The sequence below is a fragment of the Sorex araneus genome, chromosome 7 (assembly GCF_027595985.1).
Source record: "Sorex araneus isolate mSorAra2 chromosome 7, mSorAra2.pri, whole genome shotgun sequence".
Classification (NCBI taxonomy): domain Eukaryota; kingdom Metazoa; phylum Chordata; class Mammalia; order Eulipotyphla; family Soricidae; genus Sorex; species Sorex araneus.
Genome location: NC_073308.1, coordinates 50549855 through 50621943, shown reverse-complemented (window position 1 = coordinate 50621943; position 72089 = coordinate 50549855).

The following is a 72089-nucleotide window of genomic DNA, read 5'->3' as shown; positions in this document are numbered from 1 at the left end:
ATGATAAAGTTGCCGGCCAACTGGTCAGTGCTGCCTTATACCGGAAAGGTGCTGCAGAGCCTTCTGCTGACCAAAATCATCTGCCATTCCCAGCTGACCGTGGAGAACATCCCGGAGAATCCACTAGGCTTCCTCTACCCCTGAATACCCGGGATGAGATTTTGTTGGTTGCTACCTGGAGAGACTTGAAACCTAAGTTCACGGTGTTTTTATCAAACAAAAACCAGTTTTGTTTGATACTGTTTTAATTGTTTGAGTTTTTTTGTTTGGGGACCACATCTGGCAAATGCTCAGGGGTTCTTCGGGGCTCCACACTCAGAAATCACTCCTGACGATGCTCAGGGGACCATATGGGATAGCGGATTGGCCGTATTCAAAGCAAATGCCCTGGCCAATGTCCTGCTTTCCGGCCGGTCCCTGCGGTTTCTAAGACACAGGTCGATAAGCTGACGCAACCACTGGAGCTTCAGCTGGAACCCTAAGGGGAATTACCAGACCTGGATCTGTATCTGGCTCCTGGTCAGTGCCTGGGACAGACCCAGAGCTGGAGAGGCTCCTGGAGACCAGGCTGGCTCTGGAGCAGGCGTTTGAACCTATGTTAAGTGTGGAGCCAGCCAGAACGCTAGAGGGGAGTCTGGGCTTAGAAGGGGGGACTTTCCCACCACAACGAACAGATCCAGACTTGCCTCTTGACCTGAGAAACATGAACACTAAGGAAATGGAAATCTCCAGAAACATGAGCTTTGAAGAAATCCTGCCTGATGGTCATCTGCCATTTTCTGAATAGATGAGCAGGGAAGAGGCCCATAATTGCTTATACTTTAACCGCTTCTGCGCCAGCTGGGACTTTGAGTTCTTCTGACTTCTAGGAACTCTTCCACTATTCTTTTACATCTCTTGTCTCATTTTTGATGGAGAGAAATCAGGTTTTTCCCTTTCTAGCTGGGTTATTTTTGTGCTGGGAGGTGAGGTAAGGAGGAGGCAACTTAATTCTTTCTCTAGGGTCTAAGTACAGTCAATAGGCAACTTGCGTTGCATGTGACAGAAGCGGGTTTCATCCTCTGTACTTTATATAGCCCCTGGTTTGCCAGGAGTGACTATATATATGTATATATATATAATGTAGATATATGATGTATTTATTTATAAAATATAATATTATATATTATATGTGTTAAAAATATAATATTCCTCAGCCCCTCTCTGAGAGCCTGGCAAGCTACTTAAGTATCTTGCCCACATATCAGAGCCTGGCAAGCTACCCGTGGCATATTCGAAATGCCAAAAACAGTAACAACAAGTCTCACCATGGAGATGTCACTGGTGCCCACTAGAGCAAATCAATGAGCAACAGGATGACAGTGACAGTGAATAACAATATAGTATATATTTTATATACATATAAATATGTCTTTCTTCTTCCCCTTACTCCTGACTCAAGTGCTCCATTTCCTTGTTTCCTATAAGAACTGACTTCTTTTTTTGCTTCAGTTCAACAACATGAAGCTTCCTATGTGAAAGGGCAGAGGGCAAGCACCCTCTTCCTACCATTGTCCTTCACAGCCCGGCCTCTCTTTCCAATGCTCCTAACAAGACTGGAATTATAGTACACACGCAGGATACTTGCTTGTACACACCTGACTGGGGTTTGATCCCGTATAGTACCACTGAGGTCCTACGAGGACTGTTCCCTAAGTGCAGAACCAGGAGTAAGCCCTGACCACTTCTGGTATGACCCACAAACAAACAAAAACAAAACAAAGCAGAAAAGCAACAGGAACAACAAAAGTGTTCCTGAGAGTCCAATGGACCTACACTGCTTTGAGGAATATTTTATAATTCCTGGAATCCACTTCCCCAGTTCAGAGAATTTTCAGTCCATCTCCTCGAGCCTTGCAATGGGAATTTAGGAATTGGTCTCTGGAGTATTGGATAGAAATTGGAATTTTCTACAGAGTCTCTGATATTTTTATTAAAATATCATCTCTTTGGGCTGAAAAGATAACCGAGGACCAGGGGAGTCCCAGGACCCACATACGCAGCCCTGAGGGAGTAGCTCTGGTAGGATGTGTCCCCCAAATCAAAATAAATAAATAAAATGTCAAGCCTTCCTTTTTCGTAATTTAGTACTATCAACCTAGAGAAGGGTTTCTGCTCCTTGGCCATGAACCTGAGCAAAGACCAGAATCTGTGATCTTAGAAGCCTGTCAGTTTATCAGGAAGCGCTGAACAAGTCACCCCTTAGAGACCTTAGCACTTCCCAGAGAAGCCCTGGGGACATCAGGCCTCATTCTCAATTATGCTTCTAGTGTAACTTAAAATGTCAGATTCCTGACTGGCATGTTCTAGGATCTATTCCGAAAGAGAACAGAAGCAGCTAATACACCTAGTGCTGACTTAAAAAGAATTTTATTCAAATCTCTACATTTTATATGTTTGTGTATAAAATGCATTATATTTATATACATATATATTTAAAGCCTTTGGGAAAGTTGTGCCAGGTTATGACAACCAACAGTATAAGCTAAAATATAGAAACCAGGACAGTGTCCAGAAGATATTTCAGTTTTGGAAACTGAAGGCAGAGAACAAAAGAGAGAGATGACTGGAAATAACCACAGAATTATTGGCTGTGATGAGTCTGCTACTGAAGGAGTAGACCCAACAGCTGTATTTAATAAACCAAGTACCTATATACCAGATTGAATATCAAATTAAAAAAAAAAAACAGCTTCATGTTCACCTTGACCTTCTCTATTTAGGGTAAGATTCTGAAACTTTCCATTGAGATCAAAGAGCTCTTCTCTTAAGATAAAAATTATGAATAAATAAATAAGAAAGACAGCTCAAGGAGCACATGCTTGCATTCAAAAGTGGGTTTGATGGCCTCATGAGAACCACCAGGAGTCCCAGGGCCCCGTGAAAACCACTAGGAGTCAGAATAGCTCCTCTAACTGTAGTGAGACTCCAAATATTTAGAATGAAGTAAATACTCGCCATTCCTTTCCTAAATCCACTTCATTTTACATATACAATATGTATAGTAGTGTATGTGTTGGGAGGAAGATTTGGATTAAACATTTTTGTAAGATTAACTGTCTCTTTGCTCTAATTTCATGTGTTTCTGTGTTTGTGTGTAGATATATAAGATCAATTTTGAAGAGAGAACCTTTACCACAGAGGTAATGAATCACTATATTAATTGGGGCTGCTTAAATCAAAGTAGAGCAACTGAATCATGAGTTAAATAGAGTGCAATTAAACACATTTATTCAACAAAGCCTTAAAGGCTACTAACAAATCTTTAAATTTCCAAAACACTAATTCCTCAACTGTTTCTATTCTAACTATGAGCTTTTGTATTAATTGCCACAATACTTTTGGAAAGAATCATCATTGCAGCCAACCTAAAATAACACTAACATATAAGTAGGACCAGAATATTATGACAATCTATTCCGGTCTAAAATTGTTTCCAAAAATAGTTGGCAGAGTCACTCTGGATATTCAAGGTGTACACTAGTTCTAAAATAGCCACAGGGGGGAAAAAAAACAATTTCTGCGTTTTGTCTTAAAGGTGTAAATCTCCTTTGGATTTTTTCCAGTTAACAAAAACAGATCCTAATGGAAACCTTTCATCAAATAACAGTATTGTAATAAGAACTTTTGAAGAAAACTTTGTGACAACTACACATAGTCATTTGCCCAGTAGGGAACTGATAAATGATGTTTGCACACTCATATTAATAAATGAGCATGCAAACGTGGTCCATTTATCTTCAGAGCAAGAATCATTATCCACTTGCCTTCTCATAGCATACTTTTGACAACTAATTTTCTGACTTTTGACAACCAATTTTCAAGACGTTTTCCCTAATAGCACCCTTGTCAATCTATCCAGCTCCCACTCTCAAGTTAATTCTCCTCTTTCTTGCATATTTTTCAACTGGTTCTTTTATCACAGTGTATAAAGCTGGCTATTTAAAAATTTTCTCCCAAAGAGCATAATCAAGTTTTGTAAATTAAATATAAGATAGCTATAAAAAACCAAAAAAGGAATAATGAAATCAAGATTACTTTTAGACAGTCATAGAAATGTCTAATTACATAAACACATATTTGTTTACATTCATGCTAATGTTCTTTTCAACACTATACTGAGGTGTGTATGATATGCTAAAGTACCATTGTATATTTTGACCAAACAGTGGTTTCATCATTTTTTAAAAATAAATTTAAAAATTTTTAAATAAATTTAAAATGCTTTTATGGTTGTTCTAAAAATTTCTCAATTGGAAATTAATAGTTTCATTATTTTGACAGCCCTCAATCTTTTACAACATTTTCTTGCATATAAAATTAATTATATCAGTGCATGTAAAAATTTGTATATCTTAATCAGTCTTTCTTTTCTTACCTTTTTTCCCTAAACCTAGATGTGCTCAGACTTACTCCTGGCTCTGTGTTTAGGGATTGCTAAAACAAATGGGGTGTTAATGATAGAACCCAGGTTGGTTGCATTCAAGGAAAATTCTTGGCACTCTGTATTATCTCTCTGGCTCTATCTTCTCCTATCTTCTCTTACTTTTATGTGGAACTACTAACTTATTTTTTATCTTATTATAGACCATGTTCTATTGGTCTATCACTGTATCACTGACATCAATGGGATGACAGTGATACAGTGATAGACCAATAGAACATATTTAATCTAATGCCACTATTCTCTTTCTTATTTTCCCTTTAGTTTCCCTTTATTTTCTTCTACAAATATCTCCCCCATAGATCACCAAAGATAAATCAGATATAGTGAATAGATAGTGAATAAATTGAGACTTTCTCTACTAGCAAAATTAAATGTGTGTGTGTGTGGTTGAGGAGAGGACACAACGGGCAGTGCTCAGGGATCACTCCTAGTATTTAGTCCAGGGTTCACCCTTGGCAAGCTCCAGGGACCATATGTGGTACCAGGGATCAAGCCTGGGCAGGCTACATGAATACCCTACCCATGTGCTATCACTTTGGCCCAGTTAAATGTTATTTTTTGAATAAAGGTTTTTTTTTTTATGTATTTTCTAGAAACGCTAAAAGAGTAAAACAAATTACTAGATTTCTTTCTGACGAGTGAATATAATCTTGAATATGACTATTCCAGGTGTGGATAATTTAATTACCTGGTTTTTATAACTTTTAAATTGTATACCCAAGGAAACTTAGCTTTTTTCCTGAGTACAAAACACAAAACATGCATAACTCTCAGTGGCGGGGAGTGTAATTAAACCCTGCCACTTCATCATAGGGCCAGTGATTGGTAGGGATAGAGATCTACCATCAAACCTATTATAAAGCAGATCCAGTTTCTGGGCTCATCATTCAGTAAATTGACCTAAGAAAGCAGTGAGAATGCTACATATTTTTTTTTATGGTTGGGGAAGAACCAGATTCTTAACAAGGCATACATCCAAATATTTCTATTAACTAGGACAGGTTTTCTTTCTGAAGCACTATGTTATGGCCTGTTTCTATGGAGATTTTCAGGAAGTCAACTCTGGGCTTTTCAGACTGAAGGAAATAAGTGAGTCTTTTCCTCCCACATTTTTTTTTTTGGTCTTAGAATAAATTATGCTTATCCTTTGTTTCCTTCCATAGAAATGCACTCCACAGCTCTCTTTACATTCTTTTTTCCAAAGGTGGAAGTTAAGTCACCTCCATATTGACAAACACATAAAAAATAAGAGCACATAAAAATCATATTTAATTCATCAATATACACTATTGTTCTGATGTATATGAAATACATAAGCATGTTCTTTTTAAAATCAATATAAACAAATTAAGAATGTCTATATACTGTTTATATAAATTCTCTTAAGGAGATATATTGAGCTTGTATTATTAATACTCTAAATAATAAAATCTTAAGATTTAAAATTATTTTATTATGTTTGTATAAATAATAAGATTTAAAATTATTTTGTTATGTTTGTATAAATAAGATTTAAAATTAGTTTATTATGTTTGTTTAAAACACATGGCATATAATACTATATATAGTATCTCATAATTTAATTTTCCCTGTTTATAGCTCTATCATACTTATTTTAAGTCAAAGTTTGCATTTCAAACAGTTATTATCAAACAGTTATTATTATAGACTTGAAGATTCTTTTTCTTTTAGCATAATATAAATTCATACAGGTCCATGAAATTATTCAGGATACATTTTTTTTTGTAACTTGGTGCTTCTACACAAGGGAATATTCAATGTTCAAAACAACAGTATTATGAATAATTTTGTAGATCACAAAGATTTAATAAACAAATAACAGTCTTTCTGGCTCTGGGCTGCAAAGAAATAGTTTTGTAATGAGGCACTGCTGCATAGCCAGTCTTAAATGGCTATGCTGTGGGGTTTCTAACTAGGAGTGCAACTTGTGTGTCTAACTGGGGATTGGTTAGGTCTGTCTGTCTGTCAGTATCCCTGATCATTACCTTTTGCCTCACATAACTCAGCTATTTACAAGCCTCCTTGGAGATTTTCCTTCAGATTCTGTTTTTATGGAGACAGATATAATATGGCATCCATCAGCTCTGCTATCAGCAAAGTTTGGAGGAGTCTCTAAAACCATGCCTGCTAATTACTCTGCCCCTCTTTATATCCTTTATACTCCTTAATGTCAGGCCCAGTGTTGTAAGTGTAGGATCATAGGATTAAGGTGCTAGCTGCTGGGTACCATCCCTCTGATTCCCATGATCAAATTCTATCCAGTAGAAAGTCCATCACAGTTCTAATTTGTTGTCATATGAAGCGGGTTGTTTTGTCTGTCTCCAGTTCATCTAGGTTCTACCCGTTAGTTCCTGCTATGGAAACTTTGTCTGGATGCCATGCTAGGTCTCTGGAGATTATTCACAGTGCTGATGTAGATTTGTTGTGATAACAAGAGAAAGTAAACATGTTTCTTCCTATTGGACGTTTCGTGGGTAGAATTTTAATGTTTGCAATTTATTAATTTTTTTCAGGGACCCCTTTTTATTAATCTAGCTTTGTATTTTTGATTTCTATAATGCCATTAGAGATATTACAATTTTTCTCTTATTTTATATTTTTTATTCTCAAGAAAATTAATAGCGTCCTCTCTATTCTTTTTTTCTGTATAAATCATCTCCCTGGTAGACAGCTGCTGACTGGATGTCTCTTAGGTACATCAAATAAATCTCAAACCTAACTTATTATATTTTTCCAAATATTTTTCTGTTCCCTATTTCAGTAAATAACATCCTGAACCTACCAGTTTTACATGCAGTAATATTTCCTATTTATCACCAATAATTCTGTTTTTTTATATGTTGATTAAATAAACATTTCTGTAGTAACGAATCCATGAACTACACTAGACTTTGAAAATAGAAGTTAATTCAATATGGCTTCTTATCTTACATAAAACATAAGTAAAAATTATTATTAAATACACTTCTTCATAAGAAAGTACAGGGCCATACAGTGACAAATAAATATAACTTGGCATTAAGAAAAGATTTTTAAGTAGGAGAAGGTAATGCAAAATAATTTTTAAAAATATGATTTTTAAAAATATGTTCTTCCAAGATACGATACATCTCAACAGTACTTCTCCAGTGAGATCTATAAATATGAAACTATGAATAATATGTAAAGGATAGCAAGCAATAAACATTGGAAAGAATAAAAATAATGGATATAAAAGAATTAAGATAGAATGGGAGATAGATCTATTCACCAAAGTAATAGCTTTGGAAAATGTGTGTACATGTGTGTATGTGTGTGTGTGTGTGTGTGTGTGTGTGTTTGTAGAATTAGTAGATTATTTATTAAAAGTTTTCTAAAGAAATAATCAAAATAAAAATAAAAAATCAGTGGTTCAAGAATGAGTGAAATGAAATACCATGAAGAAGTTTATATGCACTAATTATTCTAATGATTTTATTATTAATTTAGGAACTACTTGGAGAATGGTATTCATTGCAGAAATAATGGGATAAATATTAGATGCACTAGATGTATTTATCACTGTATCACTGTCATCCTGTTGCTCATTGATTTGCTCGAGTGGGCACCAGTAACATCTCCATTGTGATACTTGTTGTTACTGTTTTTGGCATATCGAATACACCACGGGGAGCTTGCCAGGCTCTGCCCTGCGGGCGGGATACTCTTGGTAGCTTGCCAGACTCTCCGAGAGGGGTGGAGCTTTACTCGCTCCAGCAAAGTAAAGCGGGTATGGCGTTTGCCTTGTACTTTGTCAACCCAAGTTTGATTCCCAGCATCCCATATGGTCCCCCGAGCACCACCAAGAGTAATTTCTGAGTGTAAAGCCAGAAGTAATCCATGTGTATCGCAGGGTATGGCCCAAAAAAGCAAATAAAAAAAAAAAGGAAAAAAAAGAAAAGTATTAGCCCAACAGTAAGATGTATTTATATGCTCGAAAAAATGGAGGTGATGAAGGAGAGGCAAACGATACACCATAAAATAATTTATATGAGAAGAATCTAAGAAAGTGGAAGGAAATTTCTAAACACTTTAGTTCTTCATCGCATAAAGGGGAGGGGAAATTGTTTTCTTGTTTTCTATTTTCTCTAACCATTGTATCATATAACACTAATAAGTTTGTTCTTGGACTTCTTTAATTATCAGTACCTATTCTGTCTCCTGTATTGAATAAGTTAAAGTCACCAGATTTAGTCTTTGATTTGAGTTATCATTACTATTATTTGCCCAAAAATTTCCTTTGTGCCATTTTCATTAAGTAATATCAAATAACCTTGTATTTTTTGCTTACTCATAAATAGTAGGAAACATTAAATTAAATTTCATTTTCAGAGCAATTATTCAAAGGGAAGTATATTTTTTCTTTCCATTAGATGGCTAAGTGACTCTGAACTGTCTACAGACCTATATTTTAGCTGAGGTATTAATAGCACTCTAAAATATAAAACTAAAATAATAACTTTCAGGAGTTATAAGAGGACACTTCACATCTTTTAAATGATAAAATTTCTGTGATGAAATTGTTCAAAAAAATTGAAACAAGTAATATAACTGTTAAAATTTACTTCTGTTACATATTTTACTCTTGTCTATGTGTTTAACCCCAAATTATTCATAATAGTAGTTGACAAGACTGTCAAATTGATAAGGCATATTAAATGTGTCATCATGAAGACTAATGGTTTAATGTCACTAATGGTGACTCTTGTATTCAATACTATTTATCGCAAATGATTTGTAAGTTCCAATCATTCCCTTAAATCATTCTCTAAAATTTTTTCTATTGAAATTTAGAGCTCATTGTTTATCTCTCCTTGAAGATTCAGGGGACTAGATTGAATTTTCAGTATAATAACAGTTTTAAAAAATTTAGTATGATCTTGTCAAAACACTTTTGAGGGAACTTTTTTTAATTTAGAGAAATACCATGAAACAACCCTTTGAAATTATAAATATAAGCGGAATGCAGTTTCTCAATTGACATTTATACATACTAAGGTCTGGTTACTTTAATGTAAGGTACTGAGATGTAAGATATGAAACAGTTGCATATTTCTAGTCAATTGCACTTAGCCCAGGGTCAATGCAATAGTACAGAGCGTTTGCTTTGCATGTGACCAACGTGGGATTGATTCTAAGCATCCCATATGGTCCTCCAAGCACCACCAGGACTGATTCCTGAGTGCAGAGCCAGAAGTGAACCTGGAACATGGCTGGGTGTAACCCCCAACAAAAGAGTTACCAAAAATTGCACTTGGCACAAAGTATATAGAAATCAGCAGATAAATTATTGGTGGTTGGGTATGAGGTCCAGGATTGGCCACATCCAAGGAAAATGATGTGATCTATGTACTATCTGTCCATATGTTTTAAAAATGTGTCTCTAAAATAATTAAAGACAGAAGAGAATTGAGGAGATAGTGTTATATGCCAATTATACACCATAGATTTGTGATGAATCAAATCTATGTCACCAAAAATAATCAGAACTATAATCAATGGTGAACATAATGGAATTTTTAATATCACTTTTACTACACACACACATATATAATAAAAATAACCTTTCCTTCTCTCATAGTGACTTGATTAAAAAATATTTTTTTAAAAAACCTACCTTTTCTCAGTACAAAATATGTTTATAAGTGCAAATTTACAAAATTTCATCAATTTGAAAATTTGCTTTTACAGATATTCACCATAGTAACTTCCTTCTAAGATTTCCAACACATGGCAACAAATAGAAATTTTATACAAACAACTTCACAGAAAATGTCATATTATGGGAAAAAATATGTTTGTCACAGTTTGTTTTTTATCTCAAAAGTTTATGTTATAAGAAAATATACCTCAAGATTTTGACAAGCATTTGACCAGTACATTTTATAAAACCTTTGAGCCATTTTTTCCATTGGAGAAAGATAGCAAAACCTATTAATCCTATGCAATGATTTATCCTTGAAAATACTTTGAATTTTCCTACAGAATTAGTCCTCAATCAAAAATAATAATAACAATACAAGCCAGTAATTGGTGACAGTTTAAATCAAGTTAGAATTTGTAGATGTATTAGCAACCATATGAACATTTTTTTCTGGACAATAGGTCTTTGTTTAAATTTAAGTTTTATTTTAAAATATATTATAATTCTGATAAAACATTGTATTTTTAAGGTATTCAATATACTGATTTAATATGTGTATATATTGTGAAAATATTAGCACAACAATTTTAGATAACAGTCACCGCCACGCGATTTTATTTTTTGTGTGAGTTGGGAATTTGTATGATCTACTTTATTAGAAACTTTAAGTAAACAATGCAATTTTGTTAACTATGGTCCCCATACTGTATATTCTTAGGACTTAATTACTTTTAGTTTGTCTTTTAAAAAATTTTTATTTTCTTTGTCGTGATTTACAAGTTCACAGTACTGTTAAATTTAGGGTTTCATGCATACAGCATTTCAACATCACCTGAGTGTCCATGTGTCTCCTCCACTGTCTCAGGTTCTCTTGTCAATACTACCCCCAACATAAACAAAGCATTACACCAAATTACATAGACTTTTAAGCTGCCCTTTGCAGTTTATGATGATTAAGTGATCTATGATGATTAAGTGATCATCATACTGATAAATAAATAGCATTCTATGATAAATAAGTTCAGCAATTTTCGTTTATCTTTTAAATTCCAAAATATAATTTTGTTGTAAATTACATACTAAAGCAATTTAACCAAATACATGAACTGATTATTTATACACTTTACATTTTTTTCTATTTCTGAAGTCTTCACAAAATTTTTTTCAAAGGGCTTTGGACATGTTGAAAGCAATGAAAAGACTAAATATATAGTATAGTGAGATAAAGAGGAGCTCAAAAGAAGAAAGACACAGATTGTAGTAATCTACTCTTTTTAAAATTATTATTATTACTTCCATTAAATCAGGCTGGAGCAATAGCACAGTGGTTGGGCGTTCGCGTTTCACGCGGCCGACCTGAGTTCGATTCCTCCGCCCCTCTCGGAGAGCCCGGCAAGCTACCGAGAGTATCAAGCCCGCGAGGCAGAGCCTGGCAAGCTACCCGTGTGTATCAGATATGCCAAACACAGTAACAATAAATCTCACATTGAGAGACGTTACTGGTGCCTGTTCAAGCAAATCGATGAGCAACGGGATGACAGTTACAGTGACTTCCATTAAATCACAGTGAGATACACAGTTACAAAGGTGTTGATGATTGGGTTTCAGCCATGTAATGTTCCAACACCCATTCCTTCACCAGTGTACATTTCCCACCACTGATGTCCCCAGTTTTCCTCCCATAACCCTTGCACAGAGAAACTGCAGTGGCGGACTCAGCATCGCCCCTGCCACCGCTGGGCTGAGTCGCAGTGCTATATTGAATATAGAGCCAGGCCAGCAGTGTGTATAGTGTCTCATCCGCTGTGGAGTGCTGTCAACCAACCACCAGGTGACCTGGGATTTGGCGCAGGTGTATGACCTGGCACAGACCCTTCGCGATAGGGTCCTGCTCTGCCAGCTGCTCAATAACCTATGTGTGCACTCCATCAACCTCAGGTTAAATCAGGCTGGAGCGATAGCACAGTGGTTGGGCTTTCGCCTTTCATGCGGCTGACCCGAGTTCGATTCCTCCGCCCCTCTCGGAGAACCCGGCAAGCTACCGAGAGTATCAAGGAGATCAATTTGAGGCTGCAGATGTCCCAGGTGCTGCTCAGAGACACAGGCACGTGGGTATTTGTCGGTGTGAAGATCATTACAACATGCCAGTCAACCAAAAGCTTACATTCGGTAGACTGGTAACAACTGTAAAGGCGATTAGAGCCCGCCTCAAAAGCCTCTGTCCCTCTCGGAAAGCCCGGCAAGCTACCTGTGACATACTCAATATGCCAAAAACAGTAAAAACAATGGTCCTCATTACCCTGACCTTGAAAGAGTCCCCAATATGCCATCAGGCTACAATAGCACATGACAGGCACAAATGGAAATGTTACTGGCATCTGTTTGAGCAAATCAATAAGCAACGGGATGACAGTGATACAGTGATACAGTGATACCCCTGTCCCATTCTATAGCAGGCACTCTTTTTCAGTAATCTGAAGAAAAATGGTAACTATATCCAAATGATAATAATTTTTTTAAATTGTGTAATGTATGATAATATATGAAAAAGCAATTAAGAAAGCAATTAACTTTCACAACTTCTACTATTTTAAATACTGAATGTGACATACATATATTAGTAAAATTATCATGTTTGTCTTTTGGTCTAATGAATTTTTATATTCTGCCTCAAGCTATTCTCTTCAGACTCATTTCTTTCCATTTTTTTTTTTAGATATGGTAAACAGGAGTCACCTTGGTTCTTTGGAACATCTATAAAAAACTCAGCATGTAGTTTTAAAATTCTAAAAATTACCTTCACCAAATTCAATAAACAAACATGTTTTATTCTTTTAAACCTACTAAATTATATCCCAGGTCATGATTTCTTCCCTTAACTGCTTTTCCTATGTAAGAGAATTATTATTATTTACCTTCTAAAATCTAAGTATTTTCTATAGTAATAATGTATGGATTCCAGTATTGTGTTTATTAGATACTTGCCTATCTTAACATAAAAATTACTATACTGGCAATATAACACTAATACTATTATTGTGTTGTTAGTAATAATATTGCTAATAATAATGCAAATACAATAGTAAGTTTGTTCAACTTGTGACTGTATTGTTCTCTTTATTATATGGCATAAATGTAGCTGAACTAAACGTGCATCAGAAGAAAATAGCGTTTTAAACAGTGGAGAGAAAATAATGTGCACTTATTAACCAAAAGATAGGTTGTGCTTTCTTAAACCATTATGCATTTCTACCTAATAATTACTTGTTCCTCTGTCTCAACAAGTCTTCGGAAAAGAAAGACTGGCTCTCAGAGAGAATTGCTCCCTGGCTTTTCATATATTCATGGGTTATTCTACTAAATTTTTCTACAAGATGCATGACCTCTCACAAATCTTTATCCTCTTAGAGTTTGGCTGAAACAGTTCCCATTTAGTCAATCACATTACTTATGAAAGTTATAAAAATGACTCATCTTGTAACAATATTGGAGGGCCACACTTGAATGGAGGTTGATCTTGTAAAGCAAAATTACCTATTGCTCTGTCTGAAATACATCTGCTATCTAGCCAATAAAAAATTAAAACCTTCTACTTTCCTTTGAAAATGTCACACTGATCTTCACTAAATTGCATTTTGGATTTATTTAATCAATGTTTGCTTTGCATAAAAATAGCAATGACTTGTGCAATCTCTAGAAGAAAATTTTGTTAGTGATCATGGCAGTTATATATATTTGAATTGTTCACTTAACATTTAAAAAGTATAGGTTGTATTACCTATTACTAAAATAATCTCTTGTCATTGGAAACAATCACCAATGTCTCATAATCCTATATAATTTTAGGAATATCTAGCATATGTTAAAGTCATAATTTTAATTGTAATTCTTTATACACATATAGAACCATTAATCAAGCAATGTTTACCCCCCAAAAAATGGAGTAGAACAAGTAATAGTGTGTGATGCACACAATTCAGTGGTGGGAGTAATTTAAATATTTTCTATTTTTCAATTTAACAGAGTGAGAAGAACACACAACTTTTACTTTACTTATGCCATTTCTTTCATCCTAGGTTTTTGACTGGCTTTGTCCTTAATAGCAGCGAATTGTGAGAGATGATGATGATGGTGATGATGATGATGATGATAAAGATGATGATGATGATGATGATGATGATGATGATGATGATGGCAAGGAAGCAAAAGGGCGTAATTGACTAATGTCACATAACACTTTGCTCTTAGACAAAATCATTTAAAATACAGGTTTTACCTGACCCAACAACTTTAGAGAAAGGAATTATTCTCACTTCTCAAGTAAGACTTCATTAGATAAAGCTTTCATTCTTTTCAAAGAGTAAAGTACAAAAGGCAAAAGTGGGTTTTAAGATTTTGCATTTTTCCTCTTAAACCTCAAGCTTTTTTCTATTACTTTTGGCTTGGATAATAGCTACCTGAAAAGTGTCATTTATTTTACATGTACTTTTTTAAATACATGTAAAGATGTACTTTTTTTACAATCTCTATGATACTTAGCTATAAAATCTTTTGACATTGCATTTGTGGTAAACATAATAAAGTATAAATAGAAACATTGATTTATGATGTTACAATTCAATGTTGCTTTGATTAAAAATAACACCAAAAATGGAGCCAGAGTGATCACACAGGGATAAGATGCTTGAATAGTTTATGATTAACCTGAGTTCAGATCTTCAGTACCATATATAGTCCCCAGTTTAACACCAGGGGTCACTTGTGAACATAGAGCCAGGAATAATACCTGAGTACCATCCAGTGTCCTTCCTCTATCAAAATAAATGAATAAAACTAAAAATAAAATACCCAATCTCGTGGAAGAGTAAATGAAGATGTTTTACACAGTATAATTATATTGATCACTTCAGGAATTTAACATTAATATAATATCAATTCCTAACATGTAGTCAAAATTAAAGGCTCTCAAATTGCTCAAGTAATGTTCTTCATAGCTGTCTTCTAAAACCAAGGATCTAGAAAGCATCACCATTGCCTAAACTTATTCCATACCATTACTTAGCACTAATTTTGTGGTTAACATTCTCTAGCAATATTTAAATTTCAAGATTTCTCTTTTAAAAAGTTTAGGTCTATGAATTATAAAATCCTTAATTTTAAATTTCCCTATTTTCTCTAATGTTAAATGTGATTTTTAATTAGCAGTGAAAGAAATATAATTAGTGTACTTCACAAATGGCGGTCAAGGAAATGATTCCTATGAACAAGATTTTTCCCTCTTACTCTATCTAGAAAAATGAAATGTCACATTCCTGTGAATTTTTGCTAGTTTTAAAGCAGAAAAATGAAGTTTGGATCAGAAAAGAGAAGTAGTTTGAAGCAGAAAAGTATGTAAGCAGACCAAGGATAAAAGATAGGTAGGGGTGCCTCCAAACTCTGTGCCAGGCTGTTTCATCAAGCACAACCCAGAGTGAGGCAGAGGAGTTCCCCTCCCCTCCCCAAAAGAACCCTAGCAGCCGAAGACCTTCAGAACTCAATCAGAGCCATGCCCATGGCTGATCTCCACAGGCTCGAAGGAGCCCCCTACATGAGTGAATCTGTTGATAAGCCCAGGTAAACCGGACTGTGACTAAAATTTCCAGGCTCACAGGGAATTGGGAATGGGCGACCACTCCCCATCTCCCTGTGTTTCTGGTAGCTTGGAGCCATGCCAGGAACCTCCCCTAGTGCCATATAAGCTCATTAATGGTCATTAGCCAGAAACTCACAAATAAATCTCTCGGTAGAGAGCAACCCAGAACTATATACTGCAGATGCCTCCAGACCCACAAATCACCATCCAGTTAAAAATTTAACTCAAGCTGTATTACACTATTTAAAATTTTAGAATTCCTAGAGCACATCTCATACTCTATACCACTGATGTACCAAGGGTAGCACACCACATTTGGTGGGGTGTAAAGTAGAAGGCAACCAATCTCTGGGAAGAAATATACATATACATATATATATGTATATATATATATATGCGCGCTGGAGCGATAGCACAGGTAGGGCGTTCGCCTTTCACATGGCCGACCTGTGTTCGATTCCTCCAGCGCTCTTGGAAAGCCCGGCAAGCTACCAAGAGTATTGCGTCCACACAGCAGAGCCTGGCAAGTTACCCGTGGAGTATTGGATATGCCAAAAACAGTAACAAATAAGTCTCACAATGAGAGACATTACTGGTGCTCGCTTGAACAAATCGATGAGCAATGGGATGACAGTGACAGTGATATATATATATATATACATATATATATATACTTTTATGTATACATATAAGCACACAAGGCTCAGCTTTTAACAATATGTTGGAATCTCATACAAGGGCTTATTGACTCCAGGGTGAAATAAAAAAATCTTCACACACTTTCCTCTAAAGAAAATTTTTTGGATTATTTTTAGTGGATTACTCACAGCAAGCAATATAAATTAAATTACTTAGGTCCTGCTTTGGGGACGGGATATGTAATCACCAAGTGACTAAGAAGCCCACGACTCTCTCTCTCGCCACCTGCATTCAGTGGTCTCAGGCCACTTCCCACCCGGGATGGCCAATGTGATGGGTGGACGAAGGAGGAAATGAGGGCCAGGCTGGTTGGTGATCAGTTGCCATTTATTCCATTCTCCCCATGTGCATATTCAATCTCACTAAGCACCTCATTCCAGTCTCCTTCTGTTTCCCTGCTCATCTCCCCATACCCCAACTGTCCGTCTTGGTCTCTTTCTTGTCTCTCCCAACCTCTCAGCATTGGGGGTAGCAACCACACACCCAGGTTAGGTAGCACAATCAACATATGAAAGCTTTTCCTGATCACCTGAAGTCAGGGGGATCAGGCTCAAGGGAAAAATGCCACTTAGGGGTGTTTCTACTCTCCTTAGTCCAATAGCTTAATTAGCATTGTAATTAACATCTTAATTCTACTTCTTAATATTATTTTGTATGGACACAGTAAGAGATACATTAAGCTTGTAGGGTGGCTCTCCTGGGGACATCTCACTATAGACCTCAGACTATAGTGCTCAGGCCAGATTAATCTTTCCTAACCCTAACAGGGTCCTAACCTAGATGTTACTTTTTGGATCATCAAAGAATTTGTCCATGACCATGCTCTTAACTTATAGTTAAGAGTTGTTATAGTTATAGTTATAGTTATAGTTATAGTTATAGTTATAGTTATAGTTATAGTTATAGTTATAGTTAAGTATTATGGCGCTTTCGCCTGGCCCATTTCGATATCAGGGTAGCTCACAGCTTGCCCTGGATTCATCCAGTCCCTTATCAGGACCCTGCTTCTTGGGTGCTAGGAAGTAAGGACAACTGAGGCTTAAGTCGAGAGAATGGATGCCCAGGAGTGAATATCATTCAGAGTTGATTAATTCCCAAGTTACAAAAGCATAGCACTTACTGTCTTCTTGTGTCTATAAAAAAAGGACATTGCCTGAATTAACTAAGCAAAGGACTTAAAGAGAAGAGAAAAGCAACATTTACAAGTTAACAGAGTCTGATTAGGAGATAAAGGTGATTGATCTGTTGGGGAAGCAGAGCACAAAGAAAGAGGTTACAAATAAACACAGAGGAATGGGAGCATTGTGATGAGAGTAACCTAATAAACCTAAGCTCCCTGCGGCAATGTTATTTTATAGCAGGGCTTGGGGGTTGAGGTGGAAACATCCAAAACATGTTGGGTAGGTGTAATGGTGTGGGATTGGTGTTAGAATTTTAAATGTAACAAATTATTGTGAACAAATTTATAAAAAACGAAATAAAATTTTAAAAAGATAGGCCTAAAAGCAATTGAATTTTTATTTATTTATTTAGATTTGGGGTGGTGTTCAGTGCTCACTCATGCCTCTTTGCTCAGGGATCATTCTCATTTGTGGTACATGGTACCACAAATACATGGTACCAAGGATCAAACAAGCATGCATTACAAGCACCTTAAACCCTAGGTCATCTCTCAAGTACCACATTTTCAGATGTTTGAATGTAAACAACTGAAGAAACTTATAGAAATGGATTACTTTGGGGGAAAATATGTACAGGGATAAAGTCTTTTTATTTTATCTCTCATACTATTTTACTTTGTAAAATTGCATATGTAGTGTGAATTATCTTATTTACTTCCCCAATTTCCCTCTTTCCACCCCACCACCCCTAGTATGCTTCTATAGCAGATAGTTTTCTTCTCTCTCTCTCTCTCTCTGTGTCTCTCTCTTTCTCTCTCTTTCCTTTTGGTCATTATAGTTTGCTGTAGCTGTTCCACAGGTACAGGTTATCATATATATTCCTTTACCTACTTTTAGTCCTCAGTTCTTGTCCAGAATGATCATTTCCAACTGTCATTGTCATAGTGGTCCATTCTCTATCCTAACTGCTCTCTACTCCTTCCTCCCACTTGTGACAAGCTTCCAACCATGGTCCAGTCCCTCTTGTTCAATTTGATCGTTTTTTCAATTTGATCAGTCCAAAAATGGTGATTTTATGTGAAAAAAAAGTTTTGAAATTAAGAAAAACATTTTTTAACTGAAGAATTTTGAAAGATATTAAGGAGAGCAACACTTCTTTATTGAGGTAATATCAATTTATCACATTGAATGAATCAGACAGAGAGAGACAGATACAGAATGATTGCACTCATGTGTAGGATATAAAAAATACATAGTATGAGACTAATATCCAAAGACAGAATAAATGGGGACCATAAGAACTGTTCCACAATTGAAAACTTGCCACAAGTGTGTGGAGGGGAGCAGGGCAGTTAGGATAGAGAACAGACTGCTTTGATAATAATGCGAAATGATCAGTCTGGACAAGAACTGAATACTGAAAGGAGCTAAACAGATATACATGAAAAGCTCTCGGACCTGTATTGTGAACCATAATACACAAAAGGAAAGAGAGAGAGAGCAAAGAGAGAGAGAGAGAGAGAGAGAGAGAGAGAGAGAGAGAGAGAGAGAGAGAGAGAACGTGCCTGTCAAAGCGGCAGACAGGGGTGGAAGTGTGGAGACAGTGGTGGTGGGAAATGCACACGGGTGTACACAGGGACAGGTGTTGGAACATTCTATAGCTGAAACCCAATCATGAAGAACTTTGTAACTGTGAAAGAATAAATATAATTGAACTTTAAAAAGATAAATGTATAAAATATAAATGCAACTTTATTAGCTGGGCTAGAGCGATAGATGGACTGGAGTGATAGCACAGCAGATAGGGCATTTGCCTTGCATGAGGCTGACCTGAGTTCGATTCCTCTGCCCCTTTCGAAGAGCCCGGCAAGCTACCGAGAGCATCTCTCCTGCAAGGCAGAACCTAGCAAGCTATATATTTTATAGTCGATATGCCAAAAACAGTAACAACAAGTCTCACAATGGAGATGTTACTGGTGCCCGCTCGAGCAAAATCGATGAGCAACAGGATGACAGTGATACAGTGAGAGTTACAACTTTATTAATCTTCATATTTTACCACCAGCATGAGGTACATTGTGATCACCACCAAAAGTTCTATTTATTATGTTACAATTTACTCTTTTACCAAATACCCACTCTCTTTGTCTCTAGTAACCACCATTCTGTTGTCAAAAATCTAAGTTTTGTAACAATCTTTCTTACAAAATTTTCTCAGATTGTTTCAAATCCTATTATTTCTTGAAACATTTTTTTTCAAAAAACTCTACACTTTTTTTTTCTGAAATTCAATATTTTCTCCAATGTCTTTCAGGTCGATAGTTTAAATTGCCTTAAGCTTTTCTTATTGAGTGACTTAAATATTTTATTTTATTATATGTCATGTCAATATTGAACCCAGATAATCTTATAAATAAAAGATACATAGTACCAATCATATTAGATTTGGAACATGGTGATAATGGCAGTAAGGAGATATTAAACTAACTACTCTCACCACTTCTAGGCACCCATTGGGATCTGACTCTGAACAAAACTGATATTTCAGAAATAGCTAATTTGGGAGATGGCAGTCTCTAAATCCATTTCCAGATGTAATTTCTCTATTCATCATAAGCAGCAGCTACAAACTATCACATAGTTTCTACTAGAAGAAGTTCAATATGTCCTAAGAATATAACGGATAGACCTAAGAGAGATCAACAAAGGTTCTCTATAGATATTACTCTTTAAAGTGAAACTCAAATGATATGCAGAAATTATCCACGAATAAACCAGGAAAATTATTCCCATGAAAAAAATCATAAAACAGCATGCAAGTTGACTGGACTGCCTAAAAGAGGGGGACACTTGGTAGGAATAAGGAATGTGATATGAGAGGAGGTTAGAGACACTTGGATATCTGGTCTTTAGGTTAAGAAATTCAATCTCTGTTCTGAAGCCAAAGGGAACATTTGATCTACTTAACATTAAGTTGGTGAACTGTGTTGTATATTGGGCATACCTAGATTGCTGCCTCCACGGAACACACTGAATATCACTGTCAAGATACATGGTAGAAATTCTATTAATTTACCAAATGGAGTCATTTGCCTAGCCTGAGATGTCCATCTAATAAATGTATATTTTCTGACTGCAGGCTTTACAATGGGATAGAAACGTATAGCATAATGAGTTTTTATAAATTTTTTAAAATACCCTCTGTCAGGGCTGAAGCAATAGCACAGCGGGTAGGGCGTTTGCCTTGAACGCAGCCGACCCGGGTTCGATTCCCAGCATCCCATATGGTCCCCTGAGCACCGCCAGGGGTAATTTCTGAGTGCAGAGCCAGAAATAACCCCTGTGCATCACTGGGTGTGATCCAAAAAGCAAAATAAAATAAAATACCCTCTGTATTTCTCTAGAAAAATATTAAAATAACTATTCAAAGTTGAAGAGAAACTGAGCATCAAGCAAAGTTTATTTTCTAACACTAAACTTCTCTCTCTTAGCAAATTTTTGGTCATAACTTATCTACATAGTTTGGTGTGTGTTCTCTTATTTTGTAATTTTAAAATAAATTATCCACTGAGGAATATTACACTTTCTGGAAAAAGGTGTTTTTGTTTTGTTTTTCACTTTCTCTAAGGGAAGGCATTCTTAGCTCCATAGTAATCAAGAAGGTATTATATATGAAACCATAGAAAGTATAAATGCACTATATCACAAAGACAACTCTGATGCTTATACTTTGCTGACTTTCTTCCAAATCTTAAATCAGCTGACATAAGTTGGAGATCACAATATGGTGTCTTAAAATTCTCTAGGATAAGTGTGCTGTAAAGTGAGTGGAAATATTAATTGTCTATATGGAAGTTACAAACCTACAAAAACTTCATTGTTTTATGAGGAAAACCACTGCTTTTTGAGGGGTAAAATTTGATGGCATTATTTTCATTATTAATAAGAACCTTTGTTTGGATAGGGGTCACAAAAGAGCTACAACCTGAATGGAGTGAAAGGAAAGGAACTTGTTCATTTTCACTCTTGTGAAAGTCACATCTTTCATTCATCAAGAGTCATCTTGTGTACATTTAACAGTTAACATTATTTGTGACTATAAACTTTACTCATGTCACCTTGCTAAACTTTCCTAACTTTAGAAATCAGATCCCATGATCCTCTAGTTTTTCTTTTTTAAGTAAGTCTTGCATTAGATGTATAATTCCACGAGGATTGGTGTTATGAAAAATAAAGATTAAAGTGGCAGAAAGAGTGAGAAGATATTTGACTTTTGTGTCCAAGAGAAGCATATTTTTCCTGGAGGAGTGGATCTAAGTAGGAAGACATACATGGACATGATTTGTTCATAAAATGTGGAAGTTAACTGAAGCAATATTTCATCTTGAAACAGCTTTTTTCATATGAATTCCTTTCTCGATTTTCTCTTACATACATCCTGATGGCTGGTTTTCTGCCCATATTCTCTTTAGAGCAAAATCCAAAGATGCAAAGACCCACACTGAAGACAATGTTTATCCATATATCAGAAAAAGAATATTGCATGTATGCTTGCTATTAAAATTGTTTCTTTTTTTTCTTTCTTTTACCATCTACCGAATCAAAATGTGTGAAAAAACAAGCTAGCCATCCACAGCTTCACAGATGGTGGCGAAACTGTGAGAGTGTTTCGCCACTCTCAAGGCGCATCAACTTCACATTCTCCTTATTCTTCTTGCTCTAAGTTCCATAGAGGTGAGTCAAAACCTTTCAGATAAATGTTGCATACACAATGGAACTGTGTGACCAGTTAGGAATCCCACCCCCTCCCCAACTATTAAGAGAAATGGTAGTTCTTTAGACCAATCTTTGCCTTTTAGAGGACTTCTCTTCCTGAAAAGAAGACTCTATCCCTCGTAAAGTGCTGCTATGCTAATATTCTTGGGGGCTGGAGAGTTGGGAAAGTGGTGGTAAAGATTCAGGACAATGGGCTGGAGCAACAGCACAGCAGATAGGGTGTTTACCTTGCACACGGTAGACCCAGATTTGAATCCCGGTATCCCATATGATTCCCCGAGCACCTCCAGGAGTAATTCCTGAGTACAGAGCCAGGAGTATTACCCCCGTGCATCGCTGGGTGTGACCCAAAAGCAAAACAACAACGACAACAACAACAACAAACAACAAAATGAATAAAACTGTCATTGTCTTAGCTCAGAAAAAAAAATGTTCAGAAACTAAAGAGAACAGAGCTGGACAGATAGTATAATGGGCAGAGTGCTCAACAACTGGCACTACATATGTAGATAGTATATGGTCCCCTGAGTCCTTCCAGAAGTGACCCTGAGCACAGAGCCAGGATTAAGCCCTAGGTGCTGTTGGGTGCGGCCCCAAATATATATATATATATATATATATATATATATATATTTAAAAAAAGAAAACAGAGAGCAGTGAAGATCTATCTTCCCACACAGAGAAAGGTGTTTAGTTGTGGAGGTGCAAAGGGATGTGTGGTAGGGGAGAAAAAGTCATTTTTGTCCTCAAATTGAAATTATGTTCTGCAGGTTAACTTTCATTGTTGTTGCCATCAGTTGTGAAGCTAATATTTAATATTTTCCCTTTGTGACACGCTTCTCAATTTTATGTATATAAAAAAAGCAGTACAAAGGTTTTTTATCTTGTTTTTAAACTCCACACATTATGGGTCGGTTTGTAATTTCAAGTAACTCGTATTTGCTAGAGGCTTTAAAATAAGCTAACGGATGGATTCGCTATAGAAATTTAAAACTTTTATATTAAAAAGTACTCAATTCCTTAGCATTCTTTTAAAAAGGGTTGGCTTCCTTTTATTTTTTTCTTCTGGCTTTTTGGGTCACTCTTGCTGAAGCTCAAGCGTTGCTCCTGGCTCCGCACTTAGGAATTACTCCTAGCAGGATCAAACCCAAGTTGCCCACCAGAAAACCACCTCCCCACTCCCACCCCTCAAAGAAAACAAACTACTATTGACTATGCTCTTTGATTTTTTTTTCAGCTTTGAAACACACTTCCTTGTGATTCAATGGGAAAATAGGAGATTATTCAGAAAAAGCCTTTGCTTGACCAATGGTTCAGGATGAGAGAAATAATTATGTGGGGTGCTCTCTTCTCTTTTAGAGCACTTTTAACTAGCTTTTCTCAGAACATGGAGTTACAGGACCAACTTTAAAAAATCCTTCCAATTCTCATATAATTAGGAAAGCCAGAACTGCACTTTGGCCATTAATACATAAGTAAAGTGGTCATTTAGCTATATTATTATTTTTAATAATAATAATATTTGATCTCTTGCTCTGTAAATACTTCAGGTTTAAACTCTCAAATAGTTGTCCAATGGTTTCATTTTCTAGCCCCACTCCCCTACAAATACTTTTATGTTTAATTGGGAAAAGCTTTATGTAGTTAACTATATTCATATTAAATAACTGACAAGACCTGGCATATTAAATCCTATATTAGATAATTTTCAGTTAATTAGATGGAAAATTTCATCCAGCAATCAATCACCAAGTAACAAAGTGGAGAGAAAATTAAAATGTTTTTCCTTATTGATATCTTCTTATAACCTAAATTATTATGAATACAATATTAACTGCTTTAAGTTATCATCTTCACAGGATTTTTATGATAGGTAGTATTGGTATTTATGTTTCTAAAAGTGTAGGTTTATCATATCAGAAAGAAGAAAGAATTAATTGTTGGGGCTAAAAAAAATAGTACAGAGAGTAGGGCACTTGCCCTGCGCATGGCACCACTAGAAATCTGGCATCCCAATGGTTACCCTGTGTCAGGAGTGATTTCTGAGTGTAGAATCAGGACTAAGCACTAAGTACCCATTGGTATAGCCCCCAAGTCAAACAACAAGAGGAAGTCATTTCTTAGAGTTTTTCTATAGCCACTAAACGCCTGAAAGAATTTGAAGTTTCTTTCTTCAGCTTTTGTTATTGTCTATAAGTACAATAGCCTGGCTCTAAAAAAAACTGAAAAAGGAAATGCAGAGCATTTTTCTTATTTTATTAGAAATTATATCACTTACCACTATCTGCTCAATTTTAATGCCAGTACAACTTTGTAAAAATATGTTTCTGTATTCATATTAAGGAATGCTATATATTTGTCTTCATACCACATACTTATACTGACAATTACCCAACAGAATTGATGAGCATTGAATAAAATTTTCCTGAGTATCGTGCCCACATGGCAGAGCCTGACAAGCTACCCATGGCGTACTGGATATGCCAAAAACAGTGAGAATAAGTTTCACAATGAAAGACATTACTGGTGCCTGCTCGAACAAATCGATGAGCAACGGGATGACAGTGACAGTGACAGTGACCAGGAATTAAATTTGACTGAAAGTAATGAATATGATCATGAATTATGAAAGGCATTACCAATTGAAAATCATTATTTTACTACTTATTGGTAATAATTCCCTCCTAGATTTGTCCTCAAACTTTTTCAAAGAATAACATCTCGTTATGTTGGTGTACTTGATACAAAATGAAAGGTTGTTCTAGAAATTAATTTAAACTCCTCCACCCCCAGAAAGAATGTACACTCTAATTACAAACAAATATGCTGCACCACTGGAAATATTTTGATCACTTTTATTTTTTAAAAATATTTAATATGTATTTCTGAAATAAAATATGCATTTGCTGAGTGAACAGCTCTTAGAATATGGGATTGCTTGAAAAGTATTAAAATTATTCAACTAAGTGTATAGAAGATACTAGTTATATTTTAAAGCTTGGCACAAGAAAAAAAATAAAGCTGGCCCAAAGGGTATGTCCTTTTTCACTGGTCCTCAGTGAGAGCTGGAGTTACTGGAAAATTACATACTATGACAATACAGATAAAGTTATTGTGCAACTAGAAACTCCGTCAACAGCTCTTTTGTTTACAGAGATAATCAGGTCTAGAGAGTATTAACTTAAAGCATCTGGGATGTATGTGATGATAATAATTCATAATAACTTCTCTGGCTTTCTGCCCCCCTTGTATTTGTTTGAAAATGTTATTGAAAATACATGAAGTAATCATATGTAATATGTGTATTTTGAATAAAGAACAGCACCCTGGCTGACATTCACAATCAGTTTCATAAAATTCTAAAGTACGTGGGTAAATATTTATTGCTCCAAGAGCTGGAGTGCAATGTTTGCATGTGGAAGCCCCAACTATGCTCTCCAGCCCTGCTTGGTTCCTCAAGTACTGCCTTGAGGGGTTTCTGAGCAATGTATTGGAGTAGCCTCTTAGTACCACTGGATGTGAAACAAAACAAACAAAAATGTTTTAAAGTACAGAAACTCAATATCTGTTTTATAACTCACCAAGTCAAAAAGAAACTTCAGAGATCCAGGGTTTTATAACCATCAGAAAGACAGAGGATAAAGGTCCAAAGAGTGTTAATATGAGTGTTAATTGTTGAGATCTGCAATTAAAAAAAAGTCAAACTATATGTTTTTTTGTGATACAAGTGAAAAAAATACACTTAGCATTCATTGTAAGAAATGAGCCTCTATTTTAGTAGATATATTTTAGCCAAAAATTATTTATAGAAAAAAATCAATAACTAGAGAACCAGGTCAATTAAAGCAGGAAGACTAATAGTCTTTAAAAAACTTATTCTCAAGGCTAAAGAAATAATACAGCGGGTAGGGTGATTATCTTTCATGAGCCCTACCTGGGATAAATTCCTGGCACCCCATGTAGTCTTGGCATTCCTTTCACGAGCAACCCCTTAATACGGAGCCAAGAACAATCCCTGAGCACTGTCAGGTGTGGCTCCAAAGCCAAAAGTAGATAAATCAATGGCTTAAAGATATTTATCCTCAAAATCCTAATTGTCATCTCTCCATTAATTTGATTATACATAGAAAGCAGTATCCTTGTTTGTTACTTGAGAGATACAATGCATTATGATTGATGTTTCCGTAATTCCTGATAGTAGTGTCTTGGCTGTCACTTTGACCTTACCATTCATTGCTATAATTACTTCCATGTTAAATGCTATTAGTTGGCTTTAATTTAGAGGATTTCTACAAAACTCCTCCTCACTATGTGTAAGTTAATGTGTTTGATGCCAAATTATTTTGTTAGTCCTTCCCTAAAGAACAGAGTTGCTACTGAATTTAGTGATGCTGATTTGACTCTGAAAATCAGTTTGTCATATCTTTGGAAAAATAAGATTTCTTCTAGGATACACTATGAAATATGGAGTATTGCATATTTTTAAACCTTACATAATGTATGCACTGTGATGTATATGAGTTGATAACTCCACTTAGGTTTATATTTAATTCCTACTTTTACAGTCTGTCATATTTATCATATTGGTATTAATTCTGATTTTATACTTCTATAAGATATTCTACATCCTGAAGTTTATTTGCATAATTTCTAAGGTTCCTTGATGGATGTTAAACCCTAGATCCTACAATGCAAGAGAGTTAATCACCCATTACCAAAGTTCAGTCCAGTATCTCCATATCAAGTATTCGGAAAATGATTCCATACTTAACATTCACAGTTCCTAACAGTTCATATTGTCTAGTATCTACAGTTTCCTACACCTTTTCTCTTATAGCAAATCAGAACCTCCTCAGGTTATGTTGTGATAAAACCCCAGCATTGGCTGCATGTGGGCAGATTAGCTTCGTTAAGGTAATGACAGAATTCTAGTCATATTTAGAGAAGTCATTTATTTATTAACATTTACAGATTTTAGAAAAACCGAAATATTTGGGAATTTCAATGTGGAGTCCATGTATAAATTTCCCTGTCCTTCATATGGATTGAAAATTTAACCTTTGTTAGACCTTTCACTGGACTTCGAATTGCCAATCTACTTTGAGCACTATTTCTCTGTCTCTCCCCTCTCTTTCTCTTTCTCTTACTTGCGGGGTGCAGAGAACTAGGAGGATAGTGATGTATGGGGTTCAAATCATAGACTTTCTTAATTATATTCAATGGTTAAGACACATCCTCAGTCCTTTATATTTTGTCAGAGTTATTTTTTAACAAACTACTCAATTTCCTTGTCTTTACAGTAACTATTTTCCTCATAATTCTAAATCCCTGACGTAAAGAGTACATCTTATCTAAAATCCAGTTCAGTGAAAACATTTATTTAGATCACCTCATCAGCCCTAATACTGAGGAAGTATACACGTAGACACGATCCACTCCGTTTCCTAGCTTACTCCAATTTATCCTTCATCTCCACCAATAAGGCCAATTATTTAATGAAGCATGTTAGGTGCCTTTTAGTTCCTCTTCTACATGACAGTATAGACCCTCTACCATAATAATCAACACGTTGCATGGCAATTGCCTGTTTGCATATCCTTATCCTACATTCTATGTAAAAACCTGAGGTTTAGGCTTTATGCCTATTTTATTCCTTGCTAGTTATAACTGCAGTATATGAGATAGTAACAGAAACACACTATATAACCAGTAATGGTTCACTTAAAAATAAGTATGATAATAGAATTTGATACTAAGGCTTTAAATAATCTAGATATGTCTTCATTTGATGTGCTACGTTCATTAGAAAATAAAAGTGGAAGAATGAGTAAATCATAAATAAAAGTATTAGATTTACGATAAATCTCCTTTGTATCTGTAGTATGACTGGACAATACTTCTAATGTTACTTTTAATAGCTAACCATGTGCATCACATAAACGTCATTTGTCATAATATTTATTAAGTTTATAGACTTTTAATTTAATATGTCAACACTGTCACTACTATTAGAAATGTAATCCTCTGTGAATGATCTAAAATGGCACCGTGATGAACTGGCTGTCTTACTCATTTTCTCTGACTGTCCAGTGACTCACATTACATTTCCTGTCATAATCTATTGTCTCATTTGCACTAGCTAAATGTTTATACTGGCATTATTTATGGAAATAGAAACCAGATTAACGTGATCTTAAAGTTAGTGTAAGTCTGAACTATTTTATAAGTAAAATAGATAAATCTCTAATTATAGTGCTGATACACAAATGTATTTTATTTGCTGTAGTTATTCTGTATCAATAATATCAATAAATTTATGCACAAAATATGTCTAAAATATATAAAAGTGTTTCATATGTGTAAAAATTACATATAATGTACCTTATAGACTACTGATCTTTTTCCTAGCCATGAAAGTCAGATCATTACCATACTTCGCTATTATTCCAAAGGGCATTCTGTTTTATGCAATTTTCTTTTAAATTTTGTAATTAAAAAAATTTTAAACTGGGACTGTGGAGGTAGCTCAAAGAGTGGGGGTGGTACTTTATATCCAGGAGACTTAGATTACTCCTTAGTATCTTATGGTCCTTATCACTGCTGGAAGCAACCCAAAGCTGCTAGTCAGATACATCCAAAGCACCACTGAGTGTAGCACAAAATCACATACATACACACACACACACAAATCCTCTATTTGGAGTAAAAATATGTTTTAATTTCTATTTCTCTATGAAATATAATTTTACGATCCAGTTATGTTTAGTTTATTCTTCTTCATCTTCAGGCATAGCAATGTTGCATTTCTAAATCCAAATGAGCAATCTGTTTGCAAGTTCTTCTGTGTGAAATTAATACTGCAATGTTCATTAAGCAGGTCATCTGTAATGATCTAAAAAGTTCTGAGGATGAAATTGACTGTTATTGGAAATTGTTTCCCAAAGTTAAGAATTATATAAAAATAGAATAATATTTAATGAAATAAGATGTGAAGAATTAGCTCATTTTTAGAAGCACTGATGAAACTACTTGATTTACTAAACACTTTGGCAAGTGGGTATGTATGTATGTATATAGTGATATGGAGATTATTATTGCTATGTTTAATATTGCTGTGATGCAAACCCTGGGGAATCTTAGAATGAAAGACACTAAAATGGGTTAATAGAGTTCGCTGAAAGTCAAGGACTATTTTATCTCAAAAGAAGAAAATCCTAGGTAGAGAAAATGATTTTCATGGTTATATTGAGATAAGATTATCAGTGAAAGAAGTGAAAGAAAAAGTCCATTTATCTGTCAATCATTGTTAGAAAACATAAACCCTAGAACTTGTTTGTCCTTGGTAGTCCGTCACAAAAAAATTCAGAGATATTTTAAGTCTATGGTCCCATATTATGTATAATGGCTGATTGGCACAAGATGCTAATTATGCTTTATTTTCCCATGCATTAAACCATCATCTAACATAAGACACTAATGAATTAAGTAGCGCATTGTCCTAATTACAATTTCATCAGCACAGATAACAGTGAAGCATATTTTATCTGAATCAATTAACAGTTTATAATTTCAGTTTTCTTCATAGTTTATTTGCCCATTATATCATTTTTGTTTTATCTAATGCTAAGTAAATAAAACGACTTTCTACTTAGATGGAATATTCACATGGGATACATAAAAAAGATATTTTGTATTTCAGTATATTAAATTAAGTAAATCAATGCTTCATTTTTCAGAAATTTTATTGTGCTATCAGTTACTTTAAATCTCTAAGCCTTGTAATACCTAAAATCAATTATCATGGAATATATTATCTTAGAAATTTGATAAAAGACAGTAACACAGGACACTTTGAAATTATATTAAACAATGTAAAATATGTGAACTTGACAAATAATAAAATACAAAATAAGGTTATAGTTTACAAACCCTAAAGATTACATTTAAATCTAATGGTTACTCTTTGAATTAAATCATCCAAAATATTTAACTTAAAAAATTAAACATATGCATTATAAAAGGAGTTTATACAATCGAGGGCTTAACAATCCATTTAAAATAAAACATGACTGATAAAAGACATAATTGATTATATGTCAATGTGATGGACTGGAGCAATAGCACAGCATAATTGATTGATATCTGTCTTGTATGGCAAAAGCAATTCCATATAGACTCTTTTAACCTCATTTTTATTCAGACTTGGTAGGAATAAAAGGAGATGGAGTTTTTTCTGAAGAATTCTTCAGAGAAGGAACAACTTTATATGCCTTTGGCTCAGAAAATAAAATTAAGATCAAAGAGAGTCATTGATCCCTAAGAATTCAGTATATGCCAAATAGGATTTTATGCAATCATACACAATCATATCTATTTTCCTGACCCATTACAGTCAACAAATTGAATTTAATTCAGTTAACATTCATATCAAATCTAAAGACACAGTTTTGTAATTACATAGTTAGATGTGTATATATTAGTATATGTATATATTAAAATATGAGCGTATTGTATACTACTAAATAACAAAGCCATAATCTAATTTTAAAAATGTATAGGCTATGGGGCCGGAGCGATAGCACAGCAGGTAGGGCGTTTGCCTTGCATGCGGCCGACCCGGTTCGATCCCCGGCATCCCATATGGTCCCCCCAAGCACTGCCAGGAGCAATTCCTGAGTGCAAAGCCAGGAGTAACCCCTGAGCATCGCTGGGTGTGACCCAAAAACGCAAAAAAAAAAAATGTATAGGCTATTTAAGTAGCTATTTTTCTAAAGAAGATATACAAATGACCCATCTATTCATGAAAAGTGCTCTACATCACTATCAAAGAAATGCACATTAAAACCACCATGATAGGCACATAAAGATAGTTCCAAGCCTGCAGTCAACCCTGATTTTATCTCTGGCACCTCAAATGAGCCCCTGAGAACTTCTAGATTTGGCCCCAATAAGCAAAACCCATAGAAACAAACACCCCCCACCCACACAATGAGATCGCAACACACCCCAGTGAAAAAAAGACTATTACCAAAAACCCTAAGAAATCAAAATGTCAATTAAAACAGCGGCTCCCCCAAACAAAAAGAGTGCAGGTCCAGATGGAATTACTAGTGAGTTCTTCCAAACCTTTGAAGAATACCTATTTTCAGTCTCCTTCTCAGGCCCTGAAGTTGAGAAAAATAAAAAATAAAAAAAATGAAGTTGAGAAAATAAGGAACCTTTAAAAAATAAAGTTCACCCTCAATCTCATGTTCTCTACATGTCAAGTCAAGATAGATTAAAGTCCAGACAATAGCAGACATGAATTCACAAATCACGTTGGAAAAACAGACACAACTCTTTTATGTAATTGAATTTAGTGGTGTATTTCCGTTGACCAAGCAAGCATAAGGAAGCAAAGATAAACACATGGAACTGTGTTTAACCTCACACCACTGAGAGTAGTGCACATGAAAAAGCAGCAAAACCCATGTTGGCTTAAAAGCAGTTCCTGCCACAAGAAGCTAGTACCTAGTAGGAGACATCCTTTAAGACAGAGCTAGAGGAAAGGGGTGAACATCTGTCATTTGGACTGGCTGGTCATCTTGTCACTGAACTGCCACATTAGTTCGATGAGGGAAGAAGAGTGGCTTGCGTTTTGAATGAAAACGAGTTCAGCTGCTGGACCTTGTGTCTGCTGTCAAGGAGGAAAGACTTTACCGTCATCAGAGTTAAAAGAATGAAAATGCGTGACTCTACTGCAGAGAATCATCTATTCCTTGAATTTACATAAATTGCACCTTTGGATGATTGCTAATGCAAGAGTAATTTTATGTTTTAATGTGAGAAATAAAATTGATTTCCAAGAAAAAAAAAAGAAAAAGCAGCAAAATAATCAGTGCTGGGTATGGATGAGGAAAATATGATCCCTCACCCATTGCTGGTGGGAATGTTGACTGGTTCAATCACTTTGAAAAACAATATAAGCACTTCTCAAAAACTATGACTTGAGTTTCCATACTCAGAAATTCCATTAATTTTATTTACTTTGGAGGCCCCAGACCACAATTTTAAAGACATCTGCTTTTCTTCTTCATCGTAGCACCCTTCACAATAGCCAACATTTGGAAATAATCTACAGATAAGTAGATCAAGAAGTTATGTCATGGAATATCATTTGACTATAAGAAAAGATGAAATCATATAATTTGTTGTCACATGGATGAAACTAGAAGGTATTAGGTTGTGTGAATTCACTTAGAAAGGCATATACAGAATGATCTCTCTCACATGTGTGTTATAAATAAACTAAGAGTTCAGGGAACAACAAATGGTCAAAGGCAAATGAACCTGAGAATGGTGGGGGGTAGGGGCTGGAAGGGAGGGACCCAGGGGTCATTGGTAGAAGGTAACTGACTCTCACTATGAATTTTTGTTAGAAAATTGTATGCATGAAACTGTACTGTAAGTCTCAGTGCCTCGATAAAAACTAGACAAAATAAAGACAAATGTCAGCAAAAATGTGAAGGAATTTTGTGTGCATTATCAAAGGAAGTGTAGTCACTCACTCATTGAGTCACTATGGAAAACAGTATGAAGATTCTTCAAACAATTAAAAGCAAAGATACCTCATAACCCAACAATTCTACTTCTGAATATATATTTGGAGAAAATAAAATTACTATCTTAAAGAGATACTAACACAGCCACAAGGATTGTAGCATGGTTCTCTTAAAAGCAATTTAAATATCAGAATGAATGGAATAAAACAGTGTCAGTATATATATATATATGTGTATGTATATGTGTGTGTATGTATAGATTTACTTATATGCATTTATATGCAAATTTTCATTTATATACATACACAATGAAATATTATTCAGTCACAAAAAGAATGAAATCTTGCAATTATAATAATATGGATTGAATCCTGAATTACTCAGAAAAAAATTCCTCTTACCTTCTGAGTACTTTTAAAAATATATGAACACACAAATGATAATCATTTAGACTAGCAGAATTGAAAAGAAACATTGTTTTTGTTTTGTTTTGTTTTGTTTTGCTTTGGGGCCACATCCTGAGATGCTCCTGAGTAATTCCTGACTCTGGGTCAGCTGTGTACAAGGCAAGCACCTTACCTGCTGTACAACCTCTCCAGGCCCATATTAAAATACACTTAAGGGCCAAGGAAACACCACTTCAGTTCGTATACCTATTGTAGTGAAGCCCTGAGCTTGAAGTTGGAACTGCACGGTCTCTAGGTCTCTGTGTGCCGTAAAGCTAGTGACTCCCAAGCACTACATCATGGTGTCCTCTGAGAATGACTGTGGTGACCCTGGTGGCCTGGGAGCACAGCAACACCTATACATTGCACTGCTGGGAGTGGCCCGGGGTGATTTGATGTTCTAAGGTCCCAGATGAGTGATGATAGAGGGTATATATTATGCAAGAACTTACACATTTATTCAAAAATGTTTACCTTCTAGGGGCAAGAGAGAGAGCATAGCAGCTAAGGCACTTGCCCGGCGTGTGGCCTCCCTGGGTTCTGTTTCTGGCACACCACTGGGGCCCCCATCACCTCTAGGGTAATCCCTGAGCAGAGTTAGGAGTCGGCCCAAAGTACTGCTAGGGGTGACCCCGAAACAAAAACAAACAAAAATTTACCTTCTAACTATAACTTTGGGAGTTGGTACCCTCAATTATCCACTCTAGCTTTGAAAGCTGCAGCTGTTTTAGAGTTCTCTATGCATTGTAACTGTCACTTTTTTCATTAACTTTAGAAAGAAACTTATGTCTAGACATAGTATATTTTGGTGTTAGTAATAAAATATGATAAAAGTTTTCCATAAAGAATGTCTCTGTACAGGGGCTGGAGTGATAGCACAGCGGTAGGGCATTTGCCTTGCGTACAGCCGACCCGGGTTCGATTCCCAGCATTCCATATGATCCCCAGAGCACCGCCAGGGGTGGTTCCTGAGTGCTGAGCCAGGAGTGACCCCTTTGCTTAGCCGGGTGTGACCCAAAAAGAAAAAAAAAAGAATGTCTCTGTAGAAATTCCTTTCTAAAAAAAAATAAGATTGATTGAGAGAATATGAAAATGTTATTGAAATGTATTGAAAGTTTATTGAAAATGTGTTTGGATCTTAGGCCTCCTTAGAAATAATGATTTGTGTCTGCTATGTTAATCATTATGTTACTACTTATTCTTTTTAATATTTTTCTCTAATGTCAAACTCTTCTGTAACCAATAAATGAATATACAAATTATTATGTTTTGCTAAGGTTATAGACTAATTAAATTTATATTCCTATAGATATGTGGTTACTTATACTTCAGAAACAAAATAAAATCTCAAATTGTTTCAGTATATAGACAATCACTACATGCTTTTACCTGGATATCTTATTCTTCAAATTACTGAACTTACTATCTTTCAGACTAGTCCTCTCTAGTCCTCTCTAGTTAGGTATAATATGCTTTAATAAATTATAGATTTCCTCTATTAATTTACTCCTTAATTTTAAGCTACTTAGAGTATTGAGCCCGTGCGGCAGAGCCTGGCAAGCTACCCGTGCGTATTGGATATGCCAAAAACAGTAACAATAAGTCTCTCAATGAGAGACGTTACTGGTGCCTGCTCGAACAAATCGATGAGCAACAGGATGACAGTGATATTTGTTAAATATTACATTTAAACAAAAGAATCATTCAAGGAACAAATATGTAAGGTTATAAGAGGAATGGAATTTGGAGTTTTCGGGACAAGGGAGATAGTGCAGAGGCTAAAGCACTTGACTTACCACCAGTCACCTTGGGTTCCACCCACAGCATCCCATATGTTACCTCCATATCCCCACCTGAAATGATTCCTGATTACAGACCCAGAAGTAAACCCTGAATTCTGCCATGTGTGTCTCTCCACACTCCATCCCACAAAAATACCAAATTGGAATTTCCACAGAATATTAAAAATTGCTAACTGTGTCAACAAATTGATACCTAAATCCCAATCAGAATACGTCTGGTTTCTAAATTAAAAATAATTATAGAAATAAGGAAAAAGATAATCTTTTGAAAACTGAAACAACGGCATTTTATTTTTCACACAATTTTAATATTTTAATGCTTACCATTCTTTGTCTACGACAGTGCAAAATATATCCTATATGACTAAATCAAAATTAGAAAAGGGATCTTTATGCAATTAACAAAGACTAATTAAAAATTCGTCCTCCTTTATTTATTATTTATTATTCCAGTATATAAACAAAAGGTATTTATTACCTTTATTGAATAAACAATATTAGATAAATATTAATGACAATATGGGGCTGGAGCGATAGCACAGAGGGTAGTGCATTTGCCTTGCACACGGCCGACCCGAGTTCGATAGCTCCGTCCTTCTTGGAGAGCCTGGCAAGCTACCAAGAGTATCCCGCCTGCATGGCAGAGCCTGGCAAGCTCCCCGTGGCATACTCAATATGCCAAAAACAGTAACAACAAATCTCACAATGGAGACGTTACTGGTGCCCGCTCAAGCAAATCGATGAGCAACGGCATGACAGTGATTCTTATTAATAAATTTTTTAAATAATCATAAATGCAAATAGGTAAAGCATAAGCCTGTAGCTCTTTTCTTTATGCAACTGGAGAACTGACTTTTGTGTCTAGCATATAAAATTATGTCGACAAATAGTTGTAACCAACAGAATACTTTCAAAAATCATTACTATCACCTGAAGATTCTACAATATAAGTAATTTTTCTGTAAAATTCTCTTTGCTGCTATTTATCCCTGTACAGTCACTTTCCAAACTACTATTACAATCAGAACTTTACCCAAAATTAGGTACTAATTTATGAGATGCACATATGAATATATATGTATATATTACTGTCACTGTCATGTTGTTGCTCATCGATTTGTTCGAGCGGGCACCAGTAACGTCTCTCATTGAGAGACTTATTGTTACTGTTTTTGGCATATCCAATACGCACAAGTAGCTTCCCAGGCTCAGCCGCGTGGGCTAGGTACTCTCAGTAGCTTGCCGGGTTCTCCGAGAGGGGCGGAAGAATCGAACTCGCGTCGGCTGCATGAAAGGCAAACACCCAACCGCTGTGCTATTGCTCCATTATAAATATACTATTTGTAAGATTTTGTTAGTAATCTAACACTTTAGTCTTCAATTTTTATTGCGACCACAATGTTAATAAAGGATGTTACTGCAACTGCTAATGTGATAATGAAATTATATAGCAATGCTATATTCTTCTTAAGTCAGACTAATCTCTTACCTTCCCAGGTACAGACATTGAGGGTTCATTGCACATTCAACAGAGTATAGATATTCATCACCTACTACAAAATCAAATAAATGGGGAAAAAATGAGTTTGTAGCTTTTTTCCATTTATTTCATTCTGTTTCCATGCTTAAGCCTACCTCTGTCAGTTTCGTGGTCTCTTCCTTTCACAATGGAAAGCTTTGTTAACATCTTTGTGTAGGAGCTACAAGCTTTGCTTTTTCTTTAGCTAGGCTCCTAGCAAGAGATAGATAGTACACTCAAATCTGAATATTTGGAATGTCTTTTACTTTTTCCTGAGGGAGAAACTGATTCACCCCCAGTGGTGCTCACCTAATCCTGGCTCTGATTCTGTGCTTGGGGTCTAATGGTGCTTCGTGGCCTCTGCAGTGCCTGGCTCAAATCCAAGCCTCTGATGTAAATCATGTGGTCAACCCTCAAGTTATCTCTTCAACTCCAAAATGGGATAATTTCAAAAGTATATAGATACCAAGAGGCTGTCAAGTAATTTTACCTAAATAAAATGCACATAAACTAGAAGAAAACAGCTATTCATAGCAGAACTATTCAAAGATCACACTAAAAAAGTAGAGAGAGTTAGAGAGAGTTAGATAGGGGAAGCCTGGAGAGACCAAGTAGCTTTTATTTATGTTACCAGGCCAGAGCAGAGAAATAAATACCCTGACTTCATCCTCCACCTATCACAGTGAGAAGTTGTCAGCTTGCATAGGACCTTGTTGGTATCAAATATAAAAGAACTGGAGGAGTTGGCAACATGGAGAAAGTTTTTGGATTTGGAGAGGAAAGCTACTTGGTTGAATGTGCGTTGTTCCTTGTGCCCATCTTTATCTTTATCTTGTTATAATTAAGGATCCAACTCAAACCTGTGGCCCTACAAATTATATTATTTTTTTAAAAACATTGGAATAGCATTTCTAAAAGTAAAGTGTTTTGCTACCCAAGTTCATAAGCATCTCAAAGTTTTGTGCCACTGTCCTTCAGGATAGTTTCATGGAGCATGTTCTCATTTTTCACTTCATTTTCTTTTATCACTTTAGAAGATGCAATCTGACAAGCCCCAATAAATTAGACAAGAAAGAGATATGAAGGACATCCAGCTTGAAAAAGAAGTCAAACTCTCACAATTGGCAAGTGGTATGATATATTTGGAAAATTCCTGAAGACTCTACAAAAAAGCCTCTAGAAACTATAAATTTGTACAGTAAAGTGACAGACTACAAAATCAATGTGTAGAAAGCCATGGGTTTTCTATATACAAAAAATAATCAATAAAAATTCTGGAGGAGATAAAAGAATAATATTGCTAAAATGACAACCTTGCTCAAATTACTATACAGATATAATGCAGTATTGATAAAAATGCCTATGACACTTCTTAAAAAAATATATAGATCTGTTGTTGAAATTTATATAAAGTAATAAGCCTCCACAAATAGCCAAAATAATTCTGGGGAGGGGGAAGATAGAGGGATTCTCTTTCCACAACTTCAAATTCTACTATAAAGCTGTAGTAATCAAAATGTATGGCACTAGAATAAGGATAAAATTTCAGACTATAGGAATAGAATTGAGACTTTAGAGACAGACCTTCAGTGTATGGACAGTCAATCTTCAATTAAAGGGCAAAATATATAAAGTGGAGCAAGAAACGCTTCTTAAGCAAATGGTGTTGGAACATTGGTCACATGACTTCAGACCCCTTTATAACACCATGCACAAAAGTCAATTCTAAATGGATCAAAGATCTTTGTATCAGACCTGAATCCATAAATTATTTAGGAAAACATAGGCTTCACATTTAATGATGTTGAATCTAGAGCTATCTTCAATGACTCAATGTCATTAGCCAAGAAAACATAAACAAAGTTTTTTTAAAATGGGATTTCATCAAACTAAGAAGCTTCTGCAACATAAAAAATGGCCAGAATGAAAAAAGATAAATACCCCCCCACACACACACAGAGTGGGTGAGCGTATGTACCTATCACTCATCTGATAAAAGGTTGATATCCAAGATAAACAACTGGCAGAACTTACAAGAAAAAAAGCAATAAATTCATCAATAAATGGGGGGTAAGAGATGAATTTGAAACTTCCTCCAAGAAGACATATAAAAAGTCAAAAAGTATGACAAAGAGTTCTACTTCACTGATCATCAGGGAAATGCAAATCACAATAGTAAGAAAAAGAGATACCGTCTCACACAAGGGAGTCTGTCACACAACTCAGAGAACAAAACAACCAGTGTTGGTGGGAATGTCCACCAGTCCAATCTACATCGTAAATCAAACTTGAATATTGCTATGAAAAAGGATTACTTATCCATATTTCTGTAGAAGAGAAGAAAATTATGTGGATAGGGCCAAAGAGATAATATAGTAGGTAGAGCACTAGCCTTGCACATGACCAATTCCAGTTTGATTCCCAGCACCATATATGGTCCTTGATTCCATCAAAAGTGATCCCTAGGGGTCTGGGGGGAGGGGATGAATAAAGTTAACCTGGGGGGGGTGGAAAGAGTGAACCCTGAGTGAAAAACCAGAAATAAACTTCTATCTGCAATTTTCAAGTGAGTGGTTAAAAGAAATTGATCTAATATCAGACTGACTAGTTCTTACTACTACTTTTTAATACTAATCAAAGAGCAGAATTATCTTGACTAAGTTTGTTAACTTTTCTATGTCTAGTGTTCTCATTTCATTTATTTATTTATTTATTTATTTATTTATTTATTTATTTATTTTGCTTTTTAGGTCACACCCTGGCTCATGCACTCAGGATTCACCCCTGGCGATGCTCAGGGGACCATGTGGGATTCTGGGATTCGAATCCGGGTCGGCCGCATGCAAGGCAAACGCCCTACCCGCTGTGCTATCATTCCAGCCACCTAGTATTCTCATTTTAAAATGAGAATTAATTTGAATTTATTACAAATAATGTACAAAAATACTTTATAGGCAGCAATTCATGGAATCAAATGTGATATTTGAAGAAAAGCAGTGCAATAAATGTGCTGATGCATAGGTAGACATTATACATATTTCTAGACAGGCATTCTCACTGAGTACACATAATAAAAATAATCTATTTACTAATATAATTAATAAGTAGATAATCTGGAAGTGCACTGCATTAACACAATGGTACTTTAAGCTAGTGATCTGCTTTCAGCCCAATTTGAAATAGAATTGAGTGGTGTAAGGAGACTGGCTGTAGTTATATGACCATAGCTATGGCTTATAGAGCAAGCTTTGGTTATCAACTCAACCTATATGGACATCCAGTTTTGATTACCTAACTGTATATTCACTGTATCACTGTCATCTTGTTGTTTGTCTATTTACTCGAGTGGGCACCAGTAACGACTCTATTCTTTCCAGCCCTTAGATTTTAGCAGCCTCTCCTTACTCGTCTTTCCCAACGATTGGAGGCTCTTTGAGGGTCAAGGGAATGAGACCTATAGTTACTGTTTTTGGCATATCTAATATGCCATGGGTAGCTTGCCAGGCTCTGCCCGTGTGGGCGGGATACTCTTGGTGGTTTTTCAGGCTCTCCAAGAGATATGTATATATTACTTTCTATAATTTGTTCCCTACCATCTGAACTCCATCAAATATGGTGTGGTAACTATGGAAAATGGGTAGAAAGTATCTTGTAATTTCCAGAAAGTGGCTTAGAGTGTGGCGGTGATTGGGTAGTGGAGGTTAGCTGCCAGAGGTGTGTCCCTTGGGGTAGGGAGGGTTCTCGCCCACTCCACTCTGGGACACCCTGAGTGAAAACAGCCTGATGTGGAGTTCCAATAACTGTAAGTATTTTATACAATCACAAACTGTATTTTATTGCACAATGGCTATTGTTCTGATATAGCTAGTAAAGGTGAGGTACATACCTCATTGTACTTAAGAGGAACCGAGAAGCTAGTGTGATTAGTGGTCCTCTATAGATTTGTAGTTTCAATTGATGTCAAGATTTCAAAGAAATTCAAAGACTTAGACAGATACCACAATATCAGTGAATGAAGATTAGTCACTAAATTTTATAGATTTGTGATTTTCTCTATTATAAAAACAAAGAGGAGCAGAAGCAAGTTTCTCAGATAAGGTGGAAGTTTATTTTTCTGGGAAATACGCCAGCTGTCCTCCTGACAGAGATAGTTAGCTGTTACTTGATTTTCATCTAGTGACTACTTCATAACATAAACTGTTCTAAGACCTTTTACAACATTAACACACTTAATCCTTATAATAATCTATGTCACCTATTCTCATACTTCTGTGGTTTAGGAGAATTTATAAGGTGGCACATTAAATTTATTGCAAGTCTAGATATGAGTAGTGCTTAAGTTTATTTGTTTAAGTTAAACTGAGGTTAAAACTAATTGATAATAGTACAAAGGAGGGGAAAGAAAAAACAGATGAAGAGAAACGATAGATAAAGATAGAGACAGCTACAGAGAGAGGGACAGAATAACAGAAAGAACTCTCAATAAGGTTACAGGGATTTTGGAAGTCAGAGGGGAATCTACATGTATCTATGGGCTAGTAGCACTGTAGCACTGTCGTTCCATTGTTCATCGATTTGCTCGAGTGGGCACCAGTAACGTCTCCATTGTGACACTTGTTGTTACTGTTTTTGGCATATTGAATACTCCACAGGTAGCTTGCCAGGTTCTGCCATGTAGGCAGGATACTCTCAGTAGCTTGACGGGCTCTCTGAGAGGAACGGAGGAATCGACCCAGTTCGGCCGCATGCAAGGCAAATACCCTACCCTCTGTGCTATCACTCCAGACCATCTATGGGCTAGTATAGACTAAATGGTCAGGAACATGATGAAAGAGATGGGCACAAACAGTGATTTTGAACAAAGCACAAGTAAAGTTAGGATAAGTAGTTTAATCTCATACTGGGTATAAAAGTCAAAATGAAAGGAAAACAACTGATTCAAAACACTCTTCAAAAAGTAAAACCGAAAACAGCTTTGTATTATGATCTGATAAAGTCATGTTTTTTTCCCCCCATCTTGTGGTAGAAGGTATTGAATCTGGAGCCTAATATATTCTCTACTGTTGAGTCACATTTGTGCCTTGTACCATGCTCTGAAATAAATTTGGAAGTTTCATATCAGAAAAGAGTAATACAAGTGATTTCTCTTTCAAAATAGGAAGGCAGCCTTGTGGGCTAGTTTTAGGTGCTGGATAATAGTCAGTAATATACCTGCTATTAGCCATTTTTTTCTTCATACAAAGGAGAGATTCTTATGGTCCTATTCACAGTGTTTCTTTGTAGTATCTCTTTGATAATAGCATAATCTGTTCTACTATGTGGTTCACAGATGTCCATTATTTTCATCACACTAAAAGTGATTAAACTATACTATCATTCTTGACTTTCCACATGTTTGATAGGAAGGAGTGACAGCAGTTACTGAGTAAGGTTCCTAAGAACCTTAATGAGAGCAAAACCTCCAGCTGTCTTGATAACTAATGAAGTACAGAGATTAGTGGCCCCACCGCAGGGACACTCGGTGCCAAGCCAGTGCTTAGTGAAATTTTTAATTTTTTATGGAGAATGATCCAGACTTCCCACTGCTAATATCACATCAGATTCTTTTTAAATAATGCAATGAAAATCACTGGAGAATAAAAAGAAACACTAAGAGATAATAAAGTTAGAAAGAAAAGGGCTCTGGAAATCACCTCGTCAGAAAATTAGAAGACTGTTACATAACATTTACCCATTTCCTTAGCCATGACAGACAGCAGTGTAATCCTAATGTACTTATTTGCACCCTAAAAATGATGCTGCTTAAAATGATGCTTTGATCAGCTTAAGAAAGTTAATGAATAGGAACTGGGAGATAATATGGTGACACATGAGTGACCCAAGTTCCATCTCCAGCACCCCATACAGTTTCCTAAGACTGCCAGGAGTTATTCTTGAGCTCCTACAGGTATAGTACAAAAACAAATATAAACCAACCCTAAACAGCAATTTATAGAATAAATTTTGTGTATCTTTAAATTGACTTCTATGATATATTATGTCATCATCTAAGGGAAAGGGAAATATAAAAGGGAGACATAAAGTGAAGTGACTGACATGGTCCAAATTGCTTTAGGAAAGTCGAGACAGGAATAAAGTCAGTATACGAATTGACCAATATTTTCTGAGTTTCTTTTTTATTATTTTTGAACAATGGTGTTCAATGATTACTCCGACTCTGCACACAGGAACCATTCCTGAGGCGCTCAGAGGACAGTATGGGGTGTTGGGCACCAAACCTGGATAAGCTAAGTGAAGATTAGCTCCTACCCACTGTACTATATCTCCAGCCCTCCAACTGCACAATTTAATACTATAGAGACAATCCCCATTTTATTTCATGCAACTCTCCTTCCTTCCTTCCTTCCTTCCTTCCTTCCTTCCTTCCTTCCTTCCTTCCTTCCTTCCTTCCTTCCTTCCTTCCTTCCTTCCTTCCTTCCTTCCTTCCTTCCTTCCTTCCTTCCTTCCTATCTCTCTTTCTCCCTTCCTTCCTTCCTTCCCATCCGTTTCTTTCTTCCTTCCTTTCTTTTTCTCTCTTTCTCTCTTTCTTTCTCTCTTTGTTTCTTTCTTTCTCTCTTTTTCTTTCTTTCTTTCTTTCTTTCTTTCTTTCTTTCTTTCTTTCTTTCTTTCTTTCTTTCTTTCTTTCTTTCTTTCTTTCCTTCTTTCTTTCTCTCTCTCTCTCTTTCTTTCTTTCTTTCTTTCTTTCTTTCTTTCTTTCTTTCTTTCTTTCTTTCTTTCTTCCTTCCTCCCTTTCTTCCTTCCTTCCTCCCTTTATTATTTATATCATAGCTCTGTACTCCTGGCTGGGTTTAGGAGACCATATATGCTACTAGGAATTGAACCTGAGTTAGCTGCATGCAATGCAAGTGCCTTACCTGCTATTTCATCTCTCTGACTCTCACCTATTCTTTTATGAAAATATATACATATATATAACCTATACATTTATTTTTTTAATTTTAATTTTTTATTTTTAAATGAATTATTGTGAGGTACAGTTACACTTACAAACTTTATTTCTTACATTTCAGTAATACAATGATCGAGTACCTGTCCCTCCACCAGTGCCCATCTTCCACCACCAATGATCCCAGTATCCTTCCCACCACCCCCACCTCATTCCGCCCAACCCACCCTACCTCTAGCCCACCATTTTATAGCTCTATGACCAACCCACCTCGCCTCTAGCCCACGATTTTATAGATGGAAAGCTGGATGGTGGACTATCCATCATGGTGGCGGGCTATCCACCATGGTCCACCATGGTGGATAGCCCGCCATCCAGCCCACCTTTAGCTCTCTCTCTCTCCTTATGGGTGTCGTGGTTTGCAATAGAGGTACTGAGTGGCCATCATGTTCGGTCTATAGTTTACTTTTAGCTCGCATCCTCCATCCCAAGTGGGCCCTCCAAACACCCTTTATTTGGTGGTCCCTTCTCTATCTGAGCTGCCTTTTCCCTCAAGCCTGTGAGGCCAGCTTCCAAGCCATGGAGCAATCCTCCTGATAAACATCTGTACTATTCTTGGATGTAAGGTTAGCATTCTGTTTCTTTCTATTCCACAAATGAGTGTAATCTTTCTATGTCTGTCCCTCTCTTTCTGACACATTTCACTTAGTAAGATACTCTCCATGTTGATCCACGTCTATGAAAATTTTATGACTTCATCATTTCTAACAGCTTCATAGTATTCCATTGTGTAGACATACCAAAGCTTTTTTAACCAGTCTTCTGTTCTCAGGCATTTGGGTCTTTTCCAGATCCTGGCTATTGTAAACAGTGTTACAATGACACACAAGTGCAGATTTCATTTTGACTATACTTTTTTGCATCTCTTGGAAAAATTCCCAGAAATGGTATTGATGGGTCAAATGGAAGCTCAATTTCTAATATTTTGAGAGGAATCCATACATTTTTCCAAAAGGGTTGAACCAGTTGGCATTCCCATCAGCAGTGAAGGAGGGTTCCTTTCTCCCCACATCCTCGCCCACACCGGTTGCTTTTGGTGTTGCTTTTGAATGTGGGCCAGTCTCTGTGGTGTGAGATGATATCTCATTGTTGTTTTGATCTACATCTCCCTGATTATTAGTGATGAAGAGCATTTTTTCATGTGCCTTTTGCCCATTTGGATTTCTTCTTTGAGAAAGTTTCTGTTCATTTCATCGCCCCATTTTCTGATGGGGTTAGATGTTTTCTTCTTGTAAAGTTCAACCAGTGCCTTTTATATCCTTGATATCAGCCCCTTATCAAATTTATTAATGAGAATAGTGAATTAATTCTTTCTTAAAAACAAAGCCATTTATCTCTTAACTGAGATAAATATAAATATGAATAAATAAATATAATTTATAATATAAATAAATATAATTCATCAAATTATACCCTCAACCAAATACTAAAGTAGAACAACCAACACATTATTCTTTACAGATGGTTTGTGAGGACCAGTAGTGTGAGTTGTATTATACACCAAAATATCACCGCCAGCTAATATAGTTGATTCTCTTTCAGGATGGTTATTTGGTTTTGCTTATTTTTGTGTCAAGATATTTTTAGTGAAACTATATTTTGTTGGTAGCTACTGAAGTGTAATTGGAAAAATTATAGTATAAAATGTGCACCGTGGTGATTTAATCTAGATGTATTATAAAATATCCCTCCCAGTTAATTAACTCATTTTATTATAGTTGATAGTGCTGTATTATATAATTTAAATTATATAGTAATTTGGTGTAAATTCAAGTATTTACACCAAGAAGGTAAATATTTATAAATTTTTAAAACTCCATGTACTCCTACTTAAAGAAGTGTTAACAGTAGAAAGCACGAAATGTGGTATTATGAGGAAGGAAAATGAGGCAAAGAGAGACAAGAGGATTAAAAAAGAGAGAAAAGAAAATTAAAATGTAAAATTAAATATCTGACAATTTAGCATTTTGCTTCACTGCTTTGCCATGCTTGCTTTAGTAGCACTCTTACACTCATTCCAATGAGCAAATGAAACAATCCAAAATATCTTTTGGACCTGGAATTCAGAATCTCATAATCAAATGACATTCATTTTGTTTCAGAGCATTATGATATTAGCTTGTAAGAATTACAATAATTTAGTATTCATTTGGTTTTTTATTGATGTAAAACTTAAACTATATTTTTTCTCTTTTTGTAGTCCCCCTTTCTTTTCTTCATATTATTATTCTGAAAAATGTGTTTGTGATGGACTCTAGGAACTGTATTCTGCCATTGTAAATACTGACATTCTTCTTTGTCAGCTCTCCATTTGTAGCATATTCTTCATTCCAGATAATAACAAATGGTCCCTGAAAGGGGTGGGATAGGGCGAACAAACTGGCCAAATAGGAAGAACTCGTGCCTACTTTTTGCCATGCTCACAGCAAATCCACATTCAAACCTGGCATTATCTACATAGAAACTAACCTGAAACCTAGGAAAAGGAGCTTCCATAATAAGGAAAGAAAGACAGCATCCAAAGAGATAGGACACACAGGAACTAATGAATTAAAGGAACATCATTAAAAGTAGAGAAATATTATGAAAAATATTCAAAGAGATTTCAAATATAAATTAAACAACTAAAGAATATTGTTAAAATATATAATAAAGAACCTCAACAGCAAATGGAAGAAGCTGAAAATTCAATCAAAACTTAACACAAGAATATCTATATACTCCATCAACCTCATGTATGAAAGAACCATTAGCCTACTACTAGCATTGAGTTTTATGCATGCCGTGTTTCTGCACCACATCCATCATTGAGTCTTCAATGTCTCAAGGTTTTTCTTCTACCTCCCCATACCACTCACCTGACAGGCTCAGTTCTGTAAGTCAACATTCTGTTTGTTTTTTTTTTTTTACCATTTGCCATTTTTTGTCCCCTTTCTATGATAGTTTTAATATACATATGAGATACATTGCCCTATACTTGTCACTTTCCCTATGACTGTTTTCACTTACCATTGTACTCTTTAATTCAGTGAATTGCATGGTTTTATCTTTAAGCTGAGTAGTATTCCTTTATACACATATACCACAGTTTATTTAATCATCAGATATTGGACATGTGGGTTGTTTTCACACTTTGACTATTGTGAATAGTGTAGTGAATATCACGAACTCCCGTTAATCACTGATTTCTCTAGCGGGCTCAGTAATTTCTCATTTTGTCCTTTCCCTGAGATCTTAGAACTCTATCTCGACTAGACCCTCCCAATGATGTCGCACTGAGGGCTCTTTCAGGGTCAGGGGAATGAGATCCAGCTTGTTACTGGATTTAGCATATGAATACACCATGGGAAGCTTGCAAGGTTGTCCCATGTGGGCAGGAAACTCTCAAAAGCTTGCCAGTTTCTCCCAGAGGGAGAAGTAGATTGTAAGATATCCTTTCTGAGAGCTTGCTTTTAAGTCTCTCTCTGGATGTTGGCCGTTGATAGGATTACACACACCTGGGTTCCTCTGCCAGTACCTTTATGCATGAGGCCTGTCCGAATGTGTGGAGAGGGGCCTCCAGCATGGCTGTAGCTAGGTTCTGGTGGTCTTCGGCCTCTGGGATCTCTGCTCGGGGTGGGAAGGGAAGCTGGAGCCCATCCCCTCCGAGGGGCTCTCTGGGGAAGACAGCCAGGCATGCGGGCAAGAGACTCTCTGCATCACTCTCTTCTGAGAGCTTGCTTTTAGGTCTCTCTCTGGAGGTTGGCCATTGATGGGATTACACACACGTGGGTTCCTCTCAAGAGACCTGAGAGTTTCGCCCGAAGACCACCGGAACCTAGCTACAGCCATGCTCGAGACCCCTCTCCACACGTTCAGACAGGCCTCACGCATAAAGTTACCGGCAGAGGAACCCAGGTAGTGGATATAAGCAAGAAAATAGCATTTTAAAATTGTGGTTTTAGTGCCTTGGTGTAGGTGCCAAGAGATGAAATTGCTGGGTCATAAAGAAGCTCGACCCAGAATTTTTTTGAGAAATGTCTAAACTATTTTCCATAGAGATTAAAGCAGACTGTATTCCCACAAACAGTGATTAGGGTTCTTCTTATCCACCTCCTTACCACACTCATTGTTTCTCTATTTTTTTGATGTGTGTCAATCTCTCTAGTGAGGAGATATTTCATTCTTGTTTTAATTTGCACTTCTCTGATGAAAAATGAAGAGGAGTATTTTATCATGCACTTGTTGACCATCTCTAATCTTCATTGAGGAAGTATCTACTGAGGTCCTCTACTGAAATAAAGGGTTATTTTATATTTGGGGGATTCTTTTATGATTGTGATTTTGTGAGTAATATACATATGTGCATATATATGTGTGTACGCATATTGTTCATATAATATTAATACTTCATCAAATGTGTGATATACAAATATTTCCTCTCAGTATGTAAGGTGTATTTTTACTTAGTCATTTTACTTTTAAAGTAAAGAGATTCTTAATTTTACATAATACCAATTTTTAAAATTTCTGCTTCTGTTTGGCCAATGGCATTGAGTCATTGAAAATGCCTCATGAATCGATATCACGTGATTGCAGCCTATTTTTTCCCTGATATAATTTATGGATTTGAGACTTTGGACCATCTTGAATTAACCATTTTGTGTTTTGTATTGGATAGGAATTCAAATCAATTTTTTTACATGAGGTTAACCAATTTTCCCACACAATTTGTTGCAGTTTTCCCTGTTCCACAGCATACACCTAAATGTTTTGTCAGAGATTATCTATCCCTATACTTGGACACTCAGTTTATTTCAGACAAATAAACTTAAAGGAATTAATTTCTTCTGAATAATCTCTGAGAAATATTAAAGGACTTCTACAAAAATAAAGTAACCCATTCTTTCATATAGAAAGATACCTGAAAAACAGAAATTTAAGAGTGGAGAGTATATGCTGGGAAGTCTTACAAGAAATTTGACTTACATGATTTGCATACTAAAATAGACTATAAGTTTAGAGTTCTAGATGTAAATTTCATGGTAACCTCTAAAATAAAAGTATTTAGAAAAAACAAATAAGAAGTAGATGGAAGCTGAACACAACAAAAGATGCAAATATCAAAATACAAAGAAAGAACAGAAAAGTACAAAATAACAGTAACTATAAGAAAAATAAGAAATAATATAAAAAACAATAAATTTTTAAGTAAATAACTTCCCTGGGAATGAGAATCAAACCAGGATAGGCCCTTTCAGCCACATGCAAGACAAGTGCTTACCTCCTGCGTTATCTCTCGGGGCACCTGCACTTTTATATGCTAATAATGTACCAGAAGAAATAAAATAAAAATTATAAGCACACTTAAAACTGTATCTAAAATATACCAAATACTTAAGAATCAACTCTAAATAGTGTGTAAAAATATATAAATCAAAAACAATATCACAGTGAAATAGAAGACGACACCAAGAAATGAGATATTCTCTTTTTTTTTAATAAGAATTTTATTTTATTGAATCACCATGTGGAAAATTACAATGCTTTCAGGCTTAAGTCTTAGTCATACAATGCTGAAACAACCATCCCTTCACCAGTGCCCATATCCCACCACCGAAAAAAAAAACCAAAGTACACCTCCCATCCTGCCCACCCCTGCACCCCCCCCACCTCGCCTTGTAACTGATAAATTTCACTTTACTTTCTATTTACTTTAGTTACATTCAATATTTTAACACAAACCTCACCATTATTGTTAGGAGCACCCCACTAGAGTCAGACCTGTTGTGAAGAGAAATGAGGCCGGTTTTGGATTTCTGTACTTTAACAACTAAGTCCAGGGAGATTTATTCCGGATATTGGATCATTGCAAGCTTGTAAACCCCATCTGTGGTCGTCATAATATGGCGGTCCCCACGCCCTTCATCCCCGGGAAGGGACAGGCGAGAGAGAGAAATACCTTTCCCGTCCTGGGCGGGCATGGGGTCGAGGCTTAGTTCTTAGGCTGGAGACATTCTGCAAGTAGCTGCCCATGTTGAAATTGCTTCAGCTGAGTCTGGATTCATGCTCGTGCAGCTGCGGAGGGGCCGCATGTGAGTGCGACCTCCGGGGTCACATCTCGGCAGCGGCAGGAGGGGCCGGTGCCTCCCACCTTCCCAAGAGCATCCAAGAAATGAGATATTCTATGTTAATTTAAGTATCAAAATTACTGTCACTGTCACTGTCATCCATCCCATTGCTCATCTCGAGAGGGCACCAGTAATGTCTCCATTGTGAGACTTGTTGTTACTGCATTTGGCATATCAAATATGCCACAGGGAGATTGCCAGGCTCTGCCATGCAAGCAAGATACTCTCAGTAGCTTGCCGCGCTCTCCGAGAGGGGAGAAGGAATCGAACCTGGGTCAACCACATGCAAGGCAAATGCCCTACCCGCTGCACTATTGCTCCAGCCCATCAAAATTACTATCCTGTCCAAAGTATTATGCAGATGTAATACAGCTCCTGTCAAAATTTCTTGTGATATTCTCCAAAGTCTTAGTCCATGCAAAATTTGGATAGAATCAGAAATTGTTCCAAATAATCAAATGAATCTGAGAAAAACAAGATGGGAGGTATTTGACTTCCTAGCTTTAAATTAAGTTATAAATATATAGAAATAAAAATGTTATCAACTAAAATAAAGATAGACTCTCAGACCAATGTAATACACTTGACAGACCAAATATAAACCTCACATTCATTAAGTAGATCACAGAAAGCCACGTCAACAGATGGTATTGGGAAAGCAAGATACTCATGGCAAAAATGAGAATGGAACAGTATCTCACACCATATGCAAATATTAATTCAAAGTGGATCAAGGCCTTTAAGATTATATAAAAATGAATCCAATCTATTGAGAAAAATATAAATATAAGCCAAATTCTACAGCATATACTGCATTGAATGTTTTGACTACATTGTCGTGGATAAGAAAAAAGAAAAGTAGACAAATAGGAATTCATCACACTTAAAAGTTCTTGTCTGACAAAAGATACTCAGGCTAAACTTAAAAGACAACTTCTGAGTAGTAGAAAATACTTGTACACAATCCATCAGTTTAACAGCTATAACCAAGATATATAAACTATTCACAAGTTGAGCAGCAGCAGCAACAACAACAATAAAACACAGTAATCCTATCATAAAATGGGGAGAGGAGAGAAATAGGCCTTCTCTGAGAGGCAGATGGGTGCCTGCAGGCACATGAAAATATGTCCATCATCACTTATTATCAGGAAAATGTGAAAGCTGAAACAATTATACACCATTCCAAACCAGGAAGAATGGCATATATTATAAAAGACTGGAAGCAAACAATGTTAGTCCGGATGAGCTGAGGAAGGATCAGTCATCCACTGTTTGCAGGACTGTCATCTGATTCAGGAAAACAATATGGGGATTCCTAAAAAAAAAAAAAGTGATAACAATTAAAAATAGAACTTTCATCTGATAGCAGTCCCATTTTTTTGACATCTATCCCAATGACAAAAAATTTAGCTTGTAATTCCATATTCACAACTGTGTTCATTGGAGCACAACACAATAGCTAGGATATGTAGGCAACCCTAATGCCTGATGACAGACGGATAGATGAAGAAGCTTAATTTATGTGTATATATGCATCATATATATATGATGGAAGACTCTGTATTTCTGTTAGAAATGATGAAATCACACAATTGGTTACAACATGGATGAAATTGAAGGGCATACTGTTTAAGCAAAATAAATCAGAAGGAGAAAGAAAAATATTAAATGGTTTCACTCATCTGAGGTATATAAGATAAAAAAGGAAATAAAAAATATTGAACAATGACAAAATTTTGGCCTTGGATTAAAAAATTAAGAATACAAAGAGTGGGGTAAGATTCTGGAGTGAATGATGAGGTAGATTATAGATAACTAGAGTGATCGATGGGGTATCTTGAACACTTTGGTAGAAGTGGTGTGCAGTAAATTTGTATATTACACCATAAATTTTAGTACTATTCCAAACATGTTACATAAATTATAACAAAACTTAATTAAATAAGAATAAAACCAAAAAAAACAAAATATAGATAACCAACAGCACTTTAAAATGTTCTGTTTCAGGGCTGAAGAGACAGTACAGTAGGTTCACGTGCCTTGAGCTCGGCTGATTTGGATTCAATTCCTGGCACCACATATGGTTCCCAGAACCTTGCCAAGAGTACTCCTTATGCAGAGCCCGGAGTAAGCCCTGAGCAACAGGACTGTGTCCCAGCAACAGTAGCTACAACAAAAAATATTCATTATCTATTATCAACAAAATGAAAGATGATACAATATATAACCTTACACCTTTGAGGATGGCCTATATCCAATAGGCCAGACACCAGTACTGGTCATTAAAAGGAACACTTGTATACCACTGATGGGAATCGAAGTTGATCTAGCTTCTAAGAAAACAATCTCAAATATTAAAAAATAGATCAGCATTATTCACAATAGTCTAAACATAAAATCTACACAAATACCTATTAACTTATGACTACATAAATAAGCTGTTCTATGTGTAAGAAACAGAAAACTACTCTGCCATAAATTATTATTTGGGGATAAAAATGAGTGAGAATATCTAAACTTAAAAGACTAAACTTAAGGCTAAACTTAAAGGACAACTTTTGAATAGTAGAAAATACTTGTACACATCAGTTTAACAGCTATAACCAAGATATATAAACCATTCACAATTTGAGCAGCAGCAGTAACAACAACAATAAAACATAATAATCCTATCATAAAATGGGGAGAGGAGAGAAATAGGCCTTCTCTAAGAGGCATATCTCTGAGATATTCACTTGAGGTGAATATCTAAAGTGAAATATGTGATGTACATAAATCAGGAGATTCACTAATGAGTGGAAAATTAATCCTTAATACAGACAAAGAAACAACAAAACAAATTCCTAGACTCAATAAAAATTATGTTTAACAAAGGAAAAAGGAACAGAATGAGGGAAGAATGGGCAGAGGAGTCTTTTTGGTGATGGACAAGTGCTGGAAGTGGTAGGAGTTGTGAAAATTATATACATTTAGAGGTGCAAATCTATCTTTGCAAGTCAATAGCATTGTAGAATAATGGCACATCAGTAAAAATCTAGAATTAAAAATAAAAAAGTTACACTATGATCCAGAAATTTTACCCCTAGGAATCTATCTGAAGAAAATAAGAACTCTGATCCAAATATATATTTGAACAACTATATTTATATAGTACAATCATAATCACCAAGACCCAGAAAGTATTCAAGAAAACAATAACAAGTATATAAATAAAGGATATGCCCCATATATACACATAATGAAATACTACTTAGCTATAAATAAGATAAAATCTATAGATTGGATACAATATTGGCAGTCATGCAGTGTTATAGAGCTCTCTTCCATTCTTGGCGGGAAGGTGATCAGGTTCAGCCTCTATGGAAAACACTTGGAGATTCTTCCAAAAAGGTATTAATAAAGTTTCCATATGCCCTGGCAATCCTATTCTTGACTTTACCTGCAAGCCACTAAGCATTAATTTAGAAAGATGTATGCATACATGTTCTTCCCTTTTACAATGTGTAATAAAAAGAAACAAACATGCAACAGTCAAATCCACATGAACCCAAACAGTTAGAATCTGAACAAAAACCAACAAAACTGAGATTAACAAAGAAGTCAAAAGAATGATGAAGCATTGAAAGAATAGGGAAGGTCCGAAGGATGGTGGGTAGATATTATTGTTTATGTGATGCTAATAAACACTTGAGGAAGTGTGAAAATGCACCCCTAAAACATAGTACTGTAAGCCAATGTTACCTCAATATAAAGGAAGGGAGAAATTAACCTCATTAACATAATAAAATTCCCCTATAACTTGCAATAAAGTGCAATGAAAATAAATTGCTTAAAATCTATACTAGACTCTCAGATTGTCTTATATATTAATTTTATACTTAAGTTTTCAATTTTGCACTTTGTTTTATGCATTATATTTGAAATAGTTTGGGAACTTAAAGGGGAAAGGGAATGAATGCTGCCTTGTTTCCAAAGATTGTCATTTTACACTCTCTTTGTCATGGATATTTTAAGATAATTGAACTTTCTAATAATACTAGACGGGTGGAAAACCTTTTAAATTACATGAAGGATTACAAAGTTATTCAAATATAAATTATATCTATTGAGAGCTTAACAAATTATATAATAGCAAATACTTGTGAGATATAAATATGTATACAGAGATAACTATTCTCAGTGATCAATTAACATTGATCAAAGTGATCAACATCTGCAAATATCTCATATCTCTAACCATTCTCAATCTCAAATACCTGTAACTATTTTTTAGTGATTTATTAATTGAATCACCATGAGATACAGTTACAAAATTTTATGCTTGAAATTCAGCCATACAATACAAAATTTTATGCTTGAAATTCAGCCATACAATAATCGAACACGCATTCCTCCACCAGTCTAAATTTTCCACCACCAATGTCCCATTATGCCCCCCACCCCATCCATGTCCTCACCCTTCCTCGACTGCAGAAGATTAGCCAATACGCCTTCTCTACTTTTGGGCATTATATTTTGCTCAAATTTTCCCACCACCATTTCAAGCCTGCCTACCTGGGGCAGATAATAGATCTTTTATTTTCCATTGCTCATTTTGCATATCATGATAGGTCATGCGGCCTCTTTTGTGGTTCCATGCTTCTGGAATTCTAAGATTGTAAATGGTTGGATTCCAGAGACATCTCCGCAGGAAGCTAATCCATTTTGGGATTCCATTGGGAGTCTATGCACTCAGGCTGTTGGTGTGCCAACATGGCAATTTGTGGGCATGACTTCCAGCATCAAGAGCAGACGGGAAGCCAGGGAGGGACTGCCCAGCTCTGCTTCCACTAGCAGCCTGGAGACTTAGTTCTGGAGCCCGCATACTTCTGTCTTGCTTGTGCAAGCTCTTGGTCGCCAAATTCTATCTGGAGTAGACCGGAAGACTGCACCTGCTCCATCTGTGGTGCTCAGGTGAAATCGGCTGGGTATGGGACCCAGAGAAATATCTAGTGCCGTGGTGCCCTCCGGGACTCACTGCTGCTGTGTCTCTAACCCCCCGGGCTGTTGGTGTACCTAGATTTCAAATACCTGTCATTATTGGCGTGTTGGTGTGCCAAGATCTCAAATACCTGTAAATTTTTGAACAATTTATATCAATATAGTAAGAATTTTAATTATGTGTTAATGTTTAAAATAGGGAAAATGTTTACAAGATTTCACAAAATACAATAAATTTAACTATTCACAATTATTATAAAAGTACTTTTTCCTTTTCTAACTGTAAAGGAAAACATCCTGAGTGTATTTGTTTCAGTAGTTCTTGAAGATTCTATTATCCCACCAAAATTGTTCAATTAATTTTTTTGTAAAACATCTTGGGTTCTGATTCAAATATTTCATTGAATAATATCACCTCAGTCTGGAACAATAGCGCAGCAGGCAGGGCATTTGCCTTGCACTCGGTCGACCCGGGTTTAATTCCTCTGTCCCTCTCGAAGAGCCCGGCAAGCTACCGAGAGTATCTCACCCACACAGCAGAGGTTGGCAGGCTCCTCGTGGTGTACTCAATATGCCAAAAACAGTAACAACAAGTCTCACAATGGAGATGTTACTGGTGCCGACTCGAGCAAATCGATGAGCAATGGGATGACAGTGACAGTGACAATATCACCTCAAGTTTTTTGCAGAACTCTCAAGTCACAGATAAATCAGTTACCGTAGTAAATAGCAAAACGTAGAAGCTTATAGATAGAAAGTAAAATGGTCATGTAAATATTTTAATAATATCTACAAAATGTAGATAATATCAAAATCACATTTTCAAAATTGAAATATTTAGTGAGGCACACTCACATATAAGCATAAAAAGTGAAAAATTATAGAACTAGTGCTGTATGCAGCAAAGTAGATAAATCTTAGGGGAAAAAGTGAGAGGTCACATCTAGCAGTGCTCTGGGATCACTCTTGGTGGACTTAGAGTCCATATATGGTGCCAGGGATAGAACCTGGTTAGCCCTATGCAAGGCAAGCACCCTACCTGCTGTAATATCTCTCCAACCCCTAAAATTTTTCTTTTCATCATAACATCATGATGCTAGGAGACTCTGAGACCAATCAAATAGAAAAAAGAACCAGAAGTAAACTCAGATTTTCACACAGTTTATTGATGACAAAGAGGCCAAGTGCATTAATTGGAAGAATGAAAGCCTCTTCAACAAATGGTTTTGGGAAAATACTTAACTTCAGGGAAAAAAGAAAGGTTTTTCTTTCCACAACTGGGTCCTGATATCACACTATACAATTTATTTCAAGATGAATTCCAAACCAATACATTCTAACCAAATTCATAAAAATAAATAAATTCACCATGACACTGATTTCAAAGGTGTCTCAATTGGTTTCATTCCATTGATTAAGAAACAAAAAGCAAAGATAAACACATTTGAAAGCTTCTGTGCTAGTAGGTGACCTACTGTGAGAAAAGGAGACTGTACTGAATGGGAAAATATTTGCAGATCAAACACCTGACAAAGCTCTGATACCGAAGATGTATAACGCACTCAGTAGAGTGAAGAACAACAGCGACAACAAAACAAATAGCACCATCAATAAAAGGGGAGGAGCGCTGAACAGACACTTCTTTACAGAAGACTGCAGATAACCAACAAGAATACTAAAAAGGTATTAATCAGAACCGATTATCAGGGAAAGTAAATCAATATGACAGTGAAATATCACCTCATGCCAAGGACAGTGCCAGTTTCCACAGACTGGGACCAACCCCAAACTCTTCTTCACTGATAGTGGGACTATGGACTGGGTCGGTAACTATGGGAAACAGTAAAGAAATTTCTCAAAAAAAAATAAAATTTCCAGACAATCGAACAATTCTATTCCTGTCATCACACTTAGAATATACACACAAAATAAATTCAATTTTGAAAGATAAATATACAACAATGTTTATGGCACTTTATTACTTATAATAAACAAGATCTAAAAACAACTCTAGTGCTCAATAACAGATAAAGGGTTGAAGAGACTGTAGTATACAGAGATTGAGGATAGTTTGTAACATAAAGTGCTTGCCTAGGATGGGACTAATCTCAGAATCTCAGCACTACATACATCCCTTGAGCGCCTCAGGACTGATCCAGGAGTAAATCCCGAGCTCAGCCTTGTGTGGCACTGAAAGAAGCTAAATAACAGATTTCTAAAAGATAATAATCAACGTAGCATTCTAATAAGATTGACAATTTTATTAAACAGAATAAAGAGAAAGGAAAATATCATTCTATCAGTATTGATACAGTTCTCCATAGTCTCACCGTTTTGCCTGTCTCCCCAGAAGAAACATTAACTTTGGTGCAGACTATCTTACAACAGATAGTCTCAGATAGTCTTGCAACAGTTTTCTTGTCTCCCTCCAAAACAAAAGGGAATTTTTGTTACTGCCGATTGTTCAATGTTCTGGTTTCTTTAATTAAACATTTCCGTTTTGTAACACAATGTGTGTGTGTGTGTGTGTGTGTGTGTGACTGCAAATAAGCTTGTTTCATTTCAAACTGCACTGTTCACATTGGAATTTGAAGAATTCAAACAAATGTTGATATTCTGGCTATCAGCTCTGTCAAGAGTTATGAACTGTGTATTTTATCTATAAAATAAGAATATTAAATCTGCTAGTCTGTAGCATATGTAGAATTGTGACAGGCTAATTTGTCAGCTTTCACAGAAAGTAAGATATCAAACCTGAATATTTGTTGATACACAGATGATATCTTAGGAAATCCTGGATACATAAATCTAAATGAAACACAGTTATACCTATATTTTATATCGTAATATATATGTAATTATATGTATCACTGTCATCCCACTGCTCATCGATTGCTCGAGTGGGTGCCAGTAATGTCTCCATTCATCTCTGTCGAGTGCTAGTATAGCCCAATGGCATCTGCTCACTCCAGGAAGATAAAGAGCACGTTGTTGTTACTGTTTTGGGCATATTGAATGTGTCACGGGTAGTATATGTAATATATAATTAATATTATATTATATATAATAACATTATATATAATTAATATATAATGTTATCTCAGAAGTTATGGTATTTATTTAAATAATTGTATTTATAATATCTAAAAACAGGTTATAAATATTAAATATTTAATGTTCTAACATGCAAATTTATTTTTTACTTCATTTTATTAGTTTATTTTCAAATTGTTTTATTATTTATTATTAGCATGCTAATCACTTGTAGTGCCTAATATTTATAAATTAAACTTTATCATAAGTATTTCTAAGTAGCAAGAAAACAATATATGTAGGGTTAGGAGTTTACCTGGTTTCAAGAATACACAGAGGATCCTAGAATATAGCATATACCAAGAAGAGAGACTTCTTTACCTTATTTTTAGACAAAATGAGACATTTCATTTGAAGATATTTTAATTTCTATTTATAGAACATCGTCAAATATAGGGAATTTTTTAAAAATATAACAGCTCCAATACCTCTTTTTAGCTATAGCTCAATAATAAAATCATTAACATCTCTCAAGAGTCATATTAAAAGATGGCATCCTAATTACAAAAAATAGCATTTTAATCTATAAACATTTTCAAAGCTTTTGACTATATTTTCACTAAAATATCTCAATGTACTTATTAATGATACTAATAACAATAGCAATTATTTCAAGTACAAACATAATTTTCAAAATGTTTCCTGTTGAAAAAGATGGAATGACACCAAGTGACCCAAGGTCTATTCAAAATATACAAAATCCTATTTCCAGAGATTTGAAAAATAGTCTAAGTCAGGGCATACAATTCATTTCAAAATAATCCCGATATGGGGGAATTATCTGACAGTAGTAAAAGAAACAAGACCTAAAAAAAAAAAAAAAAAAAGAAACAAGACCTATCAGAAGTAGGCAATTTTTTATAACATGCAAATTTAGATGACAGGGATGAATGGAGACGTTACTGGCACCCACTCAAGCAAATCAATGAGCAATGGGATGACAAGTGATACAAGTGATACATGCAAATTAATCTTTATTCCAAAAGGTGTTTTAAATTCAACAGTTTTAAAAATATAAGAAGTAATGAAAGTATTTCTTTATAATTTCTTATTCATTTATGAATGGTGTTATATTTCTGTTTTATTTTAGTTATATTTTATTAGCCATTGTAAATAGATAAGAGGACTTAGTTTATAAAATGATGTTCTGAAGAAATTAGCATACCTCTAGAGCAATATCTTAAAAATTGTATTCTCAGCTAATGTTTCCCAAAATATGACAGCTAAGTGTGTCCTACAGGGCAACACATAGAAGGTATTTTGAACATGAAAATGTCAGAACTACAGGAAGTCAAATATGAACATGAAAATGTCAGAACTACAGGAAGTCAAATATAAAGCCGTTTACTTTTCTTCCTGAAAGGAAAAGTGACTGGAAAATGAATAAAATACCACGTAAAACTACTTAAAACTGTCTAAATAGTCCATGAAAATTATTAATGTTCCTATTTTACTTAGTGCCATTAAGTACTCAGTACTTAATCAACTATCGCTATTGCCAAAGGCATAGTCCTCAATTTTGATGGCCTGTTAGTCTCGTGCCATAATAATTAAATAGTAGAAAAAGTATCTAATAATAATGCATTCTGGAATTTAGAATTTTGCAATCTCAAAACAGCTTCTTTTTGTGTGTTTCATTGTGGAACCAAAACGATTATACTTCTATTTGTTGATTTATCAAATTTTAATAGTGTTACTACATACAAGACAATCGTCTAGACCCTGGTATTTTAGTCATAAGTAATACAAACATTGCCTCCACTTTGTGGCATTTACATTTTAGAGACAAATAACACACATATTGTAGGATAACATAGCTTCAGGTATTTTAGGTTTATTGGGTTACTTCCATTACAGTGCTCCCACTCCTCTGTGTTTATTTGTAACTTCTTTCTTAGTGTTCTGTTGACTTGCAAATACTGTTTTTCTCTTCTCCTTGAGTCCTTTGCATAGTTTATTCAGAGCAAGTCCTTTTTGTATAGACACAGGAAGACTTAGCAAATGCCATGCTTTTGTAACCTGGGAGTCATTTGACTCTACATGATATTTTCCTCCTGGGCATCTGTTCTCTCGACCTAAGCCTCAGCTGCCCTTACTTCCTAGCACCCCCAAAAGCAAGGTCCCGATGAGGGACGAGATGGACCCAGGGCAAGCGGTGAGTTGTGTGCTACCCTGGCATCGAGATGGGCCTGGCCAAAGTGCCTAATGCTTAACTATAAGTTAAGAGCTTGATCATGGACAAATGCTGTCATGATCCAAACAGTGATAACTAGATTTGGACCCTGCTAGGGTGAGGAATGATTAATCTGGCCTGAGTGCGGTGGTCTGAGTCTGTGGCAAGATGTTGTCAGGAGAGCTGCCTTGCAAGCCTCAATGTATCTCTTGCTTTGTCCATCCCAAAATAACTAGTATTAAGATGTTAATGAGTGTTTGGACCAAGGAAAGGAAAAAACCTTAAGAGTCAGGAAGGGCTTTGGAATGCCCTGCCCTCAGGAAGGGCTTTCTTATGTTGATTTTGCTACCTGGCTGGGTGTAGCCTAGGGGGCAAGGTGGGAGAGACAAATAGGAGGAGAGACAGATAAGCCGGAGAGATGCAGCTGTTGATCCAGAGAGAGGCTGGAGCTGGGAGTGCGGGAGAGGAGAAAGATGGAAGGTTGAATAAACGGTAACTAATCAGCAACCAGCTTGGTCCTCGTTCTTCCTTCGCCTGTCCTTGACCACCGGCCGTCCTGATCCAGTCCACACACTGAGATTCCAGAGCACCGAATTCGGGTGGTGAGACAAAGCCGCCCGGAGAGCCCGAGAGTGCACTTGCCCCTCTGCGTGCTTTAGTTTTTTACAACATATAAACAGAGCAATTTCTGTGTGGAGCATGGCTCTGGGCGCTGGAGAAGTTAAAACCCGACCTTGCAAAGAGGGCCTGAAGTGAGGCCCCGAGGAAGGGAGTATCTGGGCAAAGTTGGCAAGAGCAAGGTGTCAGCACCGGTGTTCAGCCTTGAGCTTCACCCAACCTCCTGGTCATAGGCGCCAAAGACACAGAAACGGTCACATACGCTTAGCAGGTCATCCTAACCGCAACATCGAGCCTTGATTGGGATTGGACGGGGCAAAGCAGAGAAGAAAAGGTGATAGGCCAATAATGCTAAACTTTATGTGATTGGGCCTTCCTGTAAGCGGAGACCCTCTATAAAAGATGTGTGTATTTGGTGATAAAGTGAACAGCCATCAAGCTGCTCCCAGAAGGTGTTTTTACAAGCGCCTGGTCATCCTTCGTTTCACGACTGCCCAGACCCCATGTGCAATATTTCCGGGCACCTTGGGGAAAACTGTTCCCCAACAGTGCTGTACTTCAGCATAAATGACTGCCTAGGGAACCACCAAAAAATCAAGGGACTTTAAACAATAATCCTTTTTCACTGGTGTCATGAGTGTGTGGGTAGAATAAAAGAATCTAGTCTCCCCTGGATTCATTTAACCGAAAGACATCCCCCTGATTTGTATCTGATTTGTGGTATTAATTGTTGCCTGGACCCATGTGTCCTCAACACTAGTTACAATTTAGTAATGTAGCTGAGGCATTGTAATAACAGAGGTAGCAAGAGGTAAAAAGCAGACACTTTTAATAGTTTTAATAGTTCATTTAAGTAGTTCCCAGGTATTACATTTAGCCTTTCTATCAATAATTTGCTGCACTACCAAAATTGCTATTTTAAAAACTTACAATCCTCAACATTTAGAAAGATAGGCAAATATTACTGGAACTGTAAAGGAATAGAAGAGTGACAATGTAAGTTTGAAATCAGAAGCAAAGGCCAACTACTGCATATAGACAAGAACATGTAAAGGTACCTTCTTTATGTTAAGTAAAATATAGTTTTCTCCTTGACCTCTGCCTCTTCTATACTTTGCTTTATCTAAAAACCATGGAGCTTAGTGTCTTTCCAAAACACAAGAGTTGATTTTTAAAACAATCAGAATACCTCTCAAACCTTTATGCAACTTTGCACTGTAGCACTGTAGCACTGTCGTCCCGTTGTTCATCGACTTGCTCGAGCGGGCACCAGTAACGTCTCCATTGTAAGATTTGTTGTTACTGTTTTTGGCATACCGAATATGCCACGGTAGCTTGCCAGGCTCTGCCATGTGGGCAGGATACTCTCGATAACTTGCCGGACTCTCCAAGAGGGATGGAGGAATCAAACCCAGGTCGGCCACATGCAAGACAAACACCCTACCCACTGTGCTTTTGCTCCAGTCCTATGTATGTTTAAAAATTGTAATTTTATAAAAAGTCTGGGTCAGTATCAAGGCAGGAAAGGAACCAGCAGAGACACTGAAGTGCCACGAGAGGGAAGATGCCAAAACCTAAAGCCCTGTGGGTGGCGGGTAGTGAGAATTGCAGTCCCCCTTGAATCAGAAATCTTAGCAATGCCATTGACGACTCCCTGGGAAAGAGCCTTCAACCTACACCTAAACATTGTGACCAAAATAAAGATTGTGTAAGTGGAAGCCAGACACCAATGGGAATCAATTTAACTTCATGAAGAAACTCTCTTATTTTCATTAGCCCCAGAGCCCCTAAAATTTCGCACATTAGAAGACTTGGAATAAAGTGTAATAGTCCACAGAAGGAAGAGTCTTATTATTCTGAATCTTCGTGCACATGTGTGTGTATGTGTGTATGTGTTTGTGTTTGTGTGTGTGTGTGTGTGTGTGTGTGTGTGGTTGATGTAAGACTCTAAGGGAAGCCTCATACAGATGAAGTACGTGCTCTACTGCTGAGCTACATTCCAGTTACCTTTGGTATTTTAAGACAGATACAAAGCTTTGTACTTACCTAATTAAAGGATGGATGTGCTTTACCTCACTGCTAATAAGGTTTATACTTTGCAATATCCATCCTCTGTCACATATTGAAGTCACATGCTCATATGTTTCCATGAAATTTTATGACTCAGAACAGAATAATAACTTGGAAGATTGCTAATATTTTTAATTAAAATGCTGGAAGAAAAATACTGCAAAAATTGTCTTGAGAGTTTATTTGTCCTCAACACTTCATCGTTATGTAAGCCCATCACACTGGCTGTGCTCTAGAGACTCATAAATATATCTCAGAAGAGATCAACTAACTGCAAACATTTCTTGGATACCCTGTCCCAGCCAAAACCTCTGGGGTGATATTGAGAAGGATCAGGCCAAGTTCTCACTCTACCGACGCCCCTACAAAAGCCATACTTACACCCCAACTGCTTCTACCATGCCTCCGGCCTGACTGCCCAGTTAAATATTCTGGGTTTTCTGCAGGTATGTGACTGCAACGTGTCCAGACTCTCCAGCATTAACATCCGAGTGGGAGCACTCCACCTGGGATGGGAATGTAAGGTAGAAACCAACTGATCTTGACTGGCATTGACACAGGAGGCTGAACTTGCATTAACAGCCTAGTGAGCCTTCAAACAAGGACTTAATGTTCTTGTAGTGAGATACAACAATTTTCACAAATTATCTTTTCCTGACTTTTTTAAAAAATTTCATTCCATTAGTCATTTCGTGGCAACAAGTAACATAAAATAAATTATTGTAGGTCAGGCTTGAGGGGTGATTAGGAAAAAGAGACAATGGTGAAGGGAAGGTGACAGTTGTGGTGGGGTTGCTGTTGAAATATAAATGCCTGTAAGAAATCATAAACAACTTTGTAAACCAGGGTATTTTAATAAAGTGTAAAAATTGTAAAATTATTTTTTAAAAAATGTAAAAACTTTGCCTGTATTGGTGAAATGACAAAACGTCATATCTGGCTAGAACTTGAGTTATATGTAGTTCTATATAATACACATTTCATTTGATCATTCAAAACATTTGTTTATAGAAAATAAGTGAATATCCCTGTGATTTGAAACACACACTAAATGAAGAAAGAGATTTAATTTTCTTTAGAAATTGCATTAACTTTGACAATTTTCTAGGAAATTAAGTTTTATGCATAATTTTGAAAGACTTCTTCAGACAAAAGGGTGACCAATTTTAATACCGTTGTCATTAAATTAAATTTGCATTAAATTTGGCTGGAGAGATAGCACAGCGAGTAGGGTGTTTGCCTTGCATGCGGCCGACCTGGGTTCGATGCCTCCCCCACTCTTGGAGAGACCGACAAGCTATCGAGAGTATCTCGCCTGCATGGCAGAGCCTGGCAAGCTATCCATGGCGTATTTGCTATGCCAAAAACAGTGACAGCAAGTTTCATACTGGAGACATTACTGGTGCCAGCTCGAGCAAATTGATGAGCAACTGGATGACAATGACAGTGGCAATCATTAAATTAACATATATGCACATATTATAATGTAATTTGAATCATTATATAACAGCCATTTTAAGAATTCATTTATATTTTTAACTCAATTGGGTGCAAGTAAATTTTTATTGGTAAATTTGACTATTTGGAAAAGTTTGGTTTTAGAAGTAGGTTATTCTTATCCTCTGAAACAAAAAGAAATTCCTAAAAAATACATTATAGTGGAGTAAGCATATGTGTTTTATCTCTGTAATATATATAGTAACCTTAGAATCTGCTTATAACAGTTTTTACTTAGAAATATAGAGCTGGAGAGATAGTAGAGGAGAAGACATTTCTTCTTTGCATTCAACCAGTCCCAGCCCAAATTCTGGCCCCTGTATATAGTTGCTTGAGCACTGGCAGTGGTCACTGTTGAGTAGAAAGCCAGGTAGAGCCTCTGAGCACAGGCTTGCGTGGAGCATATATGTTCAGTCAAGATGATTTGTGTGTTAGAGAGATCTTCTCCAGACTTGTGTGCATCCTAACTGTTGTCTGAAGTCTTGCAATTATTGTGATGTAGCCCTTCACACTACGCTGCAAAGATTAAGACATATGTAAACTTCAGCATCCTATTGATATCATTGTCAGATCAATATGATATGAATGGTATTTGCTGGAGTTTTGGTGGCCCCTAAGTACCTCTAGGATAGCCAACTTTCCCCCTGCACTACAGAGTCCAGGCAGCAATGTGTCCTTAGGAACGGTGTTGAACAATGGACCTAACTGACCAAGAAGAACTGGGAAGAACACCCTGCTCCCCACTGCTGAGAGCTCGGGAGATTCTAGCCTAGACTCATCAAATTAAGTAATTTTACCTATTAATTCTATTAAAAGTAAACAATGTAATAAATATTATTGTAATCTTCTAAGTCTTATAAATAATTCCCTACAGTTTTCCCTAGATTATTTTCTGGATTTAAAAAAAAATCATGAGTTTTACTTTAATACAAAATAAAGATCAAGATGACATCCTAAATTAAAATTATGCACATATTGAATTTATGATTTCTCTTCAAAAAATACCACCCCACTTATTTAGACACTTAAATAACAAAAAAGTATAAATAAATGCAGGAGGCTATTAACCAAAAATTCAAATAACAAATGTTTTATTTATTCAAGTGTTGATGATTATAATGAATAACATCTACATGATGAGGTCAAAGAGATATTGCAGCAGGTAAGGAATTTAACTTGCACTTGACCCATCCAGGTTCAATCATGGGCATCCCACATGGTCCTCCAAGCACCGCCAGGACTAATTCCTAAATGCAGAGCCAGGAGTAACCACTGAGCATCGCTGTATGTGACACACACACACGCACACACACACACACACACACACACACAATCCATGTGGAATATTTTAAGAAACTCTCCTATATCAGAACAACACAAGAATAACTCAAAAGTAAAAGGCATTCTTGCCTTTGGAATAACCCTAACCTTGATGAAAACAGACTTTATTCATTGCTGCAGTTTTGGGGTCTAATGAGAACATGCAGTGTGCATTATTTGGTTCCTATGAAGGTCCTCACAGAAACTCATGTAGTAATTGCATTGGCAAGAAACTCACAATACAACCTTTATTGGCTTTTTCCTCCTCTGTCTTATTCTCACTCTGTAATTTATGCTTCCTAAATTCACTTTCCAAATAAAACTCCCCATGCTCTAAACCCATGTTTCAGGTTCTACTTTAATTGGAATACAAAAATATAGGATGCATAAATCTTATATAGAATGTTTAACAGATTCTCTTTAAACTATCACTTTTTTCCACTACTCTCAAGTTTTGATTTTAAGTTCAAAGAGGGCTATTATCTATAGACTATAACTATATTGAAGTTATATTGAAGGTCAAGAGTTTTCAAGTGGAAAAGTAGATCCAATTTATTCAAACCGTGGGCCCAGATCATTACAATGAACATAATTCTCGAGACAAATCCGGAACAGTTGGAAAATGTGTTCTGATCTGTTGCTGATGTGTATTAGATTTATAGAAATGAAACTGTCTGTAAGTAAAATTGATTGAATAGACTATAAGATTAGTTACAAAAAAAAATTCAGTCATATCTCTACCACTTAATATGTGATTAACTTTTATAAACTTGTTTGTTTAATTTCAAGCTTAACATAGTAATATCTGCTTTAGAGGAAAGATTTAGCGGAAAATTACATAACATATGTAGAGGTAGAATTTTTACTGTATAACTGTACTGAATTAAAATTTTTTGCACCTAATACCTTTAATTTCTAACCCAGGTGATTGTTATCATAATGTTAAAAAATCATAGCCACAATTTTAACAACTCAAGTCTACACCACCAAGTATATATATTTTTCATTTGTTGGGGATAAACTCTGAGCGAAATAATATAGAAGAAACAGATAAATTAGTTTTAAACTTTTAAGAAAAAATTTTGAAGGTAAACTTCTACTACATTCAAATGTTTCTATCACTAGTTGAATATTTTCTCTAGAAACCTATATTTTGAAGAAGGATTTGACTTATTTATTATTGTACAATTAAGTTCTCACTTTCCCATTTTTGAATCAATGATATATAAAGTATTTTATATCAATTTCTGTTTCAGAACATTTTTATGTAATCGAGAATAAACTTCATTGCTTTTTAATATACAATTTAATAATGGAATGCTGGAACCCCCAAATACTGAATTTTCTTTCTGTGATATTACATGCGCTTAGTTTTCCTATTTCCATATTCTTCCAAAAAAATCACTAATCATTCTCTACTTCCTCCAAAAATGATACATACTCTTCTCTTTTTTCAGTCCTTCTTACTATGATTTTATTTATTTATAAAATTGGGTTGATGCCAGGGTAGCACACAACTCACCGCTTGCCCTGGGTTCGTCTCGTCCCTCGTCGGGACCCTGCTTTTGGGGGTTCTAGGAAGTAAGGGCAGCTGAGGCTTAGGTTGAGAGAACAGATGCCCAGGAAAAAAATATCATGTAGAGTCAAATGACTCCCAGATTACAAAAGCATAACATTTGCTAAGTCTTCCTGTGTCCATACAAAAAGGACATTGCTCTGGATAAACTATTCAAAGGACTCGAGGAGAAGAGAAAAACAGTATTTGCAAGTCAACAGAACACTAAGAAAGAAGTTACAAATACACACAGAGGAGTGGGAGCACTGTAACAGGAGTAAGCCAATAAACCTAAACTACCTGAGGCTATGTTATCCTATACTTCCACACTTAGAAAATCCTGACTACTTGTGTTTGTACCTCGCACAACATAGACTAACCCTCACCACAGGAGTAAATCTAGTTTTTCAACCTCTTGGCTATGTATCAGTGCCTGGTTGCAGTTCACCAAAAAGCTATTGCAGTCTAAAACCCGATTAACCTGGAAGGTGTAGTTGCCCTATAAACACTCACCAATTGAAAAACATTCAAGGGGCTGGAGCGATAGCACAGCGGGTAGGGCGTTTGCCTTGCATGCGGCCGACCCTGGGTTCTAATCCCAGCATCCCACATGGTCCCCTGAGCACCACTAGGAATAGAGTAACTCCTGAGTGAAGAGCGAGGAGTGACCCCTGTGCATCGCTGGGTGTGACCCAAAAACCAAAAAAAAAAAATTATTCAAAAATATGCTTTGAAAGGTTTTTTCTTTTTAACACTCTGGAGTTAGTCATGTTTTCTCTTGAACATGTATTTCTTCCTCTTAATCTCCCTTCATTTTTCTTTAAGTAAATTTCTTTTAATAATATTATTAAAGTAAAAAAACTCCCAGAATCACTAATTATCAGAGAAATGCAAAATAACAATGAACTACAAATTTGCATCAATATGGCCTATATCAAATAGCTACGGGACTTATAAGATAGTTCAAATGGGGTAAATGCCTTGCAGGAGGGGGGTCCAGGGTTTGACCCTAGCACTGTATGTTCATGTGCATCTGCCAAGAACAACTCCACTTTGGGAGGCCTGGTGAGTCCCCAGCACACAGTCAATATGGTCCTATTAGCCCTCAGCACATCCTGGCATCAGTGCATCTTTGACCTGAGTACCAAACCATCATGCCCACATTGCCAGACCAGGTACCAACAAGAGCATCTCTAACACTACTGGGAAGCCCCCATCCCTAACCCCGCTCCACCACCAAATAACAAGTTCAGAGTCTACAAACAAAATGCACAGAGGAAAATGGAACCCCTCCCACCTTGCTGGTAGAAGTATAAATTTGTTCAATCATGAAAACCGTTATGGATATTTCTCCCAAAAGTATAAATACAGCTACTACTTCAAAAATATATATGCACACCTATGCTTGTAGTTGCTTTTTTTAAAAATAATAGCCAAGATAAAGAAACGGCATGTGCCATATGTAAACAATTGGATACTATAACTCGGCTATGAGAAATGATGAAATCTTGACTTCTGAGACCACATAAATGAAACTTTGAGGAATCAAGCTAAGCAAAGTAAGTCCAAAGAAGAATAAACTTTTTGTACAACTTATGTGGAATATAAAGAAACAAGGAAAGAAAACTAAATGGAAGTAAAGCCGTGGACTCAGACTGCAGAACTGAGGGTATGGATAGTGGAGGAGGTAGATCATTGAGACGGTAAAGAAGGTCCAGTGAACCTTGAGGTCATATAAGTACTTTCATGGTGGGTACGATACAGTAAAATATGGTTGAGGAGACATAGATCTGTACTCCTAAAATATATACAGTAGTGTAAGTCAATTCTAAGTTGCTTGGAATATATAAAACAATTCAACTACAAAACATATGCCACTTGGGTAAAATTACTTTTTGTACATCCTTTTTCTTTTCTTGACTTTTAGCTCTGAGATCAAACTTTTATTTAGCATACACTTTCAATTTGAAACACAGAAAAATGATTTTTCGGACTGCTATGCCATGAATGTCATAGTGGAAGATTTAGACTTTATTTTGGCCATATCATTTTCTCCCTGCAGAAGAACTAACTACCATTTCTGGAAGAGGTATTATCAACCCTCTGATGCCATCTCACTGCTACTGCTGCTTAGAAGCATTCGTTTTTACTATACTTTCCCATCTCTCTTGGACTTCAGCCATTCTAATTATTATACGCAAAACTTTGAAAAAACTGACCCGGGTTTGATTCCTCTGTCCCTCTCAGAGAGCCCGGCAAGTTACCAAGAGTATCCCTCCCGCACAGCAGAGACTGGCAAGCTCCCCGTGGCATATTCGATATGCCAAAAACAGTAACAAGTCTCACAATGGAGACGTTACTGGTGCCCGCTTGAGCAAATCGATGAACAAAGGGATGACAGTGATATAGTGATACACTGATCTAGGGTTACTTTGTTTTTTTTTTATTTACCACAATATAGTTCACATCAATTCAACTTTCTTCTTTGTCTCTACTTAACAATCAGCTACTCTGATCTAAATACCACTGACTTTACTTGTAAATTATTGTACCTGCTGTTCTCATTTAAATTTAAACTCTGTACTAAAACCTTATAATTAGATGAAAAGCACCAATGTCTCACTGGGAGGTTATAATAAGGTACTTTGATATGGACAAGCATTTCATGAACTATGGGTACAGCATTGTTCTAATGTACTGCAAGTTGGCTCAAAGGCTCTGGGACAGGGACAGATGTCATGTGGGTGGACAGTTAGTGAAGGTAGTCTAGGCTCCATCCCAAGCTTCCCACTCACTCTGAAGGCAGCAAAATGTTTCTGATAGAATCATGGATATTATTACATTAGAAGCATAGAAAAATATGAAATGATAGGACAGAAAAGTATCAATAATGTCAGAAAGATTCCCAAGATTTTCATTCAATAAACAGTGAATATGAGCCAGGGAGAACAGCTTCTCCCTTATGAAGAAAGTATTTCTTTCAAAATGATGTAAATCAAAAATCACTGTCGCTAGGCATGTCAGCTTATTGAACAGACCTCCAGATCCAATTGTGCCCTCTCTATAATTATTGCTAGCCTGTTTTGTCTTTGGCAGATGAAATCCAGTAAGGGTTAATTCCATCATCTAGCAAAAGGTCAAGGCTCTACTCAATACTAATTACATAGAGCAGAGTGTAATCTTCTGACTGGAGAGCTAGTAATAGTTTTCAGTCAAGTGGAAACAGGTTAAAGCCGGGTTTGTAAACCCAGATGCCTGGGATATAAGGTTGATAAGCCATTTCAATAAAGCAATTTCACCCTACGTTTAAGCAGTTATGAATATGGAAAAATGCTAATTGGTACTATATCTCAGTGTTCTGGGAAGTATAGAGTGATGTCAACTATATGATATTTAAATAATATATGTCACTGAAGCTACATAAGTGAGCAACTTCAAAATTTACCATCTAAAACTAGACCGAAGGTATTATTTTTTCCAGCAAAAGTCATTAACTTGATTCTTTCAGTGAATTCCCTTGACTTTCAATGTCACAAGTATTCAATTTTCTAAATTAGTGTGACAACTAAAGGCAATGTGGAATCCCAAAGAACAACTTGGCAATTTTAACTCTAGAAAAAAATGTATGAGCTTGTAAGTCCATAAATTATTTTTTCAGGGTTCTGCTAATATCTGGTTCATACTGAGATTGTTCTTGCATCGCTTTAATTTTGACTTCCTTATGTGGAAAGTAGGATAAAATAAGCTTTGGGTTGCCATCATAATTTACCGTAGCACTGTAGCACTGTCATCCCGCTGTTCATCAATTTGCTCAAGTGGACAGCAGTATCTGCTGGTGTCCGCTTGACCAGCGGATCATCATGAGACTTGTTGTTACTGTTTTTGGCATATCGAATATGCCATGGGTAGTTTGCCAGGCTCTGTCGTGCAGGTGAGATACTCTCAGTAGTTTGTCAGGCTCTCCGAGAGAGATGGGGAATTGATCCCTGGTCAACCGCATGCTAGGCGAATGCCCTACCCACTGTGCTATCGCTCCAGCTCATAATTTACCATCAGCTTTAGAAAACTAATCATAGTTAAAGTAAAGGAGCTATTATTTACATTCAAAAAATTTCTTCAGAAAACTGTGCCAGATTTATGGCTAAAGTCCTACAGCTTCAGACACCATAATTTTGCCCCTAATGTCTCTAGGACATTTCCTTCATTAGCTGAGGCAGTAGTCAGCTAATAATATAAAATTACTGAGAGCTAAAATTATTTTTCAATCTTTTATTTTTCATCAATAACATATAATATCATTAGACCAATGGAAAATATTATAAAGAATTTTACAGCATATGCTTGTGGGTTTTTTTTGGGGGGGAAGTGGGAGTGTTGGACTAGATTTACTAGTGCTTAGATTTACTCCAGGCTCTGCACTCAGCAAAAACTTCTGGCAGGTTCAGGGAAACAACATGGGACTCTGTGGGACTCTGGGGATCAAATCAGAGTCTGCTGCATACAAGGAAAGCACCTAACACACTGTCTCTTCTTTTCAGCCTCTTATATCACATCTTCATAATATTAATATCCATATCATAAATAGAAGCCACTGTCACTGTCATCCTGTTGCTCATCGATTTGCTTGAGCGAGCACCAGTAATGTCTCCATTGTGAGACTTGTTGTTACTGGTTTTGGCATATCGAATATGCCACGGGTAACTTGCCAGACTCTGCCATGCAGGCGACATACTCTCGGTAGCTTACCACGCTCTCCGAGAGTGGCAGAGGAATCGAACCCAGGTCGGCCGAGTGCAAGGCGAATGCCTTACTGCTGTGCTATCGCTCCAGCCCTTCCACATCATATTCATAAGAATTATAATTCGCACTATTGTGCCACTTTTCATTCATGTTTCTGTGCTTAAGAAAAGACCACGTGAACTGTCTGCAGGAAAATGTCTTCCATGGATCACTTGCATT